This window comes from Myxocyprinus asiaticus, chromosome 13, assembly GCF_019703515.2.
Source record: "Myxocyprinus asiaticus isolate MX2 ecotype Aquarium Trade chromosome 13, UBuf_Myxa_2, whole genome shotgun sequence".
Classification (NCBI taxonomy): Eukaryota; Metazoa; Chordata; class Actinopteri; order Cypriniformes; family Catostomidae; genus Myxocyprinus; species Myxocyprinus asiaticus.
In genome coordinates this window covers 26,838,709-26,902,344 of record NC_059356.1, presented here as the reverse complement: position 1 = coordinate 26,902,344, position 63,636 = coordinate 26,838,709, and the positions used below count along the sequence as shown (strand labels likewise).

Below are 63,636 nucleotides of genomic sequence, written 5' to 3'. Positions count from 1 at the left end.
GACACACCTCTTGTTTAGTGCAAATATAAAATCTCAACAATTTCAGTTTGGTTTGTTCATACAGGTTTCCAACAGTAATATCCAAGGGAATTTGTTTTCTTTTAAAATCACAGACATGAAAATTGAAGTCTGTTTCTGGACCTTTTGGTGACTCTCCGTTTGGGGAAAAAGTTTCTTTCCCATTTCCATGATTTGTAAAACAGTGGTCTTTTTTTGAACTGTCACATGTCTTGTGCCACCACCATTACTGGTCCTCACTTGTTGGTATCCATTATGGCAGAAATGAAGCCATCCAATTTCAATTTTTCGGGAGGTTTTTTTCTGCAGATAAATTTTTGTGTCTTGCCATCGAATACTGTTGCTTAGGGAAGACACAGGCTTTACCATGCAAAGCTTCAGCTGACTTTGATCCCAGCTTCCTTGCTTCAGTTTTATCTCTCAAATTCTGTAACAGAGTTTCTTTATCAGAGCAGGCTGCTGTTTGTTGACAGAAGGAGACGACAGCCAGTCGGTCACCATATGAACTGATATACTTTACTATTTGCTCATCAGTCATAACAGAGAGCACAGATTTGTCAATCTGAAAATATAAAGAAGATCAGATTTTATATAGTGTTTCTTGAAAGAACATAAATGCACCCATGAATTCATAATACATGAATTAAGACAGTCTAGACTTATTAATGTGGAACTTTTAAATGTGGAACACTTACAATAAAAGTAACAGTCAAATCTCTTCATCTACATGCCATGCTGAAAAATTGCAAATATTATGCCAATATTCAATATTATAATTCAAAAATTAGTTAATTTTAACTTGTAATTACAGTTAAGTGCATTGTGTGGTCCCCATCCTGCAGACTACAAGAGTTTAAAAATAGGAGGGATCATAAGAATTACTAAAAATTACCAAATTTTATTTAGAACTGCCCTGATAAAGCTATTTCACAAAACATATATTTACATATATTCCAGAAGCATAATAACAATAACTAAAAATAAATAAGAAAAAAAAAAAACTAAAACTAAAATTATACAATGGTTCAAAATAGTTGTTATTTTGATATGTCGCTGGATTGATGATGATCAATGACTGTTTTTTTTTTTCTGTTACACGTCAAACCCCTACTTGTATCTGTCCACTAGTTACCTGTAGCTGCTTACATCAAATTTAAAGCTTTTAAGCTGACCTTCAGGTCTGCCAATGGCACCTTACCTAAATACACTCCTATAGGTGTATGAAACCTCTGAACATCTAATTGTCAGTGAAGGAGCAGTGCCTGGTTGTGTCAGAGTTTTCTGCTTTAATGTTTTATTTTGGCCACTAGAGGCCCTCATTGTATTTCTTTTCAGTTTCACGCCATTTTATCATGTGTTATTGTTTTCACCTGTGCCTCATTCTGGACTGTGTATTTAAGTTGTTCACTTCCTTTGTTTCTTTGCTTGGTTATTGATGTTCCTAGCCAGTTACTGCCGTAAGTTTGCTCTAGTTCCAAGTACTAAACTTAGTAAGCCTTTTGGTTTGTTCTTTCCCCGTGTTTATTTTTTGCTGTTTTTTGATATCTTTTTCCTGAGTTTTTTGGAGATTATTTTTCCTCCTTTCAGATCCTTTTCTGGACTAAAGATTTTTCTGTTTTTTGTGATTGTCAGTAAGAAATTGCTTTTTGTACTCTTTTGCTATTTTTGTTGATAAACTCTTGAGTTCTTTTAAGAGTGCGTCTGACTATTGGGTTCAACTCCCTTCTGTGGCTCAGTGGTAGCAATTAAGACTCTTGCGCCAGAGACCCAAGTTCAATTCCCAGCTCTGGCAAAATAACCAAGCCACACTATGAACCCAGAGATGCCTAATGTTCAAGAACTCCTGGCCATAATTGCTCAGCAGGAGTTCACAATCCAATGCCATGAGTCAGCACTGCTCCAGCAGGAGACTGTGATGGCTAAACACTCACAAGTGCTGTTGGATCTCATGATTTCTGTTTGTCAGATCTTGGACTGGTTGCTCTCTACTTCAGCTACTGCTTCTCCTGCTGCCTTGGTACCCCTTCTGGATTCTTGAGTACTCTCTCCCCTGATTGAACCTTGCCTACCTCCACTGCAACATTTCTCAGGTGATCTCAGTGCATGTGATGTGTTCCTGAGAGCAATGCTCTCACATTTGAATTACAACCATCTTACTTCCCCTCAGATCAGGCCAAGATTGCATATGTTATTACCCTCCTTTCTGGCAATGCTCTTTCTTGGGCAACAGTGGTGTGGAAGGCACAGGCACCCTTCTGTTCCAGTTATTCTGTGTTTGAAAAGGAGTTCAAGCGAGTCTTTGACCACCCCCTCAGTGGCCGGCAAGCCTCTAAGAGACTTCTCACCCTCCAACTAGGTAATGGCAGCGCAGCTGAATATGCCATACAATTTCGGACAGTTGCAGCAGGGAGCGGCTGGAACGACGAGGCCCTCAAGGTGTGCTTCCTGAATGGTCTGTCTGAGGCAATCAAGGATGATATGGCTACCAGAGAACCTGCTTGTGATCTCGAGACCCTCATGGATCAAGCAATCTGGCTGGATAATCGCCTGAACCGGCTGTCTGTTTCCACGTTGTCTGCCAGTCCAGCACTTGCTCCAATGCTACCAGTGCCCCATAAGTCCTCGGAACCCATGCAATTGGGAAGGACTAGGCTTTCCCCATCAGAACGAGACCGTCGCATGAGAGAGCGATGTTGTCTATATTGTGGAGTGTATGGTCATGTTCGCTCTGCCTGCCACGAGCTTTCAGGAAACGCCCAGTCCCGTACAGGCAAGGAAGGACTGTAATGGGAGTTACACGCACAGCTTCACCTTCCAACTCTGGATTGTTCCTTCCCATCACACTCACTTGGGGAGATCAAAAACACCAACTCAGGGCATTGATTGATTCTAGTGCTGCTGGGAATTTCATGGATATTTCCCTTGCCAAGAGTCTCCAGATTCCTATTAATTCCCTTCCTGCCCCCCTAACTGTGATAGCCTTGGATGAAAGACCGTTAGCTCCAGGGAAAATAACCCACCTCACCTCTCTCCATGGTCTCGTCACTTACTAGCACCAGGAGAGAATGTGCTTTCACCTTATACAGACTCCAGAGTTTCCTATTATCCTCGGTCGCCCCTGGCTCCTCCAGCATAACCCACACTTTGACTGGTCCACTGGCGCTGTTCTCAGTTGGGGTCCCACCTGTCAGACTACATGCTTGGACTAGAATTCCCCTGAACTTGTTCTCGAGTCCCAAGAAACCCTAGATCTGTCTCAAGTCCCTGTTCAGTACCACCACCTCAAGGCAGTGTTCAGCAAAAGGAAGGCCACATCCTTACCTCCTCATCGCCCCTATGATTGCGCCATTGAGCTGCTCCCAGGAACCTGCCCCTCCAGAGGTCATATATTCTCTTTGTCTCCCCCCGAATGAACCAAATCCCTTGCGGCAGGTATCATCCAACCATCCACTTCCCCTGCTGGAGCTGGATTCTTTTTCATTGGGAAGAAGGATGGCGGACTCCGCCATGTATTGATTACAGGGGCCTTAATAAGATCACTGTTCAAAACCGCTATCCCTTGCCATTAATGACCACTGCTTTCGAAATTCTGCAAGAAGCCTCCATCTTCACTAAGCTTGACTTGCGCAATGCCTACCATCTCGTGCGCATCAGGCAAGGAGATGAATGGAAGACCGCCTTCAACACGCCCACTGGGCACTATGAATATTTGGTTATGCCCTTCGGTCTCACCAATGCTCCTGCAGTATTTCAAGCTCTCATTAATGATGTTCTCAGAGACATGCTCAACCAATTTGTGTTTGTCTACTTGGACGATATCCTCATCTTCTCGAGTTCCCTCCAAGAACATGTAAAACACATCAGTAAGGTTCTCCGACATCTTCTTGATAACCATCTTTATGTTAAACCTGAGAAATGTGAGTTCCATGTGACCAAAGTTCAGTTCCTGGGGTTCACTATCAAGCCTGGCCAGATACAAATGGACCCTCACAAGGTTCAAGCAGTTGTGGATTGGCCCTCCCCCTCGTCGGTAAAGGAAGTACAGCGTTTCCTTGGTTTCGCCAATTTTTATCGCAAGTTCATCTGGAACTTCAGTACTGTGACGGCTCCTTTATCTGCCCTCACCAAGGGGAACACAACCAGCTTTAATTGGGGACATGAAGCAGAGTTGGCCTTCAGCAAACTCAAAAGCCATTTTACCTCTGCACCTATTCTCATTCTCCCTAACCCAGATAAACCCTTCATCGTGGAGGTCGATGCTTCGGATGTAGGGGTTGGAGCTGTGCTGTCCCAAAGAGGGGAGTACAACAAGTTGCATCCATGTGCATTCCTTTCCCACCACCTTACACCGACTGAGATGAACTATCATGTTGGGGATCGAGAGTTACTGGCAGTTAAGCTAGCGCTTGAAGTGTGGAGGCATTGGCTTGAGGGGGCCAAACATCCATTCCAAGTATTCATGGACCACAAAAATCTGGAATACATTCAGCAGGCAAAGCGACTCAACCCCCGCCAGTCACGTTGGTCCTTATTCTTCAACCATTTCCAGTTCATCTTATCCTATTGCCCCGGCTCTAAAAACCTGATGTTTTGTCCCGAGTATATGTAAACACTCCACAGGAAGATTCTATTGCATCAATTATTCCCAGATCCAAGATAATAGCTCCTATCAGGTGGGATCTGGAAAATACTGTAAAACAAGCCCAAGCCCGAAAACCTGACCCAGGAGGGGGGCCAACCCACTGCCTGTTTGTCCCTAAAGCTATCCGCTCCCAGATCCTCCAGTGGGGACACTCCTCTCGTCTCACTTGTCATCCTGGTACCTCTCGCACTCTTGAGTTCCTCCAAAGACTATTTTGGTGGCCAACTATCAAGGAGGATGTGACAACGTTTGTAAATGCATGTCCCACGTGCAACCAAAATAAGGTCCCTCACCGCTCTCCACAGGGGCTATTGCATCCTCTCTCCATACCTCATAGACCTTGGTCTCACTTTTCTATGGATTTTATCACTGGACTTCCACTATCACGAGGCAACACCACTATCATGATCATAGTTGACAGATTCTCCAAGGCCGCCCGATTCATTCATCTGCCCAAACTACCCACCGCTGAATTGGTTATAAACCACGTCTTCCGAGTCTTTGGCATCCCACAAGACATCGTCTCTGATCGAGGACACCAATTTTCCTCCCGATTCTGGCGGGCATTTTGTCAATCTCTGGGGGCTAGAGTGAGTCTATCTTCTGGGTTCCACCCAGAGTCCAATGGGCAAACGGAGAGGCTTAACCAGGATCTTGAGACTACACTGAGGTGTATGGCAGCTAACAACCCATCCTCTTGGTCTTCCTTCATCATGTGGGCAGAATACGCTCACAATACCCTTCGCTCCTCAGCTACAGGCATGTCCCCTTTCGAGTGCCAGTTGGGATACACCCCTCCTCTATTCCCTGAGCAAGAAGTGGAGGTTGCAGTTCCCTCTGCTCAACAGTTCGTTAAACGTTGCCGCCAGACATGGGGGGAAAAAAGCCTGACTCAAGCTCTTGAAGGTCTCTCAGCAGTATCGGCACCAGGCCAATTGTAGACGCAGACCTGCCCCCACTCTGCGCCCGGCCAAAGAGTCTGGCTCTCCACCAAGAACATTCCCTTGCGGGTGGAATCCCGTAAACTTTCCCAGAGGTTCATTGGCCCCTTTAGGATTGCCAGGAAAATAAACCCAGTTACTTACCGTTTATATTTGCCTAGGTCTTTGAAGATAAATCCCACTTTTCATGTCTCACTGTTAAAACCTGTTTTGTCTTCTCCTTTTCTTGCGACAGGTAAACCTCCCCCTCCTCGTATCATTGGTGGCCAGCCAGCCTACACAGTCCACAGAATACTGGATGCCCGTCGAGTACGTGGGTCCCGGCAGTATCTTGTGGACTGGGAAGGATATGGCCCTGAGGAGCGCTCCTGGGTCCCTGCCAAGGACATCTTGGACCCCAAACAAATTCAAGAATTTCATGCTCGCAAGTCCAGTCGTCCAGGAGGGAACGTCAGGAGCTGTTCCTAGAGGGAGGGGTCCTGTCAGAGTTTTCTGCTTTAATGTTTTATTTTGTCTTCAACTCCCTTCTGTGGCTCAGTGGTAGCAATTAAGACTCTTGCGCCAGAGACCCAAGTTCAATTCCTGGCTCTGACAGATTGTTCCTCTAGTCTAGAATCAAGGGACAAAATCACTTTCAAGAACCTTTACTCTCACTATTCCTTTATGGTTTCCAAACAGCACCCGATTTGCTGTGATTAACACAACTTTCAAAACAGCTTTTAGACACACCTTTTATACAATCACTTAACTGATCAAGAACTAACATAAATCTTTGTAATTTAAACCCCTCTTTTTCATTCTCATTTCTGCATTTTTAATTGTGTTCTAGCCTAGTCTAATTTGCTGCTACACAAACTTGTACTGCAGATGTTGTTAATAGCTCTTATGATAAATTTATTCATTGTTTCTCATTGTGTAAGTCAGTTTGGATAAAAGTTTCTGCTGAATTAATAAATGTAAATTTATAGTGGTGCATGAGTCTTTCAAGCAGTGCCTATATGAGGTTGAGATGCAGCTTTCACACTTTTATATTTGACACATGCACAACTATTATAAAAGGTGCAAACATTCATTGATGCTCAAGAAGGCAACACATTATATAAAACTATGGTGAAAAACTTTTCAGTATATTATCTGTGTAATTTATATATGGGATAAATTATTATATTTAGTACTGTCCTTCATATTTCCCACAAAATAATAGGTTTACACAGATCATATCCTGATATAAAATGTACCCTTGGTTGTTAAAATACTGTGCTGCCTTCTTGAGCATCAATGAATGTTTGTATTGTTTGTAATAGTTATGCACATGTCTCTTAAATTGTCCTAAGTGAAAAGTTGGTTATCAACATCATATAGACAGTGTAGGGAACAGCTAAACTGCGCAGAAGATGCTGGAAATCCAATCCAAAGGATTTTTCTTAGGAACAGTAAGCATTTTTACTCACTCAGGACAAAGCAGGGACACACACACACACACACACACACACAAATAAATAAATAGAAATAAAAAAAATACAGTCACTCATCACACAGGAAGCCAAACATAACAATAAACAGGAGGATGCAAAGTTTTGAACAGGCTTATTTGTGTCATTTAGGTTATTGTGAATTAAATGTAAGTATCTCATGTAAAACAGCTTCATCAGGACAGTACTAAATAAAAAAAGTGCAATTTTAATGATCCCTCTTATTAGATTTTGCAAGGACACAATTATGACACCATTATTAGTGAACCAGTAAGTATTTAAGGTATGAAAAATCAATTCTGATTTAAAAACAAAGATGAGACTTAAGAAGTGGTATGGCTATACGCTAGCTTTGGTTTCCTTGGTTAGTAATAACAATGCAGACGTGTACAAATGTGGTCATGGTTTTAACGATAATATTAAAACCTTTACACACACAGGGATACACGTCAACACATTTGGTTACATCATTATCATTAACATATCACCTAAATGTAGGCCCATTGAACTATAATGACACATTACCCACCTTGTCCCTTTTCATGTGAGTGATGAACATGTTCTTCGGGAACATGTCGTGACCTTAAAAACTGTTGAAGATCCTCCTCCATTGTTGAGCTACAACAATTAATTGTTGCAGCGTGTTGAATATAATCACATGGAAGTTTGGTTTATTCTTCTATATACGAGTTAAATATATATTAACTTACCGCGAAAGATGGACAACGTCTTTCACCAGTGCAGGAACCACCAGACAGGAATGCGATGATCATTCAGGTGATGTTGAGGAGCAAAGTACCGCGCAAAAGTCTCTCGTGATAACACATGTTTCGCGTGAGAACATAACAGGGTTTGCAAGAGAACACAAATGTTTTGCGAGAGAACACAAATATCTTTGGGAGAGAACGCAAAAGTTTTGCGAGAGAACGCAAAGGATTTGAAAAATATTTTTTCCTCCCATCTCATAATTTTTGCACCACCATGTCCCTTTAGGGGCTCCATACAGAGCCATCGTAAATCACAATGGAGATTAATTTGTTTATAGAATATTTGAGATGTTATGAAATGCCAAATGTGTTGGAAATGACCATTTTCTGTAGTGGTTATTTATTTAATTTTTGTATTTGTTACTTAAAAAAAGCATCCTGCTCTCTGTATTTGCATTAGTTGACAAATTTTGCCCCATAACTGTTGCCCCTATATCTACACAATATCACTATAAACCTCTGGGGGGCCTTTTTACCCTAAGTGTGGGATAAAAGGCATCCTCTCCACCTTTTTTTTTAAAAAAAAAATACGAATTTGTTTCCGTTATTGTTTATTTTCACACAAATTATGTTGCTCCATCAATATTCAATAAATGTATTTTTTTATTATTATTTCTTAAATCTTTAAACCCTGTGACCAGAAAAAAAAAAATCACATTTTCATTAAGATGTGCCTTTAGCCCCATTTTACCCTATCTGCTCCCTATACGCATGTTTCGGACTCTGCGCAGGGCATGAATCCCTGATAGGGGGCACCAAAAATTCCACTGGCTACCCTTCCTCACCCATTCTGCATTATTGAAGGACCAATAGCAGCCGCTGAACACTTTTCCCATCAGACAATCACCACACCAACACACTGTGAAATTGTAAGGATTCATACGATTTCTCTAAATTTGGCAAATTCATATGTTATCATATGACTATTCTCCTATGAATTCATACGACTTTCACTACAGCCAATCACGTTGTGTGACATTGTTTCCATCTAATACGCTACTGTTTCTTACTAAAGTCACACACAACAGCTTCCTATCATGTTTACAGATTGGCTGGGTTTAGATGAGGGGTTTGGGTAAGGGCATATATTAATAAGCATGTCCTCGACATCTCGCCTGCTGTACTCCCAATAAAACACTAATGTTTACTTATGAAAGGTTGGCCATAGCTCAGGAGTGTCCAGAATCTTTCAACTGGGGGACGCATCATTGTAAAAATAAGAAAAAAAGGTTAGATGCAACTAGATTGCCACTATTGCATCATCTTTATATTGTATGCTTAATATTGTGCAAGTTTTAATCACATTTTGTGTTAAAAATATTTCTCTCACCAACAATGCTTGTAAAAGAACAGTGATGCAGGGTCAAGGGGGGCTCGGGGCAAAATGACCCCAAAGTGACAAAGAAATGCCTTAAAGTTCAAAATGTGGGAGCAAAAAATGCCCTGCTTTCTTTTTACTTTTTTTTTTTTTTTTTTGTAAACCATCTGATATAGTTCTTAAAATTCTACTTTAAGAGTAGCATTACACTCTATCACATGTGTTTTAACATGTGTTTTGAATAAAAGAATGACACAGTACATTATATATAATTTATATATAGTGCTTTATGAACAATACATATCATTTCTCAACAGCGAGACAAATTCTGTTCTATTTCTAAAATCTCTCACGGGCCGCATCAGAGCAGTCGGTACACAACAAATACTGTAAATGAGTGTGAAAATAAATAATTATTTATGAGTTGTACTGGCTGTATATGAAGTACATTGAGATTGTACATGTGCAGTTCTTTCAGTGCACTATTGAAAATAAAGACTGAAGGATTAAAAAATAATACGAAACATGGCAAATAAATACATACATAACAATATATAAATAAATAAAGGAATATGGAATTCTATGCACTTTTATGTGATTAAAATAATTTAAGTTTGTGTACATCTTAAATGTCTCAGCAAAAAAAAAAAAAAATAAATAAATAAAAAAATAAAAAGATTATTGTACAGGTCCCTTGGCAATGTGTGGCACTGTGTATTCCGAGCACAGTAATATACAGCTGTGTCCTGAATCTCAAAATTGTGCCCTTTCAAGATAACTGTGTTGCTTGAAGTTTCAGCAGAGAAGCTGATCTTATTCTTCATTGAGTCACTGGTGCCTGTATCAGTAGATGTACAGAACCAGCCAATCCATTCCAGTGCTTTTCCAGTTGAGTGTCGTATCCAGTTGGTACAGCCACCCGATGCTGAATATCCAGTAATCTTACAGGCGATGGAAAACGATTCCCCAGGTTTTACCACCACCATGCCAGCAGGTTGATTCAACTCAATACAGTAAACAACTAGTAACATTTATTAAACAAATGTTGAAAGAGTAACAATTAATATAAATATAGCGGTAACATAATGGATTATGAATTATATATAAATAAAGATATGAGTGCATGCATGGAAGTATTGTGGGAGGCAAATACTCACTGGGCAATGTAGCTGATATCAACAATAGTTATATAAAGTGCATGATTCCGTTTGCAGTCTCTCAGTTGGGGCCTGTGACACTGTCCACTGCAGAACATGAGGAGCTCTTTATTGTGTCTGTATGCTCCTGTTTACGTAATGAAAAGGAGTAAAAGGAGGACATTTGCATTTATCCCCCCACCCCCATCCCCACCCACTCCTTAAGAATACTTGAGATGTTTTGAAATGCCAAATAGAATACTTGAGATGTTATGAAATGCCAAATGTGATGGAAATGACCATTTTCTATAGTTGTTATTTATTTTATTTTTTTATTTGTTACTAGCATCCTGCTCTCTGTATTTGCATTAGTTGACAAATTTTGCCCTATAATTGTTGCCCCTATATCTACACGATATCACTATATACCTCTGGGGGGCCTTTTTACCCTAAGTATGGGATAAAAGGCATCCTCTCCACCTTTTTTAAAAACAAATTACGAATTTTAATCAAAACAGCCTTCTGTTATTATTTATTTTCACACAAATTATGTTGCTCCATCAATATTTAATAAATGTATTTTTTTATTATTATTTCTTAAATCTTTAAACCCTGTGACCAGAAAAAAAAAATCACATTTTCATTAAGATGTGCCTTTAGCCCCATTTTACCCTATCTGCTCCCTATACGCATATTTCGGACTCTGCGCAGGGCATGAATCCCTGATAAGGGGGCACCAAAAATTCCACTGGCTACCCTTCCTCACCCATTCTGCATTATTGAAGGGCCAATAGCAGTAGCTGAACACTTTTCCCATCAGACAATCACCACACCAACACACTGTGAAATTGTAAGGATTCATACGATTTCTCTAAATTTGGCTAATTCATATGTTATCATATGACTATTCTCCTATGAATTCATACGACTTTCACTACAGCCAATCATGTTGTGTGACATTGTTTCCATCTAATACGCTACTGTTTCTTACTAAAGTCACACACAACAGCTTCCTATCATGTTTACAGATCGGCTGGGTTTAGATGAGGGGTTTGGGTAAGGGCATATATTAATAAGCATGTTCTCGACATCTCGCCTTCTGTACTCCCAATAAAACACTAATGTTTACTTATGAAAGGTTGGCCATAGCTCAGGGGTGTCCAGAATCTTTCAACTGGGGGACGCATCATTGTAAAAATAAGAAAAAAAGGTTAGATGCAACTAGATTGCCACTATTGCATCATCTTTATATTGTATGCTTAATATTGTGCAAGTTTTAATCACATTTTGTGTTAAAAATATTTCTCTCACCAACAATGCTTGTAAAAGAACAGTGATGCAGGGTCAAGGGGGGCTCGGGGCAAAATGACCCCAAAGTGACAAAAAAATGCCTTAAAGTTCAAAATGTGGGAGCAAAAAATGCCCTGCTTTCTTTTTACTTTTTTTTTTTTTTTTTGTAAACCATCTGATATAGTTCTTAAAATTCTACTTTAAGAGTAGCATTACACTCTATCACATGTGTTTTAACATGTGTTTTGAATAAAAGAATGACACAGTACATTATATATAATTTATATATAGTGCTCTATGAACAATACATATCATTTCTCAACAGCGAGACAAATTCTGTTCTATTTCTAAAATCTCTCACGGGCCGCATCAGAGCAGTCGGTACACAACAGATGGCCCGTGGGCCGTAGTTTGGACACCCTAATTGACCTAAAACATTATGATCTTAGTGAGACAAACTGCCTATCACCTTTTATCTTACATGTGTAGCATAAATATTATTTGAGATTTATAATAAAAATCTTTTAAATGATCTTGTATTATTGTTCTACCCTGTGTCAACAGAAATTATGAATATATTTGTTGGATCTTTCACTGCATCTGACACCAGTTGATTCCCACTGAACAAATACTGTAAATGAGTGTGAAAATAAATAATTATTTATGAGTTGTACTGGCTGTATATGAAGTACATTGAGATTGTACATGTGCAGTTCTTTCAGTGCACTATTGAAAATAAAGACTGAAGGATTAAAAAATAATACGAAACATATGGCAAATAAATACATACATAACAATAAATAAATAAATAAATAAATAAAGGAATATGGAATTCTATGCACTTTTATGTGATTAAAATAATTTAAGTTTGTGTACATCTTAAATGTCTCAGCAAAAAAATAAATAAATAAATAAAAAAATAAAAAGATTATTGTACAGGTCCCTTGGCAATGTGTGGCACTGTGTATTCCGAGCACAGTAATATACAGCTGTGTCCTGAATCTCAAAATTGTGCCCTTTCAAGGTAACTGTGTTGCTTGAAGTTTCAGCAGAGAAGCTGATCTTATTCTTCATTGAGTCACTGGTGCCTGTATTACTAGATGTACAGAACCAGCCAATCCATTCCAGTGCTTTTCCAGTTGAGTGTCGTATCCAGTTGGTACAGCCACCTGATGCTGAATATCCAGTAATCTTACAGGCGATGGAAAACGATTCCCCAGGTTTTACCACCACCATGCCAGCAGGTTGATTCAACTCAATACAGTAAACAACTAGTAACATTTATTAAACAAATGTTGAAAGAGTAACAATTAATATAAATATAGCGGTAACATAATGGATTATGAATTATATATAAATAAAGATATGAGTGCGTGCATGGAAGTATTGTGGGAGGCAAATACTCACTGGGCAATGTAGCTGATATCAACAATAGTAATATAAAGTGCATGATTCCGTTTGTAGTCTCTCAGTTGGGGCCTGTGACACTGTCCACTGCAGAACATGAGGAGCTCTTTATTGTGTCTGTATGCTCCTGTTTACATAATGAAAAGGAGTAAAAGGAGGACATTTGCATTTATCCCCCCCACCCCCACCCCCACCCAATACTTAAGAATACTTGAGATGTTTTGAAATGCCAAATAGAATACTTGAGATGCTATGAAATGCCAAATGTGATGGAAATGACCATTTTCTGTAGTTGTTATTTATTTTATTTTTTTATTTGTTACTAGCATCCTGCTCTCTGTATTTGCATTAGTTGACAAATTTTGCCCTATAATTGTTGCCCCTATATCTACACGATATCACTATATACCCCTGGGGGGCCTTTTGGTGCAAAGAAGTTCTTTGAAGTCATTACATATCTTTCCTACTGACATCAACTTTTTTTTAAGGAAATAAGGAAGCTAATGCATGAATTATTAAATAACAAAGGGGTATTTAATTAGTTTTCTTTTGCTGTTTTTTTTCTGTTTGTTTGTTTGTTTTTTCAAAATGTATTTTGAGAAAGTTACACATATGTTAATTGCAATCAGAAATGATGGTAAATCTTCAAGAGATACTTGGTGCATCGAAAAACACATTTACACATTAAATGCCAGGAGCTGAATTACTGTATAAAGGGAAAATGAGAACATAGTTTAACTTGGAAATACAGTATGCTCTCAAAAATCAAGAGTTATGTGAGGCTTCTCTAGACTTCAAATTATGGTAAATATGCAGGCATTTATTTACAGCAAAAAAAAAAAAAAAAGTTTCTTGGTTAAAAGAAAAACATCATGGTTACTTGTGTAACCTCCGTTCCCTGATGGAGGGAACGAGACGTTGTGTCTATGTAGTGACACTAGGGGTCACTCTTGGGAGCCCGAGACACCTCTGGTCTTTGATGAAAGGCCAATGAAAATTGGCGAGTGGTATTTGCATGCCACTCCACCGGACATACAGGTATAAAAGGAGCTGGTATACAACCACTCATTCAGGTTTTAAGCTGAGGAGCCGAGACAAGGTCCGGCCATTTCAGCGGGTAGTTCAGCGTTGTGGCAGGAGGGACACAACGTCTCATTCCCTCCATCAGGGAACGTCATGGTTACTGGTGTAACCTCCGTTCCCTGATGGAGGGAACGAGACGTTGGTGTCGATGTAGTGACACTAGGGGTCATTCTTGGGACCCGAGACACCTCTGGTCTTTGATAAAAGGCCAATGAAAATTGGTGAGTGGTATTTGCATGCCACTCCCCCAAACATACGGGTATAAAAGGAGCTGGTATGCAACCACTCATTCAGGTTTTACGCTGAGGAGCCGATATAAGGTCCGGCCATTTCAGCGGGTAGTTCAGCGTTGTGGCAGGAGGGACCAATGTCTCGTTCCCTCCATCAGGGAATGGAGGTTACACCAGTAACCATGACGTTCCCTATCTGTCACTCACTCGACGTTGGTGTCGATGTAGTGACACTAGGGGTCCCTATACAAAACGCCACAAGGCTGAACGGTGTTACGTGAACTGGCGGTGTGCGGTGGGCAGACTTGCTGTGTGCCTCATAGCCAGCACACCAAGTCGACACGTAACCTCCCCCAACACAGTTATGAGTGTCGAACGGCCCTTTTTGGGGACAAGTCGACTACCCAAAGATAGAGACAGGCTTAACCCAGTCATGGCCTCTTTCCCCTTCTCTTTTTCCACTCCCTAAAAAAGAAGGGGGATTATCCGACTGGGCCGCCAGGTCTAGTCGGGGGGTGTCCCTCCCAAGGGGAGGACACCGCAGAGACCACACCTCGCCCCAAGAGAAGGGGGGGTATTTAAGTGGAAGAATACATCACATGGTCTTTCCAACCATGTGGAGAGCCTTCAAGGTAGATCCTGCCCAATGGGGGAGGAGTTACTACAAAATGGAGACTGGGGCAGTGGGGCTCTGCCCAAGGAAGACGCAGTTTGCCAGCAGGGAAACGAATTAGCGGAAGATATAGATCGCATGGGGTTAGCCTTACAGGGAACCGCCACATGCGGAGCACCTACCCCAGAACCGGGCTATTAGTTAGCGTGTGTACTGGGCCGGCAGCGAGTCTCTCCGAAAACTCGACTGCCACAGGGCTCGGAGGAAGTCAACCAGGGAACAAATTTTGTGAACACTACTGGGAATTAACAGCGCACGTCTTCAGCTCAAAAGGAGGTTTAAGGCGCTATGTGCAAGCGATACACCTGGCCGGCTATCCCGGGCTTATCCGCTTGTTGCATGCCACTACCTGGGACGAAACCGGTTCCACCCGGAGGTTGTAGAACCTTGCAAAGGTGTTGGGTGTTGCCCAGCCCGCTGCTCTGCAAATGTCTGTTAGAGAGGCACCCCTGGCCAAGGCCCAAGAAGCCGCTACACCACGGGTAGAATGGGCTCGTAGCCCTACCGAGGGCATGTTTTGGGCGAGATATGCCATAGTTACAGCATCAACGAGCCAGTGGACGATCCTCTGCTTGGAGACAGCGCTTTCTTTCCGCTGTGCACCAAAAGCAGACAAAGAGCTGCTCAGAGATTCTAAAGTTCTGTGTGCGATCCAAATAGATGCGTAAAGCACGCACCGGACACAGCGACGACAGGGCTGGGTCTGCCTCCTCCTGGGGCAGCACTTGCAGGTTCACCACCTAGTCCCTAAAGGAGTGGTGGGAACCTTGGGCACATAGCCGGTCAGGGTATCAGGATCACGTGAGAGTAACCTGGACCGAACTCCAGGCACGTTTCTCTGACAGAGAACGCTTGCAGGTCACCTACCCTCTTGATGGAAGTGAGCACAGTCAGGAGGGCAGTCTTCAAGGAGAGTGCCTTAAGTTCGGCTGACTGCAAAGCTCAAAGGGGGCTCTCTGTAGACCCTGAAGAACTACAGAGGTCCGATGAGGGAACGAGGCACGGCCTGGAGGGATTCAACCTGATGATCAGATCATGCTTCCCTAAGGACTTACCATCGACTGCGTCGTGGTGTGCTGCTATGGCAGCAATGTACACCTTCGAGGTGGAAGGGGACAGCCTCCCTTCCAACCTCTCTTGCAGGAAGGAAAGCACTGATCTGACTGCGCATCTCTGGGGGTCTTCCTGACGCGAAGAACACCACTTAATGAACAGACGCCACTTAAAGGCATACAGGCGCCTCGTAGAGGGAGCCCTAGCCTGAGTGAACGTGTCTACCATCACAGGTGGGAGACAGCTTAGGTCTTCCGCGTCCCGTCCAGGGGCCACACATGGAGATTCCAGAGGTCTGGGCGCGGGTGCCGGATGGTGCCCCTTCCCTGAGAAAGAAGGTCCTTCCTCAGGGGAATTTGCCTGGGGGGAGCTGTCACGAGGAGCGTGAGGTCCGAGAACCACGTCTGGGTAGGCCAGTTGGGTGCTACCAGGACAAACTGCTCCTCGTCCTCTCTGACTTTGCACAGGGTCTGTGCAAGTAGGCTCACTGGGGGAAACGCATATTTGCACAGGCCAGGGGGCCAGCTGTGAGCCAGCGCGTCTATGCCGAGGGGGCCTCGGTCAGGGCGTACCAGAGCGGGCAGTGAGAGGATTCTTGGGAGGCAAACAGGTCCACCTGTGGCTCTCCGAATCGACTCCAAATCAGCTGGACCACCTGAGGGTGGAGACTCCACTCTCCCATGAGGGTAACCTGCCATGACAGCGCATCCACTGTAGTGTTGAGGTTGCCCGGGATGTGAGTGGCTCTCAGCGACTTGAAGTGCTGCTGACTCCAGGAGGAGAAGGCGGGCGAGTTGTGACATACAACGAGAGCACAGGCGATTGACATATGCTACCATTGCTGTGTTGTCTGTCCAAACTAACATGTGCTTCATCGCTCGGAGAGCGAGGTCGATCGCCGAGTGCAGTTCCTGCATCAGATCTGGGGCAGAACTACCCTCGTGCAGTTCTTTTAGCGCCTTGGCTTGGTGGACCTGCAGGAGAGCCATGGCATGCAGGGCAGAGGTGGCTTGTCCAGTGGCGCTGTAGGCTTTAGCTGTCAGGGATGACGTGAACATACAGGGCTTGGACGGGAGCTTTGGGTGTCCGCACCAGGTGGCGGCGCACTGCGGACATAGGTGCACCGTGAGTGCCTTATCCACCGGGGTAATCACGTATAGCCCCTGGCCGCCCCGCCATCGAGGGTAGTGAAGGGCGGGGGAACTGAGGAATCGGATCCGGGCAGTAAAAGGTGCCCCCCACGATTTCGTCAGCTCCTCGTGCACTTCCAGGAAGAAAGGCACTGGAGCGGGGTGTGGCTGCTTTGAGCGGCGCCGCGAGCCCAGGAACCAATCATCGAGCCACGTGGGTTCAGGGGAGAACGGAGGGTTCCAATCTAACCTGACGCTCGCGGCCGCCTGGGAAAGCATGTCCGTCATCTCTGCATCAGCCTGTGACTGGGCAATTGTCCCCGGGGAGGAGCCCAGCTGAGGCTTCTGCGTCCGACTGGACAAGCCCGCTCTCCGATGCTGAGCTCGAGAGCTCATCATCTTTGCGGGCTCCGAACAAGAGGCCAGACTCGCCATGAGACGAGCCGGTGGACTCATCCGGAAGCCTGACTGGGGCAGACGAGCATGCTGGGGAATGGGAGGTCTGTGGGGGGATACCCGGCAGAGGCGATTCCATTGGGGTCCCCAAATCGCCCTCAGTGTTAGCCACGCTGGCCACAAACCCGTAGGTAGAAAGGCCGAGGTGGGGAGCCGCTGGGGTGGCTTGCTGCAACCGTTACGTTTCCATGGTCATGTTCTTGCAGTGAGAACATGAACCATCCACGAACGCTGCCTCCATGTGGGTCGCGCCCAGACACGAAAGACAGCGATTATGACCATCCAAAGTTGAGAGATAACGACCGCAACCAGGAATAACATACAATCGGAAAGGCATCTTTAAAAAGACGCGTCTTTAAAAAGACGGTCCGTGTGTGCCACTCTTTTAGAAAAATATTATCTTTTAAAGAAATAAACTCTTTCAGAAAATATACTCTCTTTTTCTGCCGAAGCGCCCAGGTGTGTTCTCTGCAGTGCACCAGTGCAGAGGAGGGAGAAGCCACTGAAATGCACCGTCAGATCCAGCAGAGGTGGATGAACAGTAGTATTTCAGCTCAGTGAGCATGACCGTTCGGCTCCGAAGAGAAAATCTGAATGAGTGGTTGCATACCAGCTCCTTTTATACCCGTATGTCCGGGGGAGTGGCATGCAAATACCACTCGCCAATTTTCATTGGCCTTTTATCAAAGACCAGAGGTGTCTCGGGCTCCCAAGAGTGACCCCTAGTGTCACTACATCGACACAACGTCGAATGAGTGACAGATAGGGAACACTAAATTCTGTCAGTGATGTTTGTGTCAGTCAACCAGTGAGATCCCACTAAGACAAATAGTTCATCTTATGGACAAGAGTGCCACCTCTTGGAAAAGGAACTGTACATCTGAAGCATGAGAAAAGATACTTTGAAGACATAAATGATAAAAAATCATATTGTTGTTATTGTTCTTTTTTGAATTACATTGCATAATGAATGCAAATGCTAGCCTTTGGTATGTATTTCTTGAAGAATTAGCATTATACAGGAATGAGGAAGTTGTTTTTTGTATGGCTTTGACATTGGACTCATTCACAGTGACTCTCTAGTACAATAATACACAGCAGTGTCTTCAGTCTTCAGGCTGTTCATTTGTAGGTACAGCTGACTAATGGAGTCACTTCTGGATATTGTGAACCTTCCTTGGACAGACTGGGAATAGTATATAGGAGAACTGGATGTGCCAATAGTTGCAACCCATTCAGGTGCTTTACCAGGAGCCTGTCTCACCACAGCTGCCCAGTGGCTGCTGAATGTATATCCAGAGGCGGTACAGACCAGCCTAAAAGATTCCCCAGGTTTTTTCACCACTGCCTCAGACTGAGTGAAGGTTTGACAATGAATTTCTGTGGAAAAGAGAAAATGGTAAAACACTGAAAAGTCAGCAAAATGCATTAAGAGCTAATAAAAGCAAAGCGAGTCCAAATCAATAGAGAAAATGCTCGACAAATGTCATTATTTACTGACCATGTAAAAATAATAGTATTAAGAATGAATAAATGATTATTTTCATTGTTGATTGATTCTCCTTCACAGTTATCACAGTTGAAGTTAGTAAATACAGACACTCTTCAAAGACTCACTGCAGCTTATGAAGATGATGCATCAGAGTTTTGCATGAACTCCTCCTCTCAACTAACTGTGTCCTAATTTTCTTATTCATACCTATGTGTGAACAAGTGTACAGGAATGTTTAAGGATATCCTTACAAATATATAAAAAAATTGACCGGAAGTACAGTAATCTGACACTTTTATTTCAACAAACCCTATACCATAGATTTAACTGTCAGTAGGCAGAGAAAACCGCTAAATAGTTTTCTTGCTTACAAGCTGAATCATTTAAAATAACTTAATGGGTTTCTGAGATCCCCATTATTAAGTGCTGATAATAAAGAGAGAACAAGAATAAGTAGAATTTAAATAAAACTTGAGAATGTGGTCACTCAAAAAAATAAAAAGTTGAGTAAACTTAAAAAAAACTAAGGCAACCAGCTGTAAAGTATTTTTGAGTTTTCTCAACTTCAGGCTAATTAGTTTTACCAACTTAACAATTCAATTTAGATCTTAAGTTCCATGAATTAAAATATCAATGTTCATTAAGTTTAATAAACTTGAATTTTTAAGTACAGCTGTCCATCATTTTCAATATTCTTGAAAATAATTTATTTTTAGCAGATTTATATTTCAACAGTTACATTGATGGTGACTTTAAACAAAACACAACAGCAAAACATAATAAAACATAATAAAAACACATAAAGAGCAAAAACATCTATTTATTCAAAGCAGATTATTTACAATTGATGTATGTGTCCTCATAAGTAGGCACGCTTTGAGCAAACACACTTAAATAAAGGGGATTGTTGGTAGTGTCTTCAGCCACTATGTTTCTCCAGTGGGCATGCTCAGTAGCAGGTGCAACAATGTGAAGTTCGTAGTGCTCAGCCTTACAAGGTTCCCCCAGGTTTTGACCCATGAATTTTCAAGACCTTTCCATGACTTTAACAAATGGATAATACACTGTAAAAAAATCCAACTTCAATTTGAAATTATCTAATGTTGAAAAAAGTTAGTTTAATTAAAACAATCAATTAAGTCAACTTTTATGCCAGTTTAAGTCAGAGCAACTTACATTTTTAAACAGTGAGCACATACAATATCAAGTTTAGTGGTGAAGATAGAAAATACAGGCTTTTGAGCATGCTCAGTTTGATCACTGATGCTCCAACACTCCCCTATTTGAAACTTTGTGCACCTCTGAGAAATGGAATTTTAAATTTTACGGTCGTAAGTTTATAAAGCCAGGCTCTTCCATGGAAAATCAGGAAATATGTGGAAATTTAAATCTTTGATTTTGACTCTTTCATGATCGAATCTTCAAGTATTGATTCATATACTGTACATGTAAAAGAAAGTGTTTATAAGATGCTTCTATTTATGTGGAAAAATGGAAGAATTTGTTTAAAAAAAACAGTTGATGAGAACATGACAAAAACAGACAAGGCAGAACACAGTGTGAAAAAACATTATGTCATTAGCAAAACTCTGTCCCTCCGACAATGGATCTGTTAAAAGATAATGATTTTGATAGATGATGAAATTTTAAAACATTATGGAAGGATGGAAGATGGATGGTAGTACAGTATGTTTAAATATGTTTACACAAGATAATGTTGTTGTTCAGAGCTCTGACTTGATTTGTCCATATGTCTCACACAGTACACATCTGTGTATTTAACTGATCTTTAATTTCATGCACATCCTAGAGAACAGTACGGTGTGCCAACAGTTCACTTTGGAAATGTGTAAAACAATTGACAGGAGGCTGGACTGATATCACTGTACTGAGCTTGTGGGAAGTATTTGAATGAAAAATGGGAAAGTAAGAGAAATTAATGAAAAAAATACGAATTTGAAAATGGACATTTCCAGAGATGGGGGTGAAGGGACTGAGACAATAATATTTTAACACTCAGCACTGTGGATCGGTAATTGTAGAGATGAAACGCTATTTTGCCTTAACACACGTTTTTGTGGATCTGGATCAGAAACTGTATCAATAATATCAGAAATATTGAAGAACTATCAAGTAAAGCTGATATTTGTGTGTTAAGTGTTAAGGCTTTTTAATTTTGAACAAAGCAGTCACTATTCTGTGTCACTGTGACCATCTAGCACAGTAATACACAGCTGTGTCCTCAGTCTGCATATTCTGTCCTTGGAGAGTTACTGTGCTGCTGGAAGTGTCTCGGTTAACTTGAAATCTACTCTTCAGTTTATCACTGTAGTATGTGCTACCGTTACCACATATATATCTGATCCACTCCAGAGCTTTTCCTGCATCTTGTCATATGAATCCAGTACAGTAGCTGCTGTCAGTCACTAAATATCCAGAAACTTTACAGGACAGTGTTAAAGCCTGACCAGGCCTTAAAGCAATGGAATCGGTCTGTGTCAGCTTGACACTGTGGACACCTGTTAAAAACATTGCCAGACACATTAGAAACATGAAAACATTTTCTACTTGAAAAGTAGTTTTTTAAAAATAATAATAATAAAACATAGTAAAATAGAGATGCATTTCTTTTGAATAGCAGTTATGAACAAGAAATAACTGCTAACAGCAGCAAACACCAGAGAGATGAAGAGACCATGGTTTTGAGATGTTGTGTATGTAACCTGACACAGCTGTTTCTTTTCACATTACTACTCTAATAAAGAGGAGAACTATTTGCATACAGCTCTGCAAACATCACCCTGTAAGAGAAGAAGCAGCTGAACTGCATCCTGGCCTCTGACCACTGAATAATACTTTTTATGCAATACTACTGTTTTCTACATTTTTAAGAGTCTGCATTTCTTAATCACTATAAACATACTTGTAAATGAAGAATAATTAATGTTTTATATTTTCTACATTTGAAAAGTTCACAAGATCGGTGACTTAATCAGGTCTGTAAATGACTTAATTCCTATTACTTTTTATTTTCATCTATTTCAAGGTAGTAGTGCTCTCTATTGTTACCCAGTTTTACATTTATTGTTGACAAACTACTTCCCATCAAAGGTCATTTAAGTTATTTGCCAGTATATTTCCTACATAATTGCAGAAAGCTCAAAGGAACATTCAGTGTGACGATACTGATAAATATCTATCTATCTATCTATCTATCTATCTATCTATCTATCTATCTATCTATCTATCTATCTATCTATCTATCTATCTATATCTATATATATCATATATATATATATATATATATATATATATGAATGATTGGTATATTAGTGCAAATGATACAAACACATTTACATTTCAACTAAATATAAAGCTTTATGTTTTTTTTTTAATGATTTTTTTTCTTTACCAACTGAATTAATATCAATAATGACATGACAAGTAAGAGTTGTGAAAACCTTATTTATTTTGGTGAAAATCTGAATTTTGAGGAAAAACATCTGGAAGTCTATTTGTAACATGATGTTTTTGTACAGGGAGACTGAATGTGTTTGTCACTGTGCTTTATCTGGCACAATAATACACAGATGTGTCTTGAGCTTGGATATTATTCCCATTCAGTGTGATTGTGTTACTGGAGGTGTCTCTGGTGATGCTGAACTTGTTTTTCAGTGAATCCTTGTAGTACAAGCTTCCACCGCTGGATATCAGCCCAATCCACTCCAGAGCTTTTCCTGCAGGCTGACGAATCCAGGCTGTATGTTCACTAGTAACTGAATAAGAGACTTTACAGTTGATAGTCAGAGTGTCACCAGGTCGAACAGTCAGGAACTGAGGCTGAGTGAGGTCTAATGAAGAAATACCTGTTGGAAATTAAATGACAAAAATAAGAAAAACGGCATTCAGTTTAACCATAATCTATGAAAAGAAAATGTATTTAAAAAAACAAAACACAAAAAAAAAAAAAAAACTTACAGTGTGCCATTGCCAGAAGTAACAGTAAAGATGAACAGAACATGATGTATTTTACAGTTTAGCTGAATTAAAGCAAGTCTTTCCTCTGTCTTGTGATCAAAGGAATGTACATAAACTAACTCATGCCCACTTTTTAAATATGGAGGAGAGCATTTGCATATGTCTCTTTATGACGGCAGTTTATGAAAAATCATGTCTTCATTTATAATAATGCTTTCATTTAATGAGGGCAAAATCCAAAAATGGCATGGGGCTTTATACATGAATAAATTATTTCATATAGAGAAGGAAGAGGAGCATTTTCATACATCACTGCTCTTTCATCAATGTGTTACCACTTATTAAAATTGATATCATTTATAGCAGTTGTGGTTATTTGATGATAAATTTAAGAAATAAAAAACATTATCTTGTTTTGTTTATTACTTTTTAGATGCATCAAATAAAGCAACAGAAAAGGGACATTTACTTTACTTGAAGTCTATTTATTCAAGCTGAACTGCTGATTATTGGCCATGACATGAAGGCAGAGAGTGCCCCCTGTTGTAATATCAGCAGGACCCTCAAAGCTTATTGTACAAGGTGCAGTGCATGATTCCTTAAATTTTTATTTGAAAGAAATGATTGTAATGCTGTCAAACACTACCTTTCTTCTATGTCCTTGGAAAATGTACAAACATAGGAGACTAAATGACAGAATGAGAGTGTGTTTTACATTCAGTGTTGATGGCATGCAGGCCTATATATTTGTATCATTTTAAAAGATGCATTGAGATATTGTCGTTAATTCAAAACATAAATAGAAATACAATGTTAAAACTTAATAGTAAGGTAATTTTTGTACAATAAAAGCTGCAGGTTAATGCCATTTTTAAAGACTTACACAGTAATATACAGCTTTATCTATAGTCACAAAAAAATCTTTACATGTTACTAAATAAAACAAACTTGTGCCAAAGGGAGATGCAATGTGACACATTCAGGTCAGAGCAGCACAAATCATTACACTACGACATATGACAACCTTCCTTTGCAGGCTTCTGTTGCAATGGACCTTGTAAATATTGCACACACACACACACACACACACACACACACACACACACACACACACACACACACACACAAAAATAAAAAATAAAAATATATATATATTTTTTTTTTAAATTTTTCAAATGTTATTTATTTATTTATTTATTGCAGAGTCTCTCAGAATATTTTTGTTCAGGCCTCTTGTTGATTTGTATCAATGAGGCTGTCATGCACAGTAATACACAGCTGTGTCTTCAGTCTGCATGTTCTGTCCTGTTATTGACACAGTGCTGTGGACGTGTCCCTAGAGATACTGAACTTGTTTTTTTTGTTTTTGTTTTTTTTTGTTTTTGCCTTTCACTATAGTATGTGTCTCCACTACATCATACTCTTCCAATCAATAGTGTAGTCTAGGGCATCTGCAGGTATCTTCCTTATGCCCACCTAATTTTCTTAGGATTTTGCGTATGCCCACCTAAAATAAGTGATGATATTTATGGCTGCCAGAACAACGAGTATGCTTTTGATTTGGAACTTTTAATCTACTAACGTGATGCCGCTGCACCATTGAGTGAAGCGTGAAATGGGGGGGGGTGTACTTGCTTGTTTTGTCTCCTCCTCTGGAGTCAGCAGCGGCTCAAGTCGTTGCGAGCCACTCACATCCCGGGCGACCTCAACAGCATGGCGGATGCACTGTCATGGCAGGTCATGCTCAGGGGAGAGTGGAGACTCCACCCCCAGGTGGTCCAGCTGATTTGGAGTCGATTCAGTCAAGCGCAGGTAGACCTGTTCGCTTGCCGGGAATCCTCCCACTGCCCGCTCTGGTATGCCCTGACCAAGGCACCCCTCGGCACAGATGCGCTGGCATCTTGAAGGTGTATGTGGCCGCTATAGCGGTGCACCATGATGCAGTTGACGGTAAGTATTTAGGGAAGCACGACCTGGTCATCAGGTTCCTTAGAGGCGCGAGGAGGCTGAATCCACCCAGACCGCATCTCGTCCCCTCGTGGGACCTCTCCGTGGTCCTTTGAGACCTACGGGGAGCTCCATTTGAGCCCCTGGAGTCAGTTGAGCTAAAGGCACTTTCTTGAAGACTGCCCTCCTGACTGCGCTCACTTCCATCAAGAGGGTAGGGGACTTGCAGGTGTTCTCTGTCAACACATGCCTGGAGTTCGGTCCGGGATACTCTCATGTGGTACTGAGACCCCGACCGGGCTATGTGCCCAAGGTTCCCACGACCCTGTTTCGGGATCAGGTGGTGAACCTGCAAGCGCTGCCCCAGGAGGAGGCAGACCCAGCCTTGTCGTTGCGGTGTCCGCGTTTTGCGCATCTATTTGGATCGCACACTGAGCTTTAGACACTCTGAACAGCTCTTTGTCTGCTTTGGAGGACAGCGGAAAGGGAGCGCTGTCTCCAAACAGAGGATCACCCACTGGGTCATTGATGCCATCGCTTTGGCATATCACGCTCAGGACGTGCCGAACCCCTTGGAGTTATGAGCACACTCTACTGGGAGTGTGGGGCCTCCTGGGCTCTGATCAATGGCGCCTCTTTAGCAGACATCTGCAGAGAAGGGGGCTGGGCAACACCCAATACCTTTGCGAGGTTCTATAATCTCTGGGTTGAGCCGGTCTCGTCCCGTGCAGGTAAGTTGCGGGACAGCTGGCCGGGTGTGCCACTTGCGTATAGCGCCTTTCCCCTCCTGGAGGCGAAGACGTGCGCTTTTTACCCCCAGTCCTGTTCACGAAGTTGTGGAACCTGGATGTCCTTCCTCCTTAGCCCTGTGGCAGGCGAGTTTGCAGAGAAACTCATTGCTGGCCCAGTACGTGTGCTAACTTGGCCCTGTACTGGGGTAGGTGCTCCACATGCACTGGTTGCCATATGTAACCCCACGTGATGTATCTTCCGTGAGACGGTTCCCCCATTGGTGAACCCACGTCTTCCTTGGGCAGAGGCCCTCTGCCCTCGGTCACCGTGTTTGTAGAGCTCCTCCCCCTCTGGGTAGGACCTACCATGGGGACTTCTCCACATGAGACATTGCCGACAAGACTCGGTAAGACCATGTGACATATTTCCACACAAATTCCTCCCAGTCGGACAGGGTGTGATCTCTGCGGTGTCTTCCCTTGGGAGTGACACCCCCCCGACGCGGACACTTATGGCCCCCAGTCGATAAACGATTTCCACTCTTTTTGGGGAGAAAGAATAGGAGAAGAGGCCACGGCTGGGCTAGCCTGTCCCCATTTTTTGGGCAGTCGACTTGTCCCTGAGGTGCAGGGGACCGTATGACGCTCGTATGAGCGTTGGGGGAGGTTACGTGACGGCCAGGTGCACTGACTACAAGGCACACAGTGGTCTGCCCGTCTCACACTACATCGACACAACATTGAGTGAGTGACAGATAGGGAACGTCTTGGGAACGAGACGTTGTGTCCCTCCTGCCACAACACTGAACTACCTGCTGAAATGGCCGGGACCTTGTCTCGGCTCCTCAGCACAAAACCTGAATGAGTGGTTGCGAGCCAGCTCCTTTTATACACGTATCTCCGGGGGAATGGCATTCAAAATTCCACTCGCCAATTCCCATTGACCTTTTCTCAAAGATCAGAGGTGTTTGGGGCAACCCCTAGTGTCACTACATTGACACAACATCTCATTCCCTCCATCAGGGAACGGAGGTTATGAAAGTAACAAAGACGGTAGCATTACAAGCTTTTTCGTTCATATATTTATTGCACTGGGCTGGCTGAACTATGTGTATGTATAGTGGCTGTGGTTGCTGCTGTATTTGCCCTGGATTGCACTAGATTTTCACCCCCCTAGAGAGCAATAAATAATGTGTATATACCTTATTAGTTTTAATAACACTATAGCATAAAATATAAAAACTTGGATATACATCTGAAACACAGATGTATGACAATAAATTGTCATTTTTTTTCACTTAGGAATGTCTAAATACAATAATAACTGACATGCATTATTGTATTGTGATAGGTATTGATGTTCCAGTAGGGGTTTGTATAAAGGAATGTTTGTGGTTTGCAGCTCATGACTCTAATGCACAGTAATGCAACGCTACGTCTACGTCAGCAGATATATAGTGATTTGAAGAACACACAAAAAAAGCTTAGTATTGGAAAACACTGAAATGGAATGCTTTTTTATATATATTTATCATTCATAAAAAGTTAGAATGTCCTTTGGCTATTTGTATGCCATACAATGCTGTTCATAAACCACATTGCACTTAATATGTGAATGAGGAAGTGGTTTTTGTATGACTATGACACATTAACATTCACTGTGACTCTCCAACACAATAATACACAGATGTGTCTTCAGTCTTTTGGCTGTTCATCTGAAGGTAGAGCTGACTTCTGGAGTCATCTCTGGACACTGTTAACCTTCTCTGAACCAACTTGGAGTAGTGTATTTCAGAACTGTATACATGGATGAACGCAATCCATTCAAGCCCATGTCCAGACATACACTATATTGCCAAAAGTATTCGCTCACCCATCCAAATAATTGAATTCAGGTGTTCCAGTCACTTCCATGGCCACAGGTGTATAAAATGAAGCACCTAGGCATGCAGACTGCTTCTACAAACATTTGTGAAAGAATGGGCCGCTCTCAGGAGCTCAGTGAATTCCAGCGTGGTACTGTGATAGGATGCCACCTGAGCAACAAGTCCAGTCATGAAATTTCCTCGCTACTAAATATTCCACAGTCAACTGTCAGTGGTATTATAACAAAGTGGAAACGATTGGGAATGACAGCAACTCAGCCACAAAGTGGTAGGCCACATAAAATGACAGAGCGGGGTCAGCGGATGCTGAGGCGCATAGTGCGCAGAGGTCGCCAACTTTCTTCAGAGTCAATCACTACAGACCTCCAAAGTTCAGATTAGCTCAAGAACAGTGCGTAGAGAGCTTCATGGAATGGGTTTCCATGGCCAAGCAGTTGCATCCAAGCCATACATCACCAAGTGCAATGCAAAGCGTCGGATGCAGTGGTGTAAAGCATGCCGCCACTGGACTCTAGAGCAGTGGAGACGCGTTCTCTGGAGTGACGAATCACGCTTCTCCATCTGGCAATCTGAGTCTGGGTTTGGCGGTTGCCAGGAGAACGGTATTTGTCTGACTGCATTGTGCCAACTGTGAAGTTTGGTGGAGGGGGATTATGGTGTGGGGTTGTTTTTCAGGAGCTGGGCTTGGCCCCTTAGTTCCAGTGAAAGGAACTCTGAATGCTTCAGCATACCAAGAGATTTTGGACAATTCCATGCTCCCAACTTTGTGGGAACAGTTTGGGGATGGCCCCTTCCTGTTCCAACATGACTGCGTACCAGTGCACAAAGCAAGGTCCATAAAGACATGGATGAGCGAGTTTGGTGTGGAAGAACTTGACTGGCCTGCACAGAGTCCTGACCTCAACCCGACAGAGCACCTTTGGGATGAATTAGGGCGAAGACTGCGAGCCAGGCCTTCTCGTCCAACATCAGTGTCTGACCTCACAAATGCACTTCTGGAAGAATGGTCAAAAATTCCCATAAACACACTCCTAAACCTTGTGGAAAGACTTCCCAGAAGAGTTGAAGCTGTTATAGCTGCAGAGGGTGGGCCGATGTCATATTAAACCCTATGGATTAAGAATGGGATGTCACTTAAGTTCATATGCGTCTAAAGGCAGATGAGTGAATACTTTTGGCAATATAGTGTATGTCTGACCCAGCTCAATGCAAGACTGCTGAATGTAAATCCAGTCATTGTACATGTAAGTTTGTGAGATTCTCCAGGTTACTTAACCACTGCTTCAGACTAAGTAAATGTCTGACACTGAATACCTGTGGAAAAAATGAATCACATTTCATGTGACATATGACATCATAACAGTAATTAATTCAGTTTTGCACTCTGTAGTTTAAACTGCATGAACATTTAAAAATGTACACGGTAAAACTGCTAGAACTAGCAATTTAAGAAACTTTGGTAACATGTTTAAGTTTAGACCAATAAGGTTGTCTTTGTTCCCCCCTGAGTTCAGATGGCTTATAACACAGATGCAAAGATACAACACTTTTTTAAAGAAGTAAGGTGATTTTCATATGGGTCACTGACAAATAAGGATGTGCAAGATGATAAAAAGAAGAAATCTTTTTAAACATCATGTTAAAATTGTTTTATCTTTGTATTCATGTTGATTTCATACATTTAAAAAATAACATTTATACCCATGTTGATTTCATTCATTTAAAAAATAACAATTATACCATTTTCAACATAAAAATGATTTAATAGCTAATGAATAAAAATATAAAGTTGTGCAACCATCAAGTTGTGGCCAGTGGGTTGGAAATAATCACCACAGGACACAAAACTATTTTTGAGGGGTTTAATATATCGGCTGTTAAGCAGTGTAGCAAATTTGGTTGTGTAAATGTACACGGGATGGGTTAAAGTGCCCGCGTACCTCCACCATTATATGTAGGGAAACAGTATGTGTGAGCTAGGAATTAAATTAAACTGCCCTTATTCTACATTATTATGTAAGGAAATTTATAATGGAATTAGTCGCATTCGACAACCATTATAAATTAGATAAATGACAAATAACTAGATTATTTGTCTAAATAAAATTCTCCACCATTAACATCGTAATACAACGTCTCTTTGTATCCGCTCACAATTTCTATTGTAAGGAATTAGCTTTAATAAGGGAATTATGATTAATTCTCTTATTGTAGTAATATTATTCTCATGGCTTATTGAAAATAATATTACACATATTTAGGTACAGCTTTGAAGCAAAATCTTTTAAAAACATGGATGAGATTATTTATCAAAATATACCACCGTCAAATTATCTTTAAAAGGGAAATATGAATAATGAATCATAACTCGTTATAATTAATTATAAATATTTGGATCAGTTAATAGAATTAACTTGATGTAGCTGAATTAATATTACAATCAATCTGCTCGTCCAGCGAACACTCAGTATTGATCGTCTATCTATTCTCAGAAAGGATATTTTTCACGGCCACAGAAAAATAACTCTTTCTTAGCATGTAGCTGTGATCAAATCGTTAAATTGTCGTTGATTTACAAGCAGACCAGAATCAGCTCACAAGAATGTACACAAAAGCTTTATTTAACTAAATCATGAACACATATCTAATCTAAACAAACACAAACACACAAATCACGCATACATGGGAAATGGAAAAGTGAAAGTGAATGAAACCGGAACAGAACAGGGGAATGAAGCTATGAAAGAGTCATTTAACCATCTGAAAGAACCATCAGTTTCTTACTTCAAAGCACCTTTGTTAACAAAGGGGATCACAGCTTATACTAAACCTCTGTTTAGTTAGTTAATGGTACGATACTTGCAATGCGTTGGCTTTTGAGAGAGAGCCCAGATGCAGTCTCAGGAGAAAGTGTTGATGGTTCCTTGAGTCGATGGTGTTGAAGTTGCAATCAATTTCTTCTGACTTGAATGAAGATATGATGAACTTGCGGTGTTAGTTTGACTCCGTTATGGTCGAGGAAGTTACACATGGCTTGATGTGTTTGAGGCCTGCCAGCCCGCGACCTCGCGGTTGGACCGGTTGTTTCCGGTCCCACACGAGCAATAACCATGAGCAGAAGGGAGAAAGAGAAGCGGGAAGAGAGAAGAGAGTGGGAGGTCACTCCGACAGTGCCCTTTAACTCCTGAGGGAGGTCACTCCTCTCGAGTTTGGCTTGACCAATGAGAAAGGTGCAATTTTCCAGTGGGAAAAGTTCCTTTGTTTGGAAGCTGACTCATCTGCATGATTGGAGTAAGCTGGCAGTTTGTGCCCCTTTATGCTCTGATTAATATAACAAACATACAATGCATGCTATAAGGGGGTGCTATACTCAAATGTTTAGGGCATCACACAAGGATTAATTTGACAGGAAGCGTGATACCAATAATTTTACATTATCTAGTGGTTCTGTCATAAAGCATGCACAAAACGGTATACAGTAAAAAGACACTATACGAGACAATAATAATCATACACACAATGTCCTGAGGATATGCATGTTCATTTATAGAACAGTTTGTCTATAAATTAATGAAGAAAAGTCTGTTTTATGGGCTTTATGTGTCTTTCCTATGGGGGAATGGAGTGAGTTTCTTCTCAGCCACATTCCTTTGCTTTTGCATGTGGCTACCTTTCCCCACCTGGAATGTCTCTGAGGTCCACTAGTTGCTGGAGTAAAAACTGATAATGATTAGTGGGAGAGCAGACATCTCAGAGTCTGCTTGGGCCTACTTGGACCTTTGCTTGTTACGGTCTTGAGACGTCTGTTGGATTATTCATTAAATAATGAATAATTGTGTGTCTGATTTGTCCAGTTGCTGCAAAAAATAAATAAATAAAAACATGATTAGTCCCGGATCAACCAATCACAATGAAAACATGACCCCTAACTTAATCTGAGAGAACATCAGGCATCACATTAGACAGGCATGGCTCACCGACTAGACAGGAGGAGGAGTGAGCACCATTTTTACCTTTTACAAACTAATTTATGTTCATGGTAGCCCCATCAACTTGCACCTGTTATAATCTTAATATATCAAGTGATACTATTCAAAGTTAATTTGAAGATCTTTCAGAGTTGTAGAACAGGATTTTTGTAAAGTTTCATGTCCATCCCAATGGACATCAAGTCTTGAAAGATATCAGCCGGAACCTCATGACTTAGTATCAGTGTGCCAGGTGGTGAAATTTGTGCAAGCATTTCAGAGCTAAAAATGTACTACAATCTGACAAATAATTGTTTTTATAATGTCTAAAAATACACTATATTGCCAAAAGTATTCGCTCATCTGCCTTTAGACACATATGAAGTTAAGTGACATCCCATTCTTAATCCATAGGGTTTAATATGTCGTCGGCCCACCCTTTGCAGCTATAACAGCTTCAACTTTTATGGGAAGGCTTTCCACAAGGTTTAGGAGTGTGTTTATGGGAATTTTTGACCATTCTTCCAGAAGTGCATTTGTGAGGTCAGACACTGATGTTGGACGAGAAGGCCTGGCTCACAGTCTTCGCTCTAATTCATCCCAAAGGTGCTCTATCGGGTTGAGGTCAGGACTCTGTGCAGGCCAGTCAAGTTCTTCCACACCAAACTCGCTCATCCATGTCTTTATGGACCTTGCTTTGTGCACTGGTGCGCAGTCATATTGGAACAGGAAGGGGCCATCCCCAAACTGTTCCCACAAAGTTGGGAGCATGGAATTGTCCAAAATCTCTTGGTATGCTGAAGCATTCAGAGTTCCTTTCACTGGAACTAAGGGGCCAAGCCCAGCTCCTGAAAAACAACCCCACACCATATTCCCCCCTCCACCAAACTTCACAGTTGGCACAATGCAGTCAGACAAGTACCGTTCTCCTGGCAACCGCCAAACCCAGACTTGTCCATCAGATTGCCAGATGGAGAAGCTTGATTCGTCACTCCAGAGAATGCGTCTCCACTGCTCTAGAGTCCAGTGGCGGCGTGCTTTACACCACTGCATCCGACGCTTTGCATTGCACTTGGTGATGTATGGCTTGGATGCAGCTGCTCGGCCATGGAAACCCATTCCATGAAGCTCTCTACGCACTGTTCTTGAGCTAATCTGAAGGCCACATGAACTTTGGAGGTCTGTAGCGATTGACTCTGCAGAAAGTTGGTGACCTCTGCGCACTATGCGCCTCAGCATCCGCTGACCCCGCTCTGTCATTTTACGTGGCCTACCACTTCGTGGCTGAGTTGCTGTCATTCCCAATCGCTTCCACTTTGTTATAATACCACTGACAGTTGACTGTGGAATATTTAGTAACGAGGAAATTTCACGACTGGACTTGTTGCACAGGTGGCATCCTATCACAGTACCACGCTGGAATTCACTGAGCTCCTGAGAGCAGCCCATTCTTTCACAAATGTTTGTAGAGGCAGTCTGCATGCTTAGGTGCTTCATTTTATACACCTGTGGCCATGGAAGTGATTGGAACACCTGAATTCAATTATTTGGATGGGTGAGCGAATACTTTTGGCAATATAGTGTATATCCAACTTGATAATATCTAGAAATTAAGTTTGTTACAACAATGGCTTAAAGAGATCAGCCAGAACTGAAGCATCTATTGAACATAGCTGTCATTTCATGTTATTGTTATTTTTATTCCAGCAGATTTTACCAGAGACCCCCAATGCATGAAATATTTTGGTGTTTTGACACTTTTTCAAATGACTGAAATAATGGTGTAATTTAGTAATTTAGAGCCTAATAAGAGAATAAGATCTAAAAACCATACAATTCTCCCAAATCCCTCCCAAAAATGCACAACTTTATTTTATTTTTTTGTTTTTTTATTTCTTTTTTTAGTTTTTTTTTTACTTTACTGAAGTTAGTGTTATTACATTTTTTTCTAAAAAATAAAAAATAAATATTTGGTTATTGTTTTCGGGTCAAATTTGACCGAAGAGTACAAGTGTGATTCTAAAACGAAGAGTGCAGTGTGCAAAGTGTTACACTACAGCTAGTACAGGAGAAATCAGAACCCAAGTCTCCACCTGGCTATGGGAGCGATTCAATTGCCAAGAGTGTCCATGCACTGGGAAGCTGGAATGGTGTGGCAGCGGGGGCATGGTCGAGTGTCCGTCGGGAGAGAGAGAGCGGTAAGGGTGCATACACCTGAGCCAAATTATGACTAATACCTGTCTCTAATTTTAGTGAGATTGGAGAGAGTGGCATAAAAGGACCATACCAGCGCCAGATCGAGAGAGAGAGACTGGGTCGAGAGCCTTACTGTGAAGCTGTTGTGTTATTGTGAAGCTGATGTGTTAGTGTAAAGCTGATGAGTTAGTATGAAGCTGATGTGTTATTGTGAAGCTGTAAACCAGAGAAGTGATCAATTAAAAGTTCCCTACCTGTGTTTGAAGAATCCAGTTCCTGGTGTTCTTCCTTGTTACACTGGTGCCAAAACCCAGGATCTGATTGGGGTGGGGCTGGCTGCATGCTCAGTGGGTGGCCCGGCTCATCCCTCTGCTGTCCGGGGAAGCCCAGCTTGCAGCACAACAACTGCCAGAGGCTAATCTCCTGGTCTACGGCGACCTGAAGAAGACCATCCTGCAGCGGGTCAGCCGGAGCCCAGAGCAATACCATCAACTGTTCCGCTCGATGGAGATGGCAGGGGCCGGTCATCCGTTTGCCTTTTCTCAGCGGCTCCGTGATGCCTGCCAGAAATGGCTGTGGGCGGGGAAATGGCTGCGGGCGGGGGATCGCAACATCGAGGGAGCGGTCGACCAAGTGGTGCTGGAGCAGCTGATCTGCCGGCTTCCAGAAGGGACAGCAGAGTGGGTCCAGTGCCATCACCCGGCATCACTGGAAGAAGCAGTCCAGCTGGCGGAGGACCATATGGCGGTGTGCCCAAGCGTGGATGAGCGCTCTCTCTCTCTCCCCTCCCCCTGTGTTTTCTTCCATCTCTTTCCACTCCCCTCTCCCCTCTCACTCTGTCCTCTCTCCAGGCCCTGTTCCTGCACCCCGGAACCATGGAAACCCACCGCCAAAGCCGGCTCCTCGCTTGTGCTGGTTTATACCTTTCCCGGCGGCTTCAGGGTCTACCCGCTCTCCCCCTCAGGTGGATGTATCCGCTCCCACAAGTGCAGCGCCTGGGCCAGCCTGCTGGCTTTGTGGGGATCCGGAACAATTCCGGGATCAGTGTCCTGTGATGGAGCTGGGAACTGTAGTCCGGATCCCCGAAGCACCACAGGCTGCCCCCGATCAGGATGGAGGGTACAGGATACTGGTAAGAATCAAGGGGAGTACACACCAAGCCTTGGTGGACACAGGTTGTAACCAGACCACTATCCACCAATGCTTGGTTCAACACGAGGCTTTGGGCACAACTAAAAGTGTGAGAGTGAAATGTGTTCATGGGGATATTAACAACTACCCTGTGGTGACCCTTGTTATTAAATTTAGGGGAACAAAGCATAGAGCCGTGGTTAGTTCCCGCCTCACTCATCCACTGATTTGGGGACTAATTGGCCTGAATTCAGAAATGTATTAAAGGGAATATGCGAGGATGGGTCCTGCACAAAAGCGACGAGATGTGAAATGTGTGACACTCTGGTAGGGGAGGCAGAGCCAAGTCCATCAGGATGACGTGAGGGGGGAGAGGCTGCAGCCCCTCCCATCATCAGGGGATTTCCCGAAGGGGATTTCCCTTTGGAGCAGTCGCGAGACGAAACCCTCAAGCACGCCTTTGACCAAGTGAGAGTGATTGATGGACAACAACTCCGGCCAAATGTCACACATTCATATCCTTATTTCGTAATTATAAAAGAGCGGTTGTATAGAGTGACGCAGGATGCTCAAACAAAGGAATATACAACCCAGCTCTTAATACCACAGAGCTGTCAGGAAATGGTGTTCCAGGCGGCTCATTATAATCCCAAACTGAAACAGGAAAACACTGAACTGCCTAATAGCCCGTTTTTATTGGCCGGGCATTGGCGGCGATGTCCGCAGGTGGTGTGCGGCATGCCACGAATGCCAGCTGGTGAATCCACCGGCCACCCCAAAAGCACCATTGCACCCTCTTCCGCTGATCGAGGTCCCCTTCGAGAGAATTCGAATGGACCTCGTCAGGCCATTAGAGCGGTCAGCATGCGGACATCGCTTTGTATTGGTCCTAGTGGACTATGCAATGCGATATCCGGAAGCAGTGCCTCTGCGCAACATCTCAGCACGCAGTGTTGCAGAGGCACTCTTCAAAATAATCTCCCGGGTGGGAATTCCGAAAGAAATCCTCACCGATCAGGGCACAACCTTTATGTCACAAACACTACGCAAGCTTTATGAATTATTGGGCATTAAATCAATCCGCACCAGTGTTTACCATCCACAACATATGGCCTGGTGGAACGATTTAATAAAATCCTTAAAAACATGATTCGTAAGTTCGTATATGAGGATGCTAGAAATTGGGACAAATGGCTCGATCCCCTGTTATTTGCAGTACGAGAGGCCCCGCAAGCCTCCACGGGGTTTTCCCCATTCGTGTTGCTGTATGGGCGGCGCCTGCGTGGTGTGCTTGATGTTATACGCGAAGCTTGGGAGGAGGGACCTTCAACCAGTAAAAACTAAATTCAATACGTTCTTGATCTTAAAGCAAAACTCCACACTTTGGGGTAAAACAAGAGAATTTGCTCCAAGCTCAAGAACGACAGAGCCGACTGAATGACAGGGGAACTCAGCTAAGGGAATTTGCACCAGGAGATAAGGTACTTGTATTACTCCCTACATCGAGCTCCAAATTACTCGCCAAGTGGCAAGGACGCTTTGAGGTCACACGACGAGTGGGGGATCTCGATTATGAGGTTAAGCGAACCGATAGAGGGGGCACACGTCAAATTTAACACCTCAACCTCCTGAAATTGTGGAGGGAGGCGGCCCCGGTGTCGTTGGCTGTGGTAGTTCCGAAGAGGGCGGAGCTCGGGCCGGAGGTAAACACAAAAGACAATCACGTCACCCAGGTCACTTGCGGAGACCACCTCTCACCGTGCCAACTCACAGAGGTTGCCAAACTACAACAAGAATTCGCAGATGTGTTTTCCCCTCTACCGGGTCGCACAAACCTCATCCAACACCACATCGAGACCGATCCAAGGGTGGTGGTACGTAGCTGTCCCTACCGATTGCCCGAACATAAAAAAAAAATAGTTCAGGAAAAATTGGATGCAATGCTCGATATGGGAGTAATAGAGGAATCCCACAGCGACTGGTCCAGCCCAGTTGTTCTGGTGCCTAAGAGCAACAGGTCTGTACGGTTCTGTGTGGATTATAGAAAAGTCAACGCGGTGTCTAAATTTGATGCCTACCCAATGCCTCGTACTGATGAGTTGCTCGATTTGTTGGGCACTGCTCATTTTCACTCGACACTGGATTTGAAAAAGGGTTATTGGCAGATCCCCTTGACACCAATTTCCCATGAAAAAACGGCTTTCTCCACACCGTTCGGATTACACCAATTTGTGAAACTTCCGTTCGGTTTGTTTGGGGCTCCGGCCACGTTTCAGTGCCTCATGGACCGAATCCTCAGACTGCATTCGGCTTACACCGCTGCCTATTTGGATGACATCATCATTTATAGCAATGATTGGCAGTGGCATATGCAGCATCTGAGGGCAGTTCTGAGGTCGCTGCAACCTGCGGGGCTCACAGCAAACCATAAGAAGTGCGCAATTGGGCAGGTGGAGGTACGGTATCTGGGGTTCCACTTGAGCCACGGGCAGGTGCGTCCCCAAATTGACAAGACGGCGGCGATTGTGACCTGCCCGAGACCCAAGACCAAAAAGGGGGTGAGACAATTCCTGGGGCTGGCTGGCTATTATAGGAGATTTGTGCTATTCGGACGTCACCAGAACGCTGACTGATCTCACTAAAAAGGGAGCTCCAGACCCGATCCCACAGAAGGACAAGACAATTTTGCACAATTGAGGATGGTCTGGGTACAATAATAGTGTGAATTTGCATTAGCTTTGGTACGGTTTCACAGCATGCACAAATTACAAAGTTCAGGCATGAAACTCTGAATGGAGCAAGTTGATAGGTTCTTTGAACTTGTTATCTGTTAGCCAATAAGCTTACTAATATGATATGTGATCGGTCCATTGACGTAATCGGGTAGCCAATCAACCTGCATCCTCTCTCTTTGCCTAACATTTAAATTTTCTCAGTTTTCAAGGAAGCCGGTTTCACTGCAGCACGCTGCGAATGTTTACTCTGAAACCCTCCACATCCCCAGCTTTACTTGTTAAGATTTGCTTCTTGGGTACTATGTACTATGTTAAACATGCTTGATGCAGCATGTCTTGTTTTTTTAATTGTGCAGTAGAAGCAGCATGTCCACATGCTTTACTCATTATGTCTGTCACTGTGTATGTTCTAGCAGTAGAAGGTCACACTACTTGTTCTGCAGCAGCAGCAACAGCAGCAGCATAGATATGAATATGTCATACCCACATTAACATGCTAAATCTAAATCGAGAGTTGTCATGACTGAACAGAGAAAATTCCAGGGTGAATTAAACTTGAAGTGCAGAATTATTGCAACACTAGTGTCACCAAATAGAGTTGCAAAAATGATGAGTGTTTTAAACAGATTCCAGAAACCTCCCATATCTTCCATTGGCTGTATAAACAGATAGTTCCGCCACAAACTCACGCCATTTGTTAAGCCAGTGTTGCTGTGTTGGGCTGGATGGGCCGCTCAAAAAAACAGAGGAGCATTTTGATAGTGTAATAGAGCTACAGTGTAACACTGTAAGGTGATTTCAGCTGACAAATGCCTTACTTACAGTTGACTCTGTGTATTAAGCTTCTATTCAAAATTTTAACTATGAAAGAATAACAAACCATAGCTTTACAGGGGGCTGGCTTTAGTGATTTGTGGGTCCTAGGCAAAGTAAAAGAATGGGGCCCTTTTCATGGTTATTATTTTTTTTAATTATTATTACTATTTTATTATTTACTGTGGTATGCTATAAAAAAGTTGTAGCTCATTCAAATAATCACTTAATCACACAAGTTGCTTCAACGGCAATCTTTAATTTCTTTCAATGCCATACACTTTGCAACCTTTGGCAAATCTAATAAAAAGGATTTAGACTAGTTCTTTCTCAGAGGTGCTCATTGTAGCAGCCTGGTAAATTGTAAACAAAACTTTGTTACCAGCTGAACCGAACTACCAGATTAGTCTGTTTCTGTCTCACAAGAGTTGCCTATAGCAGCCAGCCAATTAGAATGGATTTTCTGCCAACTTTTACGGGAGACCATAATAAATAATCACATTTTAATTAAACCCATATCCATAACAAATTTTGAAATAATTACATATTTTATAACTATTAATATTCATGTTAAGATAAATGATTGCAATTTCTAAAACTCCAAAACACCACAGAATATGTAGGCCTAGTTTCTTATTCCTGGTTTGTAATAAAAAACAAAAAACAAAAACATGAATACTTTGATTTTAAATAAATGTTTTTATTAACATATTCATTGTGGTGCTTTATAAATAGACCACTAATCTGATTGGGGTATTAGAGGAACTCATCCCACTTTGGTGTTTCTCTTAATCTCAGAAACATGCTGAATCCAGTGTTTCCCAGTCACAAGCTCAGCACTACTAAAACTCATCCTCTAGAAGTAAAGCATCTAGACATTCACAGACTTTCAAGGCAAAAATAATAACACCTCACATTTTAAGTGATCACCTCTCAGTTTCTGCTGCTCTTTTTTTATGTGTGTGGCAGCGGGGGCGTGGTCAAGCATCTCTCCGGAGAGAGAGAAAGCGGTAAGGGTGCTTACACCTGAGCTAAATTATGTCTAACACCTGTCTCTAATTTCAGTGAGCACGGGGAGAGCGGCATAAATAGAGCCAGACCGCAAGTAGATGGGAGAGAGAGCCTGGGCACCAGAGACCCTATTGTGAAGTCAGGAATTTATTATTGCGTAGCTGAGAGTTTATTTTTGTAAAGTAGTTTGTTTACCTTGAGAGTGAATTAATGAACATTGGGAAAGCCCTGAAAGAGTGTATTTGCTGCAGTAAGGAGAATAAACACTTACCTGAACCAGGAAAGCTGCTTCTCGCCCCCTCCTTACACTGGTGCAAAAACCCGGGAACTGAAGTTTGGTTAAAGATACATGGAAGTCGCCCCGTAGAGTCCTCCCAGTTGGCGGAGATCCTCCAGGCCCTCGCTGGCCTACATCGGAGCCACCAGCAATCCCTGCTTGAGCTTCAGCAAGATCAAGACCGCCGGTTTGTGGAGCTCATGCGCACTCAAGCAGAGGACCGACAGGCGATCCGGAGCCTTCTCAGCCAGGAGGCATCCCCAGCCGCGACCCCGGACACCCACACGCCGTTACCCCCGCCTGCGTTACAAAAGACGGGGCGGCGGACGAACCAGAGGCGTTCCTGGATCTCTTTGAATGCACCGCTGAGATCTGGGGCTGGCCGCTCGACCAGTGGGCGGCCTGACTCATTCTGCTACTGTCCGGGGAAGTCCAGCTTGCGGCTCAATAACTACCAGCGATGAGCCTCCTGGCCTACGGAGACTTAAAAAAAAGCCATCCTGCAACGGGTTGGTCAGAGTCCGGAAGAAAGTCATCAGCTCTTCCGGAGCCTGAAGTTGGAGAACTCCGACCGCTCGTTTACCTTTGCCCAACGGCTCCGCGACGCCTGCCGAAGATGACTGCTAGCGGGGGACCGCAGCGTCGACGCGATCATCGACCAGGTGGTACTGGAGCAATTAACACATCAACTGCCAAAAGGGATGGTGGAGTGGGTCCAGTGCCACCGCCCGGCGTCGCTGGAGGAAGCTATCCGGCTTGCGGAGGACCACATGGCGGCGATCCCGAGGGCGGAAGAGCCCTCCCTCTCTCTCTCTCTCTTCCCCCTGTCTCATTCCCCTCCCCTATCTCCTCTCGTTCTGCTCTCTCTCCAGGTCGCGTTCCTGCCCCACGCGGACGAGGAGGACTTCAGCCACGGAGACCAGTTCCCCGGGTGTGGGAGGTGACACCTTCCTCTATTCCAATGCCCCGCCGCTCTCCCCCTCAGGGGGGGCGCCCGCCGACGCAAGTGCGGGCGTAGCGCCTGGGCCGGCCTGCCGGAGGTGCGGAGACCCGGGCCACTTCCGAGATCAGTGCCCTCTGATGGAGCTGGGGACGGTGATGCGGGTCTCTGACCTCCCACAGGCTGCCCCCGACCGGGCCGGAGCGTACCGGATACTGGTAAGTGTCAAGGGGGTACTCACCAAGCGTTGGTGGACACCGGGTGTAATCAAACCACTATCCACCAACGCTTAGTTCAACCCGAGGCATTGGTCACAACTAAAACGGTGAAGGTGAAATGTGTACATGGGGATATTCACAAGTATCCAGTGGTGACCCTGACGATTAAATTCCGGGGGAAAAAGCATAGAGTGGAGGCCGCGGTTAGTTCCCGCCTCACCCATCCGCTGATTTGGGGACTGATTGGCCTGACTTTAGAGCTTTATTAAAGGGAATTTGCGCGGATGGGTCCTGTATAAAGTTAGGGAGATGTGCAATGTGCGATGCTCTGGCAGGGGAGGCGGAGCCGGGGCCGTCCTCGACAGCTCCATGTCATAATGACGAGAGAGGGGGAGAGGCTGCAGCCCCTCCCCTTCTCAGGGAATTCCCTAAGGGGGATTTCCCTTTGGAGCCGTCGCTAGACGAAACCCTCAAACACGCCTTTGACCAAGTGAGAGTTATCGATGGTCAACGACTCCAGCCTGACATCGCCCTTTCATACCCCTATTTTGCAATTATAAATGAGCGGTTGTATAGAGTGACACAGGACACTTGGACCAAAGAGGATACAACCCAACTTTTGATTCCAAGGAGCCGTCGGGAAATGGTATTCCAGGCGGCTCATTATAATCCCATGGCGGGTCACCTAGGAGAAAGGAAAACACTGAACCGTCTAATAGCCCGTTTCTATTGGCCGGGCATTGGCGGCGATATCCGTAGGTGGTGTGCGGCTTGCCGCGAATGCCAACTGGTTAACCCACCAGCCACCCCAAAAGCGCCATTGCGCCCTCTCCCTTTGATCGAGGTCCCCTTTGAGAGAATTGGAATGGACCTCGTCGGGCCATTAGAACGGTCAACACGCGGACATCGCTTTGTATTGGTCCTAGTGGACTATGCAATGCGATATCCGGAAGCCGTGCACTCTTCAAAATAATCTCCCGGGTGGGGATTCCGAAAGAAATCCTCACCGATCAGGGCACAACATTTATGTCACGGACACTACGCGAACTGTACGAGTTGTTAAATATTAAATCGATTCGCACCAGTGTATACCATCCTCAAACGGATGGCCTGGTGTAACGATTTAATAAAACCCTCAAAAACATGATTCGTAAGTTCGTGCATGATGATTCTAGAAACTGGGATAAATAGCTCGACCCCCTGTTATTTGTAGTACGAGAGGTCCCGCAAGCCTCCACTGGCTTCTCCCCATTCGAGCTGCTGTATGGGCGACGCCCACGCGGCGTGCTTGATGTATTGCGAGAGGCCTGGGAGGAAGGACCTTCAAACAGTAAAAATGAAATTCAGTGCGTTCTTGATCTTAGAGCAAAACTCCACACTTTGGGGCAACTAACACAGGAGAATTTGCTCCAAGCTCAAGAACAATAGCGCCGACTGTATGACAGGGGAACTCAGCTAAGGGAATTTGCACCGGGAGATAAAGTGCTTGTATTGCTTCCCACATCGAGCTCTAAATTACTCGCCAAGTGGCAAGGACCCTTTGAGGTCACACGACAAGTGGGAGATAGAACCGATAGAGGGGACGCTCGTCAAATATACCACCTCAATCTCCTGAAATTGTGGAGGGAGGCAGTTCCCGTGATGTTGGCTACGGTAGTTCCCGAGAAGGCGGAGCTCGGACCGGAGGTGAGTTCAAAACATAAACAGTTCACCCCAGTCATTTGCGGAGACCACCTCTCACCGAGCCAACTCGCGGAGGTTGCTAGGTTGCAACAGCAGATGTGTTCTCCCCTCTACTGGGACGTACAAACCTCATCCATCACCACATCGAGACCGAGCCGGGGGTGGTGGTACGTAGCCGCTCCTCCTTACAATGTGCAATACATAAAATTGTGGTTTGCAGATCTAGAGCGCAGCAGTGTGCCCAGTGCGCAACGCAGTAGTAACATTACCTCAACCCTGAAAGTGCGTCCATATCCATGCGCTAAAGTTGGAGCACTCAAGATTTCCCTGCCTGTTACCTTCACAAACTTGTGTAGTTATGTAAAACCTTGGAATATTCCATTAAGGTCTGATCTGAGCGGGATGCTTGCATTGACGGTGCTGAAAGGAACAGCAGTACTAATCATATCAGTGTTATAACAGCAATATTTCAAGTTTCAGCATATGTTATTTTGCATTAATAATAATAAAAAATATAATTTGTATTTTTAGGGGGCCCTCAGCTTTTAGGGGCCCAAGGCGGTTGCCCACCTTTGCCTGGTGCTAAGTCCGCCCCTGGTGGTAAACAAAAATACTGTGAAATTTGATAAATGTATAATCAAAATCAAATCACTTTTATTGTCACACAACCATATACACAAGTGCAATAGTGTGTGAAATTCTTGTGTGCAGTTCCGAGCAACATAGCAGTCGTGAGAGTGATGAGACATATACCAATCTACAATAAACATAACATTTACACAACACAATTTAAAATCTAATTTACACATAATTACACACAACACAATATACAAATAATAACATACAATGTACATTATACAATACACACAATATAGAATACACATTATACAATATTTTTTTTTATATATAGTATATATAAAATGTACAGTAGGTTGTATTGTACTGTATTGACATTCAGGCTGTCGGTTGATAGTCAGTTGTCAGTGTGTTTTTAAGAGAATATAATTTATGACAGTCCAGTGTGAGATAATAAGATTAATAAAGTGCAGTGCTGATGTATATTGATCATGAGAGATCAAGAGTTCAAAAGTCTGATTGCTTGGGCGAAGAAGCTGTCATGAAGTCGGCTGGTGCAGATCCTGATGCTGCGATACCGCCTGTTTGATGGTAGCAGTGAGAGCAGCCCATGGCTCGGGTGGATGGAGTCTCTGATGATCCTCCGAGCTTTTTTCACACACCGCCTGGTGTATATGTCCTGGAGGGAGGGAAGCTCACCTCCGATGATGTGTCTGGCAGTTCGCACCCCTCTTTGCAGGGCTTTGCGGTTGTGAGCGGTGCTATTGCCATACCAGGCGGAGATGCAGCCAGTCAGGATGCTCTCTACAGTGCTGGTGTAGAACCGTGTGAGGATGTGGTGGTTCATTCCAAACTTCCTCAGCCGTCTCAGGAAGAAGAGGCGCTGATGAGCCTTCTTCACAATGGCTTCAGTGTGGACGGACCATGTGAGTTCCTCAGTGATGTGGACACCCAGGAACTTGAAGCTGCTGACTCTCTCCACTGGTGCTCCATTGATGGTGATGGGGCTGTGTTCTCTTTCTCTTCTCCTGAAGTCCACCATAAGCTCCTTTGTCTTACTGACGTTGAGGGAGAGGTTGTGCTCCTGACACCAGCGTGTCAGAGTATGCACCTCCTCTCTGTAGGCTATTTCATCATTGTCAGTGATCAGACCTACCACCGTCGTATCATCAGCAAACTTAATGATGGCACTGGAGCTATGTGTTGCCACACAGTCATGTGTGTACAGGGAATACAGGAGTGGGCTAAGAACACATCCCTGCGGGGCTCCAGTGTTGAGGGTCAGTGATGAGGAGATGTTACTGCCCATTCTAACCACCTGGCATCTGCTTGACAGGAAGTCCAGGATCCAGCTGCACAGCGAGCTGTTTAAACCAAGAGCCTGGATTTTCTCATCAAGCTTGGAGGGCACTATGGTGTTGAATGCTGAGCTGTAGTTTACAAAGAGTATTCTTACATAAGTGTTCCTTTTTTCCAGGTGGGAGAGAGCAGTGTGTATTGTAGATGCAATGACATCATCAGTGGAGCGGTTGTTGCGGTAAGCAAAATGCAACGGGTCCAGGGATGGAGGCAGCACAGAGCAGATGTAATGCACAGAGCAGATGTAATTTCTGATTAGTCTCTCAAAGCATTTGCTGATGATGGGGATCAGATCAACAGGATGCCAGTCATTTAAGCAAGTGATTTTGGATTGCTTTGGTACAGGCACAATGGTGGACATTTTAAAGCATGTGGGGACTACAGACAAAGAGAGAGAAAGGTTGAAAATGTCCGTAAAAACACCAGCCAGTTAGTATTAAAGTAATTATATTAAATTGTTGTCCTGTATTACAGAGGGTAATACTTCTTTAGCCACATATACTGTATACAGTATACCTTCATGGAGCACTTGGACAAGAAGAAAACAATTTTTTGCTTGTGTTCTCTAAATTAAAAATAGTCAGTAAATTTACGATATAGGCAGCATACACAACATAGCCTACGCATGTCATGTTATTATTATTCTTAATTATATCTCTGTTATTTGTTCAAAAATGTGTTTAAGTTCCAAAAATTTCAGATAAAGTACCCCTTTGAAATAAAATAAAAAACTTTTCAAAACACTGTTAGCTTCCTTTTATTCATAAGTTGAATTGTACCACCATGTGAACCATCACAGACTTCAGAGATTTTATTCTGCAAACAAATGGGCTCCTCTAGACGCAGTGGCTGCTTCACATAAAGTTTTCTTTGGAGACATTTGATTATTCAACTCTCAGTTTTTACAAATCAAATGTGAAAAGACTTTAGAGTCATCTACTTTTTCTACTTTAGAGACCTATTTTAGTCTATTTGTTAAAGATGTTGCAAATCTGTTATTGTACTTATCTTGCTGATGTCAGTTTTACACACCAGCTTATTAAAGACATGCATGTATCAAATACAGAGCCATGATGAGTAATAAAATACATGTTAACAGAAACATACCAGAGAAAATCAATGAACAATGTTTTAAAACAGTTTAATAACATTTTGCTTTGAAGTAAAAAAAGAGGGGAAAAAGACATTAAAAACTCTTCTAAACACTTTTCTCTTTTTTTTTCACACGTTTGGTTGTCACAATGTTTTTTCAGTGAAAGGAAATCACAAAAGGCCAGGAAACTCATCGCACCATCTTGTTTTCCTGAACAGGATCACACAAGACACCGTCTGGTCTGATCAAGGTGTGAACAGGGGGTATGTGCCTAACTTGAAACCCCTCCCACCCCAGACCTGTGAGTGCCCGTAAGAACTCATTATGGCTTGGAAGCCCTTGTGAAAGGACTTTGATCAGAAAAATGTAAGATTCTTTGTGCTAAAGATACATTTTAAATTTAATGCATGATATTTTATTTAAAATAGTGTTTGTTGAAATAAAAATGTTAAACACATTTAATGTTAAAGCTTTTTGTTTCTCATCTTTAAAGTGACTTTGTTAGTGATGTGCTTGACAACTTAATGCATTTTGTTTAAAAAATAAAATTTTCTCCTCTGTTAAAAGTAAAATGCAAGACAGTTTGTGTTAAAGCTACATCTAAAATTAACCAAGATGCTTTATTGTTTTTAAATGACATTATGAAACACAAAACTTTTTTTTGTTAAACTGTTCATATTTAAAGCAGATGTGAGTTTTGCTGCATAACAGTAGTCTTTTAGAAACACATTTTATCTCACTGTTAAAAGTAAAAAAAATAACAAGCTTTTGTTTTAAAGATACTGCTAGAAATATATAAAATTGAATATTGTGTTGCAGTAACACAAACCAGTTTGGTAAAACACTGGAATGCTAAACATCTTTAAAAGTGACAATGTTAGAGATGTGCTTCACAATCTAATCCCTATTGTTTAAAAAACACATTTTCTTCTCTTTTGTTAAAAATAAAAATGTAAGACTGTGTTAAAGCTACATCTACAATGACATGAAATGCATCACTGCATTATAGTAACATAACTCTGTTTGATTACATAACGCCGTTATGTATGTTAGACTTTATTTTTGTTAAACCATTTGTTCGTTATCTTTAAAAGAGTTTGTTGCACAATGTTCACCTTTTTGTTTTGGAAACACATTTTCTCCTCTTTGTTTAAAGTAAAAAATTAACAAACTGAAAGATAATTAAGTGTTAAAGATACATCTAGAATGATATAAAATCGTTGTTGATGTAACACAAACCTGTTTGCTAAAATACTGTAATGCTAAGTGAATGTGGATTAGTTTAACACACCCTTTACTTATCATTTTAGAAAGATACTTTCTTATCTTTAATAAATGTAAAAATGTAAGACATTTTTTGTTAGAGCTCTAGCTAAAATGAAATGAAATAAATTATTGTGTTTTAGTAAAATAAACCTGTTTGTTAAACTAATGCCAAACATTATCTTTGTTAAACCATTTATTCATCATATTAAAGTGAATATGTAAGCTGCTTTGTGGCACATCTTGTATGTATTGTTTTCGAAAGACAACACTTTGTTAAAAGTAAAAAATTGAAGATACGTTTGTGTTAAAGCTACAGCTAAAATTAAATGAAATGCAATGTTGCGTTATAGTAACATAACCCTGTTTGTTAAACTAATGTTAAACTTTGTGTTTCTTAACCCATTTGTTCATCTTCTGTACAGTGACTATGAAAGTACATTTTGTTGCACATCATCACATTTTGTTTTAGCAACATTGTTACATTGTGTGCTCGGGAGAGCGACAGCAAATAATGTATGCCTACCTTGCAGAACACCTCTGTTGACAGCGCTGCTCTGATCCGTATATGTCTATTATTATAAATTAACGGACCAGACACTAAAATTAAAATAAAAGTCACATAACATCTACACACTTCTAATAACAAATATATATAAATACAAGAAAATGATCTTTCTGTAAACTTACACAGTTGATCAATGCAGACCAAGTTTTCGCGGTCATCGACATGTCCTGAATTGCATACACACAAGATTTTTTTCAAATATTTTATAAATAAATCAATCGTACAAACAACACATACTTTTGAAAATAAATGCCATTTTCAAAGAGTAATATTACGCGTTAAACAACCCGTAGAGGTGTTGTGCACAAACCTCAACGCGAATGCCGCTACAGTGATTATAGAAAACAAAATACAAGCCACAATCTATTTTAAATGGGGTGGAGATGCGTGCCCAAATTATCTGCATGAAAAACACATGTACACCAAATGGTAATTAGTTTTTTACTACGGCTTAAATAAACTCTTTTTAGATTGACTACTGATTAATACACATGTATAAACATCGTAAAAACCTTTTAGTAGGAAATAGCTATTACCAAATACCAAATAAATGTTTAACCACTTACAGAAGTAAAGAACATATGGTGAGACGTGATCTGTTCAGCTTGCTTTTTACAATGAAAAGAAGAAGAAGAAATAGTTACATCAGTTGTAGCTGTTTTTTATTTTATTTAGACTATTATTGATTGTTTTAGTTTATTTTAGGTGATTGTGTGTGAAGAAACACAGACATGAAATTTACAATATTAACCCCGATATACAGTACAAAAGATTCACTGAGTAAACTCATTCTTGGATGTATATTTTGTTAAAAACTCTTTTAGAACTGAAAATGATCTTGGTAGATTTGATAGTATAACTTATGTTTAAATAATTTAAAAGGACTGTCAACCATACCATGCTGTTTGTTTTTGTTTTTTGTTGTTCAAGTATCCAGGATATCACTTCAGAGAGGATCAGATCAAAGATTTTAAAATACAAAATTCCATGGGGAGATGCAGCCAGTCAGGATGCTCTCTACAGTGCTGGTGTAGAACCGTGTGAGGATGTGGTGGTTCATTCCAAACTTCCTCAGCCGTCTGAGGAAGAAGAGGCGCTGATGAGCCTTCGAAACATTTTCCCATGGGAATGCAGACACATCACTTTGTTCAAACGATTACCAGACAATGAGAAATCATGTTTCACAAAATCCACATCTTCATGAAGAAACTTTGTCAAGCTAACATTTAGTTTTTTCCTTGTCGCAAAAGTCAGTTCCTCTCTCATTTCAACAGGTCCTCTTGTTGGTGAAATACACATCACTCTTCTAGGGGTTTTAGGAGTTCTCGGAGCAGCCATTGTAACAGAAAGTTGCAGAGTGTCTTCTGTGTTTTAACTACGACAACTTAAACCATTATTTAAACAACAAATTCAGGATGTAGGTAGTGATGTGGGGTGTGAAAAGCATACCAGGAAGGAACAATGGTGAGAGGTAAGACATCATTAACATAAACACACTATAAACAACCATTGACATCCGACGACTGGCCAATACATCCCAGGAAGAACATGTCCAAACATGTTCTTTAACATGTCCAGACTATCTTTGACCTGTCAATCACGGGTGATGGGGGGTCATAAATCACATGTCATAAATCAATCAATTTGACATTTTGACACATAGTATAGCTTATAACTACTGAGAGCATTTGAGTTTTGCATTAATGATGTATTTGCTCATACATGTAAAATACAGAGAGTGGGTGTGTTCAAACAAAAGTGGTTCACCTCAGCAATTCATATAATGAAAAAGAATTAATAAGAATTATTGTTAAAATGGACTAGTTGACTTACGTTCACACCAGGTTATTAGTTACATGTTATGTAAATGATCGTCATATAAAAAAATTACAGTTAATTGATTTACAAAGTTAAGTGCCTCTATATCTCTCCAGGTTACCCTCACCTGCAACAGGATCAAACCTGTGACATTTGCATCATTTGCTCAGATGCAACTTAATGATTCAGGTTTGCTATGTAAATGTGTGGTGTGGTGTGTTTATAGAATGCTCTGTTTGGTTTAATTTTGTTTAACTACAGATGAACATCAGCCACTTTCTGTTCAGATCAATGTTGCAAAATGGAGAGAGAAAGAAGTAGCCTTGATTGTCTGATGGTACAGTCATTAAGACGAGATGCTATGAAAAGTAATGAAGTCTGTATGATCTCTGAGACTTTTAAATTACAAATACATTCATGGCTTTCTCTCATTGACACTTTAAACACAACTGAGTGCTGAAATCATGTACACTGTGAACCAGTGTGACAGAAGCCTGCAAAATCACAGTATGAAAAAAATTTAACTTCTAATTTGTTGTTCCAACATTTATTGGTTTTTGAACAATTGTATTGATTCTGTAAACATTTGTAGTTGTGTTTTGTGTCATAAGATATTATATAAAACGAAACTCTGGCTTTCATTGTCAACAAATAAACTACCTGTTTATGGAAATATTGTTTATGGTGTGATTAATGGAGAGATTCTTGTACAGGTTCTCTGATGGTTTGTCACACAGTGTATCACAAGCACAGTAATACACAGCTGTGTCCTCAGTGTTAAAGTCTTTTCCTGTTAAAAAAATCTGTGTTGCTGGAGGATTCAGCAGAGAAACTGATCTTATTTTTCAGTGAATCTATGACACCATTGCTACTGGAACTATAGAACCATCCAATCCATTTCAGTGCTTTTCCACTTGAATGTCGTATCCAGTTTGTGTAGCCACCATCTGAGGCTGAATATCCAGTAATCTTACAGGCAATGGAAAACGATTCCCCAGGTTTTACTACCATGACTGCAGGTTGATCCAGCTCAATACAATCAAGACCTCTGAACAACCGTTCAATATTAGACTATTTACACACTGATGATCTAAATGTATGTGTTATGCTGAAGGCTAATACTCACAGGGTGCAGCTACCAGAATCAGCAATAATGACAGACAATACATGTTTGTGGCTGTATTGTCTCTCTGCTGGAGCTCTGTAAAACACAAAAAGCCTTTAATTGTGTCTATATGTTCCTATTTACATAAGAAAAGGGCGGAGATTTGTGCTGATGTAAAAATGTATCATTTTTTTCATTGATGTTAAAAAAGTTGCATAAATATGGCATTTGTTAAACAGATGCATATATAAATTTAAAAGAGAACTCATTTAGACTTTTGCAGTCCAACTCTTGTTGTGGGACTCATAAACAATAATGCAAGATTATTTATCTGAAATGTGATTTTGTAGTCTTGATTTATAAAGAAAGTTTCAATGAGTAGCAAGGCAGATTTATTTTTTCACATTTATAGTGTGAATTTTGATCAAATAATTTAATCTGAATGAATATGTGAATAAACACCCTCTTGACTTTAAATTACAGTCATGCATTGGATGAAGGAACAGAGGGATAGAGGTAATGATGGACGTGAATGGTCCTATAAAACAGTTCTAAGGATAAGTACCAACAGCACAGGCTATGAACATACTGTATATGTATTGCATGTATTTTCAACATGAGGTATGATAGTTAATTGCTTAATTTGTTTAGACTTGTTTTTGTCCAGAGCTGTGGCTTGTTTTGTGACTTTGTCTCTCTTGCACAGTAATACACAGCAGTGTTTTTGGAGGTGTCCTGGGTGAAACTGATCTTATTTTTTACTGATTCTTTAATTCTAATATCACCACCATTACAAATCCATCCTAGCCACTCCAGTGCTTTTCCTGCGGGTTGACGTATCCAATGAATGCAATAGCTCGACACTGAAATCTTGGAAAAAAGATTCTTGAGTTTTTACAACCATAGATGAAGTTTGAGTGAGCTCAACACAGTAAACACTACCTGTGAATAACAATGAAAGAATGCGTTATTAATTATGTCTCCAAACATCAATGATAACAGTTCAGTTTAATTTAGTGATTGAGCAGTATAAAGCATCATTGAAGCTCACAGGATGCAGCTGTTGAACTGTTGAGAGGATCATGATTTGTTGCTGAAGTGAATGTGACTTTATTTCGCCTAATGACCTGTAGACTGACACCATTTTTGTACAAAGAGCAGATGGAGGATTTGCATACAGCTACAATATTTGGATGTCCTTGATGTAAAACACCCCTGCAAAACAGCAATGTTTCTTTTTTATTTGGTATCTGGAAAAAATACTTTCAACAAAAGAGGACAACATATATGTCTGTGACCACATTAACACTCACAGAGAGCTATATTGTATGTTTAATAGAATGTTTAATAAACAGATTCGATTTAAGTGTATTAGGGGCCGTTCACACTGAACATGTTTTTGCGCTTGTCCACACAGTTTTTCAATATAAAAAAGCTCTATATGCACCTTTTTAACTGTTGTGCTGCATCTCGCGAAGAAGCACCTGTGTAGGGTACAAAGGGGTGTAAGGCTGGCACCAAAATGTCTACACCCAAAAGGCTTCATTTCCGGTAAAAGTCAAAGAACTCTGCGAGAATCAACGTCATAGAACTCTCTCACAAAAGCTGAAATCTACACCTGAATATCACCACATGTGATAAATTGCAAATCGCCTTTGCATTGTTTTACAAAGCTGAAATCTTCACCTGAATATCACCACAGTGTGATAAATTGCAAACCACCTTGCTGCCCCCTCTTCTCTCTCCCCCTTCTCCCCTTCAACAGCTCTGGACCAACACAAAGACACAAGATTTATATATAAAATATAACAAATACCATGAAAACAAAGATTGCAACTGTATGTGTTTGATATCATTTAAGAGGTCTCTGTGCGACTGGTATAGGGGTCTCTTTCCCATGTTGATAAAACTAATGGTAACAAAGTTATAAGGTCTTTGCCAAATACTGCATAATTCTGGAGGTCTATCCCCCTCCTTGACCTACAATTTAAATGATCTCCTGTATGTTAACAAGGTTAAACCCCAGGAAATCAAGAACCCATTCACCCCCAAATTCTCATTGCTCAAAGGATAATACCATTTGATACACAATGTTTAATCTGTTTGGGTATTTAAGGAAAGTTGGCAAGAAGCTCGGGGAATCTGCAGACAGATCTCCCGCACGATCGCTGTGTGTAGTTTTCATTGCCAGGTAAATATTCTTAAATTCCTTGATCTCTGAATTGTTGATATTGTATGTGATTGGTTAATGATTTTATTCTTTGAATTGGATTTTGAATTTTTGTTACCTGGTTAATAAATTGTTATTTTTAAAATTATTCTAATTGACCTTGTGTTATTAACTCTAGTAGATTACGTTAAGTCCATAACAGCACAAATCTACCCTCAGGTTAGTAACGGATTAAAATACAGCTTCGGTGGAGCAGAGGGGCACACTGACTGATGTTTTAGAGCTCCGACTAACACATTGGCATTAGTCATGTATACTTAGACTGTAGAGGCTAATAATGGATTTTTCCGTTTAGAACAACAAGGTGTTGTCAGACCAATTTAAATAGGGGTGAGCCTCAACCTCTGATTATTGTAATATTATTTTAACTAATTGTACGTGGGAAACCATGGCATGATTATACAAACTTACCATTAGAAGAAGTTAAGTTGGTCAGCTTAGTTCTATGGTAATGGTCATGACGTCTGGTTAGATATAGTCTTACCTTAATTAAGTGTTCAGATCTATGGGGACTAGATAATATATTCTAGAATGAGCAAAGTGGAGTATGGCCCTTTAGAATATTAGTCACTCGCCTCTGTCTAATGACCAAGACTGACGAATTTGTGATTATGAGATCGTATACCCGGCCGGTGCGAGACTCAAAGTGTTGTAGGAATCTGGATGAACGAGTGTAGAATGTAAAGTGTTAAATAGAATAATCAAACATTCACCTAAATTTAATGATTAACAAACATCATTTAAACCTTTTTTCATTATTGGAGTCAGATGAAATAAAGAAGTAATACATATAAGGAAATGTATTTAATTTAATCTTGTAGTGATGCATAAAAGGAAAAACAGTAACACGCAGATGCCCTTCTACCGCGCCACTGGGTGCCGTCTTTGGACCAGTGGGAGGACCTTACAGGGGCTAAAGGCCCACCAGGGTAAAATGCACATCTTATTTTCTCCCAAAACACTAAATAGCAACAAAAACCAGAATAGCCTAATAGCAAAAAGAAAAAAAGGGGGGGCTAAAGCCCCTTGATAAAATACATTGTTTTTTGTTTTGTTTTTTTAAGTGGGGGAATATATCTGCTCCCTATACGCATATTACGGAGTCTGCGAATGGCATGAATCCAATGGCACCAAAAAGTCCACTGTCTGCCCTTCCTCGTACGTTCTACGTTATTGAAGGACCAATAGCATAAGGAACACTTTGTCTGGACCTACTGTGTGGGTCCCATCAAACTCCAAGTAGGAATTTTACACACTGAAGACATCACCCTATTGGTTCTGGAGAGTTCCACTGCTGACATCATTTTGGGATGTCCGTGGCTCATTCAACATTCTCCAGTCATCTCCTGGTCTACCGGTTCCTGTTTTCCATATCTTCCCTCTCCTAGACCCAAGCTCTCTGCCAAGAAAACCCTTCCTCTCAGTCTTAACACAACCTCCATTGAGAGCCCTACCAGTTCCATTCCTGTGGAAATCCCATCCTGCTATTCCCGCTTTCAGGACGTCTTCTGCCCTCTACGCGCCTCACAACTACCTCCTCATCGACCATGTGGATGTGCAGTAGACCTAATTAAACCCCATTAACTTCAAACGCCTTCCAACTCCTTAAGGATGCTTTCACCTCAGCCCCACTCCTTGTATACCCAGATCCTAATAAACCATTTGTACTGGAAGTTGACACCTCCACAAATGGCGTAGGAGCTTTCCTTTCTCAGCAGCAGGGGAAACCACCTCTACTTCACCCATGTGCCTTTTTCTCCAGAAAGCTCTCCCCGGTGGAGCATAATTATGACATCAGAAACAAAGAGCTTCTGGCTATCAAATTGGCCCTGGAGGAGTGGCGGCATTGGTTAGAGGGGGCTTAACATCCCTTTTTAGTGCTAACTGACCACAAGAATCTTGAGTACCTCAGAGAGGCTCGTCGCCTCAACCCCCGCCAGGCACGATGGGCCCTTTTCTTCACACAATTCAATTTCACCATCTCCTATCGTCCAGGTAATAAGAATTCCAAAGCGAATGCCCTTTCCCGCCTCTACACTCTTGAGGAGAGTCCCGAGGAACCTAACACCATTCTCCCTCCTCACGTCATAGTAAGCCCCATCCGATGGTCCCTGGATGATAGCATTCGCGAAGCCACCGCCACTGAACCAGCTCCGTCGGGGTGCCCCGCCAACAAAACTTATGTCCCTTTCTCCCAACACTTATCATTCATTGACTCCGTACACTCCTCCTTAGGCACTGGCAACCCTGTTACCAATAGGACCCTCTCACTTGTTCAGGACCGGTTCTGGTGGCCACGCATGGATAAAGATATCCGAAGGTTCGTCCAGGGATGTCCGGAGTGTGCAATATCTCGAACTCCAAGACAACTTCCTACCGGTAAACTTTTTCCGCTGCCCGTCCCCCGCCGACCCTGGTCACATCTAGGGGTCAATTTTATCTCTGATCTGCCTTCCTCTGAGGGATACACCTGCATTTTGATTACTGTGGATCGCTTTTCCAAAGCCTGCAAATTAGTCCCTCTCAAGGGACTTCCCACTGCCTTAGAGACTGCAGAGGTGCTATTTAAACATGTGTTCCGAAATTATGGCATTCCAGAAGATATAATCTCCAACCGAGGTCCCCAGTTCGTCTCCAGAGTCTGGAGGGCTTTCTTTTCTCTCTTGGGAGTGACCATCAGCCTTACATCTGGTTATCATCCACAGAGCAATGGACAGATGGAAAGGAAGATCCAAGAGATCAGCCTCTTCCTCAGAACCTTCTGCCACCACCGCCAGAACTATTGGAACCATTTCTTGTCCTGGGAAGAGTATGCGCAAAACTCCCTATGTCAGTCCTCTACCAACCTCATACCTTTCCAGTGCTTACTCGGCTATCAACCTCCTCTCTTCCTCTGCCCAGAGGTCCCCAACTCCTATTTACCAACCTGGGCAGAAGGTGTGGCTCTCCACAAGGGACATCAGGTTACACATCCCTTGCAAGAAGTTAAGTCCCCGTTACATTGGTCCCTTTACCATCACCAGACAAATTAATCCTGTCATTTACCTACTCCAATTCCCCCCACCAATATCGTATCCACCCTACCTTCCATGTCTCCCTTCTAAAACTGTACCACCTGTCTCTCTCTCCTCATCCCTCAGAAATTAATCCTTCTGACAACCCCCTCCCCCCTCCCCCCCAGCCACTTATACTAGAAGATGGACCGGTCTACACAGTCCGAAACATCCTGGACTCCCGACACCGCAGGGGTCGTCTCAAGTACCTTGTGGATTGGGAGGGTTACAGCCCCAAGGATGGATCTTGGATTCCTCGAGACAACATCCTGGACCCGACCCTACTCTCCGACTTCCACGATTCTCACCCTAACCGACTATCTCCACGTGGACGGGGTTGGCTACAGCATCAGGAAACTCATCTCTTTGGAGAGGTCCGTGGAGGGGGGTGGTAATGTCACGGACCCATCTGACCCTTCTGCCGCATTCACTCAACCTTCGCTCTCTCTTAATTACTAATCACCTGCACCTGTCACCCATCACCGCATCAATCAGCTCCTCTACTTAAACCCCATTCTACTGTCAATCATTGTCTGGTCTCGACAAAGAATTAAGACTCACTTACCTGGTCCTCCAAGGAACTCCTTCATAAGATACCGAATAATTCCAACACTATTCCAACACCATCTCCGAGTCTGGGTATTCCTGACAAATACATATCATTTATCAGCAGCGGGCCAAATTCTGTTCTATTTCTAAAATCTCTCACGGGCCGCATCAGAGCAGTCGGTGCACAGCAGGGCCGTAGTTTGGACACCCTAATTGACCTAATACATTATGATCTTAGTGAGAAAAACTGTCTATCACCTTTTATCTTACATATGTAGCATAAATATTATTTGAGATTTGTAATAAAAATCTGTTAAATGATCTTGAACTATTATAGTTCTACCCTGTGTCAAAAGAAATTATGAATATATTTGTTGGATCTTTCACTGCATCTGACACCAGTTGATTCCCACTGAACAAATACTGTAAATGAGTGTGAAAAGAAATTATTATTTATGAGTTGTACTGGCTGTATATGAAGTAAATTGAGATTGTACATGTACAGTTCTTTCAGTGCACTATTGAAAATAAAGACTGAAGGATTAAAAAATATTACGAAGCATAATGCAAATAAATACATACATAACAAACAGGAAATAAATAAATTAAGGAATATTGAATTCTATGCACTTTTATGTGATTAAAATAATTTAAGTTTGTGTACATCTTAAATGTCTCAGCAGAAAAAAAAAAAAAAGAAAGAAAAAAAAAACAATGATTATTGCACAGGTATTGCACAATTTGTGGCACTGTGTATTCCAAGCACAGTAATATACAGCTGTGTCCCGAATCTCTAAATTTTGCCCAAAAATTTTCAGCAGACAAGCTGATCTTATATTTCATTGAGTCACTGGTGCCTGTATCAGTAGATGTACAGAACCAGCCAATCCATTCCAGTGCTTTTCCAGTTGAGTGTCGTATCCAGTTGGTACAGCCACCTGATGCTGAATATCCAGTAATCTTACAGGTGATGGAAAACGATTCCCAAGGTTTTTCCACCACCATGCCAGCAGGTTGATTCAACTCAATACAGTGAACACCTAGTAACATTTATTAAACAAATGTTGAAAGAGTAGCAATTAATATACATATATATAGCGGTAAAATAATGGATTATGAATTATATGTAAATAAAGATATGAGTGTGTGCATGGAAGTATTGTGGGAGGCAAATACTCACTGGACAATGTAGCTGATATCAACAATAGTAATATAAAGTGCATGATTCTATTTGCAGTCTCTCAGTTGGGGCCTGTGACACTGTCCACTGCAGAACATGAGGAGCTCTTTATTGTGTCTGTATGCTCCTGTTTACATAATGAAAAGGAGTAAAAGGAGGATATTTGCATGTATTTCCATACCCTAGATTTAACTGTCTGTAGGCAGAGAAAACCGCTAAATAGTTTTCTTGCTTAAAAGCTGAATAATTTAAAATAACTTAATGGGTTTCTGAGATCCCCATTATTAAGTACAGATAATAAAAAGAGAACAAGAATAAGTAGAATTGAAATAAAACTTGAGAATGTGGTACAATTCTTAAAATTAAAAAGTTGAGTAAACTTTAAAAAGTAAGGCAACCAGCTGCAAAGCATTTTTGAGTTTACTCAACTTCAGGCAAATTCGTTTTACCAATTTAATTCAAGTTGGATCTTAAGTTTCATGAATAAAAATATCAATGATCATTAAGTTCAATAAACTTGAATTTTTAAGTACAGCTGCTGATAATTTTCAATATTCTTGAAAATAATTTTATACAAAATATTTTTAAGCAGATTTATATTTCAACATAAGATCATATATGAGCCCCACAAAGAGACTAAATAGTTGGTCTAACTTAAATGGTGGTTACATGTACTTCAAACATTTAAAAGTTGAATCAGCTTAATAAAGAAACTTCATCAAAGCGAACACTAATTACCCTGATGGTGACTTTAAACAAAACACAACTTTTTACAGCAAAACATAATTAAAAACACATAAAGAGCAAAAACATTTATTAATTCAAAACAGATTATTTACAAATGATGTACGTGCCCTCATAAGTAGGTACGCTTTGTCCAAACACACTTAAATAAAGGGGATTGTTGGTAGTGTCTTCAGCCACAATGCTTCTCCAGTGGGCATGCTCAGTAGCAGGTGCAACAATGTGAAGTTCATAGTGCTCAGCCTTACAAGGTTCCAGATTTTGACCCATGAATTTTCAAAACCTTTCTATGACTTTAACAAATGGATAACACACTGTAAAAAATCCAAATTAAATTTGGTCAGATAACTTCTTGGTTACTTTCGTAACCTCTGTTCCCTGATGGAGGGAACGAGACGTTTTGTCGATGTAGTGACACTAGGGGTCACTCTTGGGAGCCCAAACACCACTGATCTTTGAGAAAAGGCCAATGGGAATTGGCGAGTGGAATTTGCACGCCACTCCCCTAGACATATGGGTATAAAAGGAGCTAGCTCGCAACCACTCATTCAGGTTTTGTGCTGAGGAACCGAGACAAGGTCCCGGCCATTTCAGCAGGTAGTTCAGTGTTGTGGCAGGAGGGACACAATGTGTCGTTCCCTCCATCAGGGAACGGAGGTTACGCAAGTAACCATGACATTCCCATTCTGTCACTCACTCGACGTTGTGTCAATGTAGTGACACTAGGGGTCCCTATACAAAACGCCACAACTGGCTGAACTATGTTACGTGAACTGGCGGTGTGTGACAGGCAGACAACTGTGTGCCTCGTAGCCAGTGCACCAGGCCAACACGTAACCTCCCCCAACATAGTTATGAGTGTCGAAAGGCCCTTTGGGGACAAGTCGACTACCAAAAAGATAGAGACAGGCTAACCCAGTCATGGCCTCTTTTCCCCTTCTTTTTTTCCACTCCCTAAAAAACAAGGGGGATTATCCGACTGGGCCGCCAGGTCTAGTCAGGGGGTACCGCGGAGACCACACCTCGCCCAAAGAGAGGGGGGATATTTAAGTGGAAAATACATCACATGGTCTTGCCGACCATGTGGAGAAGTCTCATGGTAGATCCTGCACAGGGTCACCGGGGGAAATGCATATTTGCGTAGGCCAGGGGGCCAGCTGTGTGCCAGTGCGTCTATGCCGAGGGGAGCCTCGGTGAGGGCGTACCAGAGCGGGCAGTGGGAGGATTCTTGGGAGGCAAACAAGTCCACCTGTGCCCATCTGAATCGACTCCAAATCAGCTGGACCACCTGAGGGTGGAGTCTCCACTCTCCCCTGAGGGTAACCTGCCATTACAGCGCATCCGCTGTAGTGTTGAGGTTGCCCGGAATGTGAGTGGCTCGCAGTGACTTGAAGTGCTGTGTAACGTCTGTGTAAGATCAGTGATGGCTAATTACACTTTGTTTGAAAAAAACTTTGTTTGAAAAAAACCTTTTAGCCTTTTGACATTTGCATATAAATTACTGACCTGGTCTCCACGTTTACATTTATATGGGTGCTAAATTGCAGGTGGTCTTTATCACTATCAAAAGGATGTTAAAACAGGTCTCCTCTGAAGTGTCTCCATCAAGCTTCAAACACATTCCACAGAGAGGAGGGTGACCCCCCCGTGCCAGGCACCAGAGCAGTTGTCTGCCTCCAGTAATTCCAATACACGTCACACACACACCTAAAGACATTTTCTCTATTTAGGCCATAGTAAGCAGTTATAAATGTATCTGCTATATGCATGTGTTGTATGTATATTCCCCTATTATATTAACTTGGTTAAAACCCTTGTATTAGTTAGACGTTAAACGCATATATTCAAGTGTATGAGTGTATCTCTGCTTTAATATCGTCTGGAAGTTACCTTCTTGGTATCAAAATGATCTTCTCTTTATTTCTCACATTATAATGGGTGACCCCCATGCCAGGCACCAGAGCAGTTGTCTGTCTCCAGTAATTCCAATACACGTCACACACACACCTAAAGACATTTTCTCTATTTTAGGCCATAGTAAGCAGTTATAAATGTATCTGCTATATGCATGTGTTGTATGTATATTCCCCTATCATATTAACTTAGTTAAAACCCTTTACTTGTATTAGTTAGACGTTAAATGCCTATATTCAAGTGTATGAGTGTATCTCTGCTTTAATATCGTCTGGAGGTTACCTTCTTGGTATCAAAATGATCTTCCCTTTATTTCTCACACAATAATGTACACCATGTGATCGTGAAATGCATCGAACAATTCTTACTATGTTTTGAATTAAAAGCTGCACTAGCGGTCCAGATCAGCAATAAAATGCGAATGGGCCATAAACGGAGACAAAGGATGTTTCTCCCGCTCAAAATGCATGCCTCTGATTGGCCACTCCACCCACAAAATGGGTGCGGCAATGAACTATCAAAACTCCAGAGCGCAGACTAATCATCGCTCAAAAACTCTTCTTCTTGAGACCAACCCACTCCAAAACTCTCTCTTGAGTTTAACCTTCTGGCAGTGTTTAACTTTGTGGATTTCCTGTGGACTTCTTCAACTCACTCCTAAAGAAATCATCGAGAACCTCGTCTACCGCATCAAGACTCTTATTCAGCAACAAACCAATGCAAGTAACCATTTACAACTGATTAGATGCGCGTTTAAGTTTGAACCCCTTTTAAGGTGAATTGTGCCTCTGATGATTCTCATTTAGGTTGTGGTTAATTGATGTGAAATACTGCCATTCTGTGCTCTTCTCTCTCTCTGTTCCTTACTTTCCTTCATTCTATATATGTATGTTTTGCTTAGTTTGTTTGTATGTTAGTTATAGTTTCATTTATTAAATCCCTTATATTCACGATTGATTGTCTCTGTGTTCCGCTCATAATTCAAAGTCACTGAATGTTGCTCCTTGCTACATGCTAAACTACTGCTAGCACTGTATAAGTAGGAAGGCTATTGTTCCTTGGCCAGGAAAGTAATCTTCCTAGAATTGATAAATAATTATATTGTCTGCTCGCTGGACGGACAGATCAAGTAATTGTAATATCGATTCTGCTACAGTTAATTCTAAGATCTAATCTAAATATTTATTATTAATTATAACCAGTTATAATTAATTATAAATAATTCCCTTTTAAGCTAATTTGCTACAGCTGTGTCCCGTGGCACCATGCCCATCTCGGGACTCGAGTCTGGAGCCAGTGCTGAAGCGGCCTCATATGCATCAACCCGAGCGGGGTGGCCACCACAGAGGATGCCATATGCCCCAGGAGCCTCTGAAAAAGTTTCAGTGGAACCGCTGTTTTCTGTTTGAATGCCTTCTGACAACGCGTAGCTGAGTCGGATGGTCCGGATCAGCCATTGTTACGGATTGGAAAGCGCAAGCCACGCATCCAAGTTCCTCGCAAGGGGGACCAAGGGGACAACGTCATCGGACGTACCGGCAGGTGGGGCTTCACGGCGGGGCGGAGCTTGAGGTGCCACACCACATCGTGGCCGTGCTGAGTCTAGGGAAATCGAAGCACTTACCTGGCTCCTTGTGACCACCCCCGGAACAGCCTGGGACGGGGGAGGAAGAGGCCCATCCTCATAACCTGTGGAGACTGCCACATCGGGCGTGGCTGTGTGCCACAGCTGGGCGCTTAGGGGCAGGAAGACCACCACTGGAGCGCCAATCCTGCAAGGAAAAATCCATGGATGGTAGTCATGATGACGACCGTGCACACCGGGTATGTGACCCAGGGAGGAAGGAAACCGCTCTTTTGCTGAACTGTTGGGTACTGCAGCCACTTGGGCATGCGGCGAAATAAAAAAAAGGCAACAAAAGATTTCCCACCTGGCCCTCCACCGGGAGATGGAGTGGTCTTCTTACCAGCTCCAGGTGAGTGGGTTTCATTTTCCCTGGGTCTCCCATCTCAGGGGTGCTTTGACAACCTCCGTGGGTTCTTAGCAGCCGACTGTGAGACGGGTGGCATCAGCTTCCTGTGGTGGGCTCCATGCTGGGGCCAGGCCGAAGGGGCGGGCTGCGGCGGAGCCGGTGCAGTCACCGCAGGGGGACACCCTTAGCGACGAGCAGACTGTGTGGGATAGTTAGCCACGCCGGGGCAGGATGTGCTGGATAGCCTCCGTCTGCTGCTTCACTGCCGAGAACTGCTGGGCAAAGTCCTCGACGGTGTTGGCAAATAGGCCAGCCTGGGAAATGGGGGCAGCAAGAAACCTTGTCTTGTCCGCCTCACCCATCTCGACCAGGTTGAGCAAAAGTGGCACTCATGGACCACTAACGTGGCCATTGTCCGCCCGTGAACTTCGTCACTCGGAGAGCGAGGTCGGTCGCCGAGCGCAGTTCCTGCATCAAATATGGGGCGGAACTACCCTCGTGCAGTTCTTTCAACACCTTGGCTTGGTGGACCTGCAGGAGAGCCATGGCATACAGGGCAAAGGCGGCTTGTCCAGCAGCGTTGTATGCTTTAGCCATCAGGGACGACGTGAACCTACAGGGCATGGACGGAAGCTCGGGTTGAAGACCAGAGTTGTCTCGGGCTCCCAAGAGTGACCCCTAGTGTCACTACATCAACACAACCACAAGTGAGTGACAGATAGGGAACTAGCCCGTCAAGACCAATATCCTATCAGTATATCATACCCACATTAACATGATAAATCTAAATCGAGAGTTGTCATGACTAAACAGAGTAAATTCCAGGGTGAATTAAACTTGAAGTGTAGAATTACTGCGACACTAGTGTCACCAAATAGAGTTGCAAAAATTATAAGTGTTTTAAACAGATTCCAGAAACCTCCCCTATCTTCCATTGGCTGTACAAACAGAAACCCACGCCATTTGTTAAGCCAGTGTTGCTGTGTTGGGCTGGATGGGCCGCTCAAAAAAACAGAGGAGCATTTTGATAGTGTAACAGAGCTACAGTGTAACACTGTAAGGTGATTTCAACTGACGAATGGCTTACTTGTAGTTGACTCTTTGCGTATTAAGCTTTTTATTATGATTATTATTTTATTATTTACTATGGTATGCTACAAAAAGTTGTTGCTCATTCAAATAATCACTTAATCACACAAGTTGCTTCAACGGCAGTTTTTAATTTCTTTCAATGCCATACACTTTGCAAGCTTTGGCAAATCTAATAAAAAAGTTTTAGACTAGTTCTTTCTCAGAGGTGCTCATTGTAGCAGCCTGGTAAATTTTAAACAAAACTTTGTTACCAGCTGAACTGAACTACCAGATGAGTCTGTCTCTGTCTCACAAGAGTTGCCTATAGCAGCCAGCCAATTAGAATGGATTTTCTGCTAACTTTTATGGGAGAGCTTAACAAATAATCACATTTTAATTAAACCCTTATCCATAACCAATTTTGATATAATTACATATTTTATAACTATTAATATTCATGTTAAGATAAATTATTGCAATTTGTAAAACTCCAAAACACCACAGAATTCGTAGGCCTA

General features: G+C 42.2%; 1 pseudogene and 1 gene segment (V, D, J or C); both read right to left on the bottom strand.

Moving 5' to 3' along the window:
* Positions 1-22,648: 22,648 nt before the first annotated feature.
* LOC127450682 (Ig heavy chain V region 5A-like) lies at positions 22,649-23,241 on the bottom strand. The segment is given in 2 exon segments: positions 22,649-22,974; positions 23,087-23,241. Coding segments are annotated over 2 exon segments (342 nt in total).
* A 1,103-nt stretch (positions 23,242-24,344) lies between these two features.
* LOC127450952 (Ig heavy chain V region 3-6-like) lies at positions 24,345-50,503 on the bottom strand (annotated as a pseudogene).
* Positions 50,504-63,636: the final 13,133 nt, after the last annotated feature.